At 35.2% G+C, this 60,948-nt stretch overlaps 4 protein-coding genes across 6 annotated transcripts; 2 read left to right on the forward strand and 2 right to left on the reverse strand.

The window, feature by feature from the left end:
* Positions 1–8,589: 8,589 nt before the first annotated feature.
* LOC138317954 (uncharacterized) lies at positions 8,590–17,082 on the forward strand. Its single transcript, XM_069259937.1, has 5 exons — positions 8,590–8,934; positions 11,830–11,963; positions 12,204–12,282; positions 13,124–13,310; positions 14,291–17,082. The coding sequence occupies exons 1-5, from the start codon at positions 8,782–8,784 to the stop codon at positions 15,028–15,030; spliced, it is 1,293 nt and encodes a 430-aa protein (XP_069116038.1). The 5' UTR covers positions 8,590–8,781; the 3' UTR covers positions 15,031–17,082.
* A 5,961-nt stretch (positions 17,083–23,043) lies between these two features.
* On the reverse strand, positions 23,044–42,108 carry LOC138317958 (protein O-mannosyl-transferase TMEM260-like). 2 transcript variants are annotated; one of them, XM_069259941.1, is made up of 20 exons: positions 41,973–42,108; positions 41,546–41,692; positions 38,239–38,348; positions 37,860–37,891; positions 37,284–37,435; positions 35,893–36,067; positions 35,387–35,500; positions 34,737–34,916; positions 34,367–34,407; positions 33,811–33,894; positions 32,595–32,712; positions 32,084–32,157; positions 31,220–31,304; positions 30,582–30,712; positions 29,562–29,616; positions 29,262–29,413; positions 28,463–28,642; positions 28,034–28,087; positions 27,544–27,631; positions 23,044–25,078 (listed from the first exon to the last, which is right to left on the reverse strand). In XM_069259941.1, the coding sequence occupies exons 2-20, from the start codon at positions 41,647–41,649 to the stop codon at positions 24,848–24,850; spliced, it is 2,160 nt and encodes a 719-aa protein (XP_069116042.1). In that variant the 5' UTR covers positions 41,650–41,692; positions 41,973–42,108; the 3' UTR covers positions 23,044–24,847. The 2 variants fall into 2 exon arrangements, with proteins under 2 accessions (XP_069116042.1, XP_069116043.1); XM_069259942.1 differs by lacking the exon at positions 41,973–42,108 and adding an exon at positions 41,911–41,938.
* Positions 42,109–42,406: 298 nt separating this feature from the next.
* LOC138317955 (uncharacterized) lies at positions 42,407–46,705 on the forward strand. The gene is made up of 6 exons (XM_069259938.1): positions 42,407–42,566; positions 43,032–43,435; positions 43,797–43,915; positions 45,149–45,312; positions 45,485–45,646; positions 46,020–46,705. Exons 1-6 carry the CDS (start codon positions 42,474–42,476, stop codon positions 46,056–46,058), a joined length of 981 nt encoding a protein of 326 aa, XP_069116039.1. The 5' UTR covers positions 42,407–42,473; the 3' UTR covers positions 46,059–46,705.
* Positions 46,706–48,389: 1,684 nt separating this feature from the next.
* Positions 48,390–60,627, reverse strand: LOC138317956 (micronuclear linker histone polyprotein-like). Of its 2 annotated transcripts, none has more exons than XM_069259940.1 (9): positions 60,312–60,627; positions 58,472–58,651; positions 57,880–57,941; positions 57,413–57,552; positions 56,872–56,966; positions 55,775–55,823; positions 52,597–54,059; positions 51,782–51,874; positions 48,390–50,896 (listed from the first exon to the last, which is right to left on the reverse strand). In XM_069259940.1, the coding sequence occupies exons 1-9, from the start codon at positions 60,493–60,495 to the stop codon at positions 50,145–50,147; spliced, it is 3,018 nt and encodes a 1,005-aa protein (XP_069116041.1). In that variant the 5' UTR covers positions 60,496–60,627; the 3' UTR covers positions 48,390–50,144. The 2 variants fall into 2 exon arrangements, with proteins under 2 accessions (XP_069116041.1, XP_069116040.1); XM_069259939.1 differs by having other exon boundaries at positions 60,309–60,627.
* Positions 60,628–60,948: the final 321 nt, after the last annotated feature.

Here is a 60,948-nt window from a genome sequence, read left to right on the forward strand (position 1 = left end):
ATTATAATGTAAACAGACGACATGAAATTTTATTTTTCCTATTTTTATAAGTAAGTTTCATACTACATTCTGTAACAACTTACAGAACTTGTAGTACGGTTTCCAATTTAATGAATATCAGCCAATTGACGTAATTTGAGTTTTATTTATTTTTCTGCAGTATATACTATTAATAATACTGTCAATAATTTGTCATTTGTCTACTTCATAAGAGAACAAACATGATCTAGTGTCAATGGCACCCCTAACCATTCCGTACGTTTGAGTCTGGTTACTTTCATAAATACGGGTCTAGGGCCACTTCAGTCCTCTGAGTGTTATCTTAACATATAGGGCTTATAAGAAATTAGTCATCAAAACGGTAATTTGATTTTCTCAAATATGATTTCTATAAAACGAATGAGTGTTTCGATAAAACGAAATACCATTTACGTTAAAACAAAAACAAAAATTCGATAAAACGAAATATGATTTCGTAAAAGCGAATCAGGTTTTCGATAACGGAATAACAGTTTGTTAAAATGAAAAAAAAACATTTCCATAAAACGAAACAGCCTTTTTTGATAAAACGAAATATTAATTCGATAAAACGAAATAGTATTTCGATAGAACGAGATAAAATACACTGCAAGTGTGAGACATGTCAGTCAGGGGCTCCGTAGTACGTATCTCACACACGTACGCACTGTTCTTACTCGTGATGTTTGATTGACAATTGGCGAACCGTCAATTACCATTGATACATATATTCTTTTTTATAATTAGTATATTTCTTCTTCCTTACGTCTCTCTTCCACAGTTTCACTTTTGACCATGAGTTGAGTGCTCGCTCCGAAGTCCGCTAAGCTTGCCTATATTATTATAGTTTTTTTTCTAATGAAAAATCCTAATAGTATAGACAGGTTTAGCTGCCTACTCGCTTCTGTGATGAAAGCTCTGGAATTACCCAACCCAATATTATTAGACCTGTATTCCGCTCCACTATGATGCTCAATGATACACTCCTATATTAATTCTAATTATATTGAGATACACCATATTTGCTTGATGCTCAACATGAATGGATTCGTCCTCGATGCTCCTGGGGTAACTATATAACTGACGTTATATCCACCTCTGTACTATGTCATAGCCAAACTGAAGACAATAGAACACCCAGGTGATTGTGATCCTTTGATGTACATCGAAAGAATCGAGTAACAGTAGACTGTGGTTGACTGTGTGGCTTTGAAGTTGGGCGATACCCTCTCTGTTATCACCAAAGAAAATCTTCGCAGGCCTGTGATTGGTCAGGATTTTTTTCTCCTAACCTGCCTCCAGTTTTACTACGAGAGAACCCAGTAGTGGATATAACGTTAGTGATAATTATCCCTGGAGTATCGAGGATAAAAAGGATAAGGGCGACTGGTTTGTCCATTTTCAGTATAATGTGGCTTGCTGTGGTGTGCTGTTTGGTGTCTCTGATAGCGTGCTTCAGAGAGATAGCACTATAAATAGAGCAACAATACCAATATCGTAGGGAGACACGGCACGAATATACCGCAGGCTCCCTAAGGTACAGACATCCACAAACGCAACATATTACGTACATAGGAGTTCGTCCTTAAATGGCCATGTGGCAACCAGCTAATCTTAAAATCTAGATTTGTATTACGTTTATCCGGCATTTAGTAGCCTTTGAATTAAGAATCAATTGATCTCAATTCGTTTTACAAATCGCACCTGTTTATTTGATTGCAATAGTATTTTGATTTCAATATCTAGTAATTTATTCCAGAAAAAAATATTATATCTGTTCGATGCCAGAATGCGACATACCTTTCTCACGTACACAAGAATGACTTCCATCATTCAAGATTACACAAACTTCGTTCTCCGTACAGATGAAACAACCAGTATTATCAATCTGAAAAGCAAAGCATTCATAGATACCAAAAGCAATATTGGTTTCATGACATTATATTGAAAGTATTTCAAATGAAATGAACATATAATCAATCTGATTAAAATACAGATCCTTATAACCCGTTCAATAAGGATCTGTATTTAAGGACTGTAAAACTGTGCATTTTTTGCATATTATAAAATAAAGAAGTTGGCTAGCCTACCCTTCCCTCTTTGCCCCCCCCCCCCCTTGTCATCTCTTTTCTTTTCTTCTTATCTTTTGTTTTCCATTTTTCCTTCCTATTAAAAGTGCATACACAAGTACTTATTTTACCATAGGTTGAAGGTAATATAACTCAAATCTTCATTTATTTTTCACAAAAAGAAAAATAAATGTGGAAAAGAAAGATTTGTGTAAGATAGATGAAAATGATGATTGAATGCGAAGATCATAATGATATTAGTGCTGAGTTGTCATATATATATAAAGTAAGTGCTGAGTGAAAGTATTCAAATAATGAATGTGGTTTGGAATTGTAATATGAAGATAGTATTTTGTGTGTATGCTTGAGAGTTTAGAGGAGGCTGAGGATGGTAACAATGAGAATAATGATAAGGAAATGATTATGCATTATAAGACTCTTTCATATATAAAGGATATGGATATTCTACCCGAGGGTCACAAAAAGTTTTAAAACCTGAAGCTTGCCGAGGGTTTTACAACATTTTGTGGTCCCGAGGTTAGAATATCTCTATCCTTCATATCCACATATGAAAGAGTATTTTTCTCTCATATTTCGACGTTTAATTGCAATTTTACTACTACGGCTCTCCGCCATTTTGAAATGAATTCGAAAAAATGTAACTGCAAATCATACATGATAATTGCGTGATATTTTCAACGCAAATTCTATAGTTTGTATCTTTTAATGTTAATACAGCATAATTTCTGAAAACAAATCAATGTATGAGTAGTGCGAGTGTCGATGCAAGTACCTGAATGAGTGAGACTTGAGTGTGAGTATGGATGGTAGAGTAGAATGCAGTTGTCTGATATAGATTTCCATTTTGTGGTGTTTTTTTTTAAATAGAAAAAAAAAAAAAAAAAATTGTACCTGTATAGTTTTTATCAATTGATATAAGATGTTTTGATGTGAATGATCATAGCTAAGTATTTTATGAAGATGAATCTTTATCACGATGTTACAGATGATGATGATAATGATGATGACTAATGTTTAAAAAATGATGATGATAATGAATCATGATCTACGACAACATGATGGTATGATGATGATTTATGATGATATCAAGATGAAGATGATGTATAATGACAGCATTATTTCTGAAAAACAAATCGAGAAAGTAGTAATTTTGTTGACGCCGTGACGTCACGAGGCTTTATTACAGCTTCAGGCGACATGAGTGTATTGTCCTAGACCAGCCAGTGTTACACATGTAGGTATGAGCGAAATAATGTGTATTGCATATGAAAACCTGAATAAAAAAGTTATATTTTTTTTATATCTTTTGTCAAAATGTACAAACAACACAACAACCAACGAATCAACAGTAATATTTAAGGTATGGACGTGTGCGTAGATAAACACTTCATATCAGCTAAGTTGTGTTCAAGTACGTCTAAGAGGTGATATACATGTATAGGCATACAAAAAATCTCTAGTTCAAACTAGTTTATACCTTATCCAGTTGACATAGAACAGTTTAACATTTATCTTAACGCTAAATCTTTGGTATTCACGCTACCGGTTCGCGTATTTCGTGCCTCTGGCACGGAGCCGCTCAACATCTAAACTACGTAAATTTGACAGTGAAATACTAGTAATCATCATTTAACAACCAGCGAATGTTGTTTTCTTTAACATGTATATTGAGTATGTTTTCAATATCTTTCAGACTATAAATGCATCAGAACTATGAAGTTTCAAATTCATATAAATATTCATATCAAACAAAGACAATTTCCTATAAGTAGGACACGGTGGTCAATACGGCAACAAACGGATTAATATCAAATATTATATATCCGCGCAATCTTACAAATACTAATTGCACTGCATTTAATATTGAGTACCCTTTGGGATGATTTTTCTTTGTATTTAAAACTTCTTTTCAATGAGTTTTATTTAAAGGGACAATTCAGTTTAAGAGAACATTAAAATTTGTATATATATCAGATAAAACAAGTTCTAATGGAAATAAGATCAGTCAGTTTTACTGTGATATGCCTGAAACGCCTATGGTGGTGACATGTGTGTGAAATATTCAAACTTGCTCGCTGTCCGCCATTACACACTGTGGTCGAACTTCTTGTATGCCGAACCCTGTCCCTTGCTCGTAAAGTAATGCAACTTTTGGCAAGAACTGCTCAAATCGCTCTGACAGTAGTGTGTTTAACTTATTAGGTGAATTGTCTTGCCTAAAAATCATTTTATCACCTTCTCAGTGGTTATGTAGTTCATTTGTTTAACGTGCGTGACTTTGGCTCGGGTATGGGTACAGAGTTAATATTGTAGCTGCTTAATCGTATTGATCAACGATTTGATATTTCAACGATATTAATTAAAATACTTAACAATGTCGTGGAATTTGTCAATGTTTTACATTATATGTTTCATAAGAAATGTAAAACAATACATTTATGCTATATTTTGCTTATTGGTTATGTAAAAGAATTTGCCTGAGTGAATTGTCTCTTTAATATGTATCAATCTACAAATGTAATTCCTAAAATACTTTTTATCCATGTCCTTAGTATGATTTTGACTTAGTCCGCTAAACCTGCCTATATTATTAGGCGTTCTTTTAAATTTTGCCTAATATATATTAGGCAAAATAAAAATTAAAAAAGCCTAATAATATAGGCAGGTTTAGCGGACTAGATTTTGACTATGTGTTGGTCATAACTACATTATAGATACATGATGAGTCAATTCTGAGTACAAAAAAAACTTTTATCGAAAAAATACGGTTACCGTTGGAAATGTTTTTATTTACCTGTGGCGACGTAACATTCAAAAGTGACGTCACGTTACCCGGTGTAGCAGACGTCAGCATAAGATCACAGGTGAGCTGTTCCCTGTTGTGATGAACTTTCTCACACCGTTTATACTGTTTACACTGTTTCAGGCATTGTTCTTTTCCGATGTTGTCCAAGTGTTTAAACGCCCGATAGTACTTGCTGGAATCGTCGGTAACTGGCACTAACTTGGAACACTGATCATTTCCGTCAACCAGGGAAAATATCACAGAAATTAGTGATGTCAGTATAAAGCACTTCACTACAGCAAAATTCGACATGCTGTTTTTAGTTCGTGAAGAAACAGACTGATAAACTACACCAGCAGTCGGGAATGTTCGACACTTTCCGTGAACTAGAAATACCCGTCACCACTCATTTAATATATATACGTAGCGACATTGTTTCATATGATTAATTTTTTATAAGGATATATAAACTCTTCCACCGCATCATGACAGCTCATTGAAGTATGTCAACCACTGATGGCAATCATTAGCTGTTGGTGTACCAACTTCGCTAGCCAAGAGTATCTTACATAGAATATCTTTATTATTATATTCTTATATATTTAGATATAGGTGCCTACTCTGATTTTCCATAATTTTCATTGGGTAATATAAGTCACGTGACGTTTTTTTAACTGCCTCCAGATTTGCTATGAGATAGTCCAAGGGTGGATATAACGTCAGTGACAGTAACCTCTGGAGTATCGAGGATGACCATACAATATGTTGACACGTTTATTGGGATATTGTTTACCGTTTCGAAGATCATTTATATACAACTTTGGATGCAAACGAATAATAATAATAAAAACACAGAACAAACACAAGTTTTTTTTTCATCTATAGGTGAAAAGCCCTAAAAATTGTATTATACAATAGTATAATTATTCTGACAGATTCTGAAAAATGCAGTAATACATAAATATTTTGGCGCAATTATAGCTCAATTTTCACATCGTAATGGGAAAGTAGCACATTTACGCTTTCGTTTTCATGTGTACTTGCGCAGACCCGTAGAACAAGTCACCTAGTACTACTCGTTAGGAGCTATTGAATGTTTAATCATTTCATCGAGTTCATACGTGTAATATAAATGAGGTCCTTCTTTCTGGTTAGAAATGAATAATACATATTTTCTATACTTATAACTTCGTGGTATCATTTATCTTAAGTATTTATGTTGAAATATTAACCATTTTTCACTTATAGCTGTACTTATATGTCCTGACAAAAACAGTCAGAACAACGAGAAATAGTCCAATATGCGTACCGAATGAGTTGACAATTTATTAACCATGCATTTCTCTCTGGTTTCATACAGCAGTCTTTATCAATGGTATAATATTGTCGTTCCATGGAAATCGTTGGTGTGAAAACCCAGCATTATTTTGCAACAGAAAGATGTTATTTTAGTGTTAAAATATATGTTTAATTATTCGATTTGAATTACATGTAATTTTCATGAAATGTCTATGTTTATATTGGTTGTAAAATTCAACTGTTTTATGTTCATTTCATTTGAATTACATGAAATTTCAATAAAATGTCCATGTTTGTTGTAAATTTCAAATGGCTGATGTCGGTTGTTTCGGCTGTACGGAGTAACATGTTTATATAATCTTGAATGATGGAAGTCATTTGTGTACATGTGAAAGGTATGTTACGCGCTTCAAATATAAATAAAAAGTGTGTCCCTAAATTAATAACTAGATTTTGATATAATATTATTCATGTACATGTATATTGAAATTAAATGACGATTTTGAATTTTCCACGGTCAGTTACAGATTTGTAGAATGACTCGTATTATAAATAACACAGACAAGACAAATGACTGTATTTGTAAACACTGAATATATTATGTATTGTTAACTTGAGTAAAAGTGAGACCTATCCTTAGACTTATTTTGTTACCAAGTTTAAATAAAGACTTTATTACTATTTTTAGATCATCTGACCTATTGTCATCATGCACAGTCCGTCGTCGTGCGCCGTAAACTTTTCATTCAAACAACTTCTTCTCAATAACCGAAAGGCACAGGGTATTGATATTTGGCCTGTAGCATGCTGGGATGAAGGGCTACCAAGTTTGTTCAAATGAATGACCTTGACTTTCATTCAAGGTCACAGGGGTCAAAAAAGCTAAAATCTTTAAACGACTTCTTCTCAAGACCCAGAAGGCCCAGGGTACTGATATTGGGCCTGTAGCATGCTGGGATAAAGGGCTACCAAGTCTGTTCAAATGAATGACCTTGACCTTCATTTAAAGTCACAGGGGTCAAATAGGTTAAAATCCTTTAAACAACTTCTTGTGAATAACTACGAGGCTAAGAGACCTGATATTGGGTCCTAGAATGCTTGGATGAAGGGCTATCAAGTTTGTTTAAATGAATGATCTTGAACTTCATTTAAGGTAATGGTGTCAAATAGGCTAAAATCTTTAAACAACTTCTGCTCAAGAACTGAAAGGTCTGGGATGCTCATATCGGGCCTGCAGCATGCTTTGATGAAGGACTATCAAGTTTGTTCAAATTAAAAACATTGACTGTCATTTAAGGTCGCAGGGGTCAAATAGGTTAAAATCTTTAAACGACTTCTAGAGAATAACTAGGAGGCCGGAATTGGGCCTGTGACGTCTGGGATGAATGGCTACCAAGTTTGTTCAAATGAATGACCTTGACCTTCATTCAATGTTGCAGGGGTCAAATAGGCTTAAATCTTTAAACGACTTCTTCTCAATAACCGAAATGCTCATGATACTCATGTTGGGCCTGCAGCATGCTGGGATGAAGGACTACTAAGTTTGTTTCAATGAATTCAAGGAATTCAAGGTCACCTGGGGTCAAATAGGCTTAAATCTTTAAACGACTTCTTCTCAATAACCGAAATGCTCATGATACTCATGTTGGACCTGCAGCATGCTGGGATGAAGGACTACTAAGTTTGTTTCAATGAATTCAAGGTCACCGGGGTCAAATAGGCTTAAATCTTTAAACGACTTCTCCTCAAGAACCGAAAGGCTCAGAGTACTCATACTGGGCCTGCAACGTATGCTGTGATAAAGAGACATCAAGTTTGTTCAAATGAATGACCTTGACCTTCATTCAAGGTCATGAGGTCAGATAGGTTAAAATCTTTAAAAGAAATCCCGACTTTTAATTTTTTCCGTAGAAAAGTGGGAAAAAAATAAGGGTCAGGGGTAAAAATTTAGGGTCGGTCAGGTAACCCTCACATTTTTTGGCCTATTGTCATCTTGTTTCGGCCCACGACAGACGGTGCAGGACGACGGACGAAACACGATGACAATGGGTCATTATGGCCTTCGTTCAGATGACCTAAAATCAGTGAATCTCTGAACAAGTAAATGAGCACGGACGTGCCAATTAACTAACTTCATCACTTAATTACTAATTGTACATCATGGATATTATTTTATTGTATTTCATTGTATGAGATATGGACATACAATGTAGAGGCATGTTACTTGCCTGCGTCCATAATATCTTATTATTAAGTTTGATATACATATTTGAAAATATAGGGGGAATAAATCTTCTACTGTTGAGGATTTCACAACGCCACAGAAAAGAATCTTGTTCCTAGGCCAAAAAATATGCCTATTTTTGCCAATTTTAGCCCTACACAGACATTTTCCCTCCAAATTACATTTTAATGGATCAATTAAAACCATCAAGTGTACCAGAAATATCTATAATATATGTTTCTGAGTGTACGTGAAAGGGACGAGTTTTCCCGATCCTGCCCGATCTTCGCCGATCCTGCTTCCCAAACCGGAAGTTGTAGATCCAGTTCCTCTTCAAGACCGCGCCAATATCTGCTCTGTTCAAAATGCCTAAATGTGACTTTTATAGTTTTAATATTTTCGTAAATAACTCGCCTTTGACGGAATACCTCGTGGACTCTGAATTTTATGTAGAGTCAGATCTTCACTCTACTTCGTCATACTTTATCGAGGAAGAGGATGAAGCGGGGAACACCCAGGTAATATTTGGCTTGTCCCACATGCAGGTGCACGACTGTGCCATATTGTGATTTTCATTATTTCTTAAAAGATATTTATGATATAAAACGGACCATGTATATACATAAACATTTACAATACTTATTCAAACACGTGACAGTGACCATGCATGCTGATATATTGTCCATGGCGAGCTATAAAATGTACATTTTGTCTGCTAACATGCCCTTTTTATTACTTCCATAACATGAGAGTCGACTGGTCAACAGTTTTCTTATCAGATATTTTGCTGACTGTCGCTACGTAATATGTTTGAAAAACGTCTTAGCTTGTTGCAATATTGTGCTATTATATTATTACATATACTTCTCATTTATCATTGTTGCATATGAAAAAGGAGCGGGTCAGTGTGACTTGTAAATAGTGTTAAATACGGTCTCTGTCACTCAGCTGACGGAGCATGCTTCTTTGGCTCAGTCGGTAGAGCCGTAGATTTCCACGCCGGAGACCCGTTCGATTCCTGGTCGGGGCACTCGACAGGAATGTGTACGTTCCTGTTCTTCTACATTGGCGCCCAACTAAATAACCATGGTAGGTGGTTAAAGAGTCCTCGGTTGAGATTTAGAAATCTCAAGAAAACAGGGGGAGTAGTGTAAATGGCGGTCGGTGTGACTTGTAGTTTAAATACGGTCTCTGTCATCAGCTGACGGAGCATGTTCTTTGGCTCAGTCGTAGAGCCGTAGATTTTGTTACTTACTTCCATTACTGGAGTCGATGATCAACAGTTTTCTTATCATATTTTGCTGACTGTCGCTACGTAATATGTTCGTCTTAGCTTGTTGCAATATTGGGTCGGGGCACTCTCAGGAATGTGTATTATCCCATTTCTACACATACATTATTGGTATACTATATATCTGTCCTGTATAGTAGGAGCTGAAAAAGTACACAGCCACTTGTCAGCCAGACTGGAGGAATTCGGACCTGGAACCATTTAAACACTATCTGGCCATGTAGAGATCTAGACCTACATACATGTAGTACCACTTGCTACCTGGGTGCAAGCAATCGACCATATCCAGAACCATTAGACTGTTCCCTCCATTTTTTAGACAATCAGATCAATTACTACACAACCCATGATTGGGTATCCCCCTGCTAAACATATTTATAACCACCAAACATTGTTGTAGGTACTGGTCATGATCAGTGGTCAGTGAATTTTGTCCAGGATCTCCAGTTTTCCTTCACCATCAAACCTGGCACGTCCTTACATGACCCCAACTTCACTAGCCAAGGGTACAGTAGTCTATATAGCTACGATACTGAACCCTTAAAAGATTTCAAGTCAAAACTGATGTTTCCTCACAGTGCCACCTGTTGGATCACCGCATTTGCGCCCCTTTCATTTACTTAATTAGTAACCAATGAAAAAGCTTTTATCATGGTTGTATGGATTAAAAAATAGCAGCGCCCTTTGAAATGCATATGTTGTTGGTGACAGATTGAGAAAAAAAAATACCAAAGATAAACATGTATGTGAGTCATTTTTCTGTCAGTTTGAACACCAGTTTTTGTGTTGATCATGCTTCAGTGTCCAATAGTGGTGTTCCGATTTATCGAGTTTGTCGAGTATCGTTGGTTTGATGTGTATAATCAATTAATGGAGTTTTATCGGAATTTTCTGACACCATGATAAAAATATAACCAAAGTATGAAGTTAGCTGATCAGTAAATCATGCAAAAAAATTAAAGCCAACTTGTTAAAATCAGTTCATTGTGTGTGGTTGTCATTCATATCATTTCAAATTTGAAGTGTCTAGACGAATTGAAGAGCACATAATATAAGCACTAAGTAGTAATGTAAACGTTCAGATGAGCATGATTTGTGAAGAAAATAAGCGACATGAAAACATGACAGCACAGATCCTTGCGATCGTAAGCATTTGAAGGAAATTTTATATGAGACTTGTTTATACATCAAGGAAAGAAATAATCAATAATTTTAATTGATCATTGATTGGTTAAATAAAACTGATGATTGACCATGAAATTTCAACTGATTCCCAACACTAGTGTCCAATTTTGTCAGGAGATAGGAGTGAATCTTTGCTTAATTTGTTAAATTTTTGAGAAACAGAAACCATGCACATATTATTTACTTTCCCAATCTGTTTGAAGAGCAACATATCCGTGTATTTCATTCAGCTGTGTTTTCATTGGTGGCCTGAACCTAGCCACATCCAATCAGAATTTGAAAGCGAGAACTTCAATTTTGACACAACATCCACCAAGGGTTGCAGGTAGAGTATCAAATTGAATACCCTTGGCTAGTGAAGTTATGACCCAGGCTGTTATTAGGATTTAAAACTAAACAAACCAAATCATACATTGTAAATGAATGTTTGAAACAGGCACCGAATGTATAGTACCCATATATTGGAGCAGGATGTTAAAGATGCTCCACTGCCAACACTTGAACAGAACAAAAAATGATACTTATCATTTGAACAATAGTTGGTGTTTAATCATGTATATAAATGTCTTATTAACACAAAAATCAATATAAGATAATTGATGTTGCTTTTGGTGCATGCACAATCAGAACTTCATTCCATATATGCCATATCTCCCGGCATAAGACCAAATCTCCCTTATTTTGAAGCCTTTTATTTGCCCACTTCACAAAGTAAGGCAGCAAGCCTGGCACCTGCAAGTTAAGCTATATCAAAGGTTGAGCTGGCAGATATCAAAGGAAAATCAGCCGCGTTCCATTGCACAGTCAGTACATGAACACAAAAGCGCTCGCAACTTTTGTCAAAAACCCAAAGTGACAAATTCTTCTCACTTATAAATCCTTGTTAAAATAAAAATATTGTGAGACATCCATGTAAGAATATTAATGTTTCTTTCAGAAATATCCTGTGACTCCGTTCACTGTAGCAGGAGAAATAGACAATAAGTTCCATTTCCCATTGTACCTTAAGCTGAGTGTTGATGGAAAGCAGATATGGATGAAACCATTCCCTCCTAGGTGCAGACAGACTTTGTACGTATACATAGCTGTTAAACTTTTAATTTTAGCTATAGAGAGATCTCCTTCTGGGCAACAAGTGTGATATAGGTGGTATTAAAGCATGTATGCTTACTGTAATTACTGTAATTCACTTTGGTCTTTTATAATAATTTTGTATATGATAACATAAGTGTTAGGCTATGACAGATTAATTTCATAACAATTGTTTGAGGTGAAAATATATATATTTCATGATTTCCATAATTATTACAGTTCTGTACAGGGATACAAGTACAATCATGTTGTACGAGAGCTGCTCTTCACTCTGCCCAAAATCAACGAGACTGAATCGGTAAGTTTCATATACTGACTGTATTAAACCACTGTTATTTACAAGATACAGTTTTTCATGCGATTTTGCTAAAGGGTGCCAGAATGCCAATTGAAAGGTTTTGTGCAAACTTCAGACTTTGCATGATTCCTAATTAGAACCCTTAGAGTCACATCTAAAGAACAAATCTTTGCTAGCTAGCCCTCCATTGTGTTAGCTGCAGTAAATGAATTCCTTAGGACATTCTACCACTGGATTTCTACCGGTTTTTCTGCGGCCGGCATGTGATCAAAATGTCAGAAATTCTACCATTTGTCCCATCACTTTGGGGTCAATTTTGTTTTATTATTGTCATCAAGTGTCCACCTCGGCCATGCTACAAAAATGGTCATGGGTGGTCACAGACAAAACATCTTGATTTTTATACCTCCTGCTACGAAGTTAGGGGGAGTTTACAGGAATCAGGTTGTCCATCTGTCCGTCTATCTGTCTGTAGACACAACTTTGTCGGGCAAACTCCTCTTAAACTACTGGACAAATTTTGATAAAATTTGGCACACAGAACCCTGACATAAAGGGACAGATTTTGATAAAATTTATTACACAGAACCCTGACATGAAGGGGAGTTGAATAAATATATAGTACTCTGCAATGTCCCCTATTAATGGAGTTATTACACCAAAATTTGTGCAGCGGTTGGGGTATTAGTCGTCCACTCTGTTGACAGGTGTAACCAGGGTCTATAAAGGCCAATAATGATTAAACAGTTACAGCTGCAATGGCCCACTTGATGTCTATTCTGTAGTATTCTGTATAGCTTTAAATAGAGGTTGATTTAACTTACGTTTTTTTTTCTTCAAGCCAATGAAAAAGAAGCCAAATAACAAAAGTAGTATAAGTGATTTGGAAGGCACCATCAGCATGGAATGTATTGAGGCCAGGGAATGTGGGACGTTTACCACACATAAAACTTCATTCCAAGCCATGCAATCTGCACAATTGTCCGACCGACCAGGCTTACTGCAGTCCTCTAAAAAGTCTAGTACAGGTAAATCTTGGAGAATTGTTAAGTGAAGGTATACGAAAGTATGAAAACCTCAAATTACTATATGTATACCAAACTTTTGAATTAAATTTAATGGGGCACTCCTTCATTTGAAAGCGTGTCAGAATAAAACTACATGAAAAAAAATTGTTTTCGGAAAAAAAATTGTTTTCTGCAGAGTGAAAGTATATATATACATGTAATTATCTTCCCTTGTTTCTTCTGTTTCTTTGGTACATAAACTTCACAAAGGTGAATGAATAATCAAAAACACCTCAAAATTCATTAATTCAACCCAAAGCAGTAACTAAATTTTTAGAAAAACGTTTGTAAAAACATTTATGATAAAAAAATCCTGTATAGATTAGCCATGAAATAAAAGTGTGCTTGATTAGGTTTAATATCCTACTAACAGCTACGTGTAAGGACGGTTTTCTTCTCAGTCATCCTTATGAAGGCCACAAATCCTGAAATCATCATGGCTGATCTCTCTGTTTTCATTCATTTCCACAAGTTTAGTTAAGGAGAAAAATTCCTGCTGATTGGTAACAGTGTTTTTCCTGCCTATATATTTGGGGCCGTAATAAGGCCCCATTCCCAATTGTATTTCTTGTTATTTTTTCCCAAATCTATGCCTAAATTTCCCAAATCAGTGAGTTGACGCGTATTTTGTGCGACGAAACTAAAAAATTCAGGAAATCCCAAGTCTGAATGTGGTATTTTAGTAACCATTCTTACACTTGATTCTTAGAGAAGCATAATTATCTATTCTACCTTTTCCAAAATTTCCATAAACACTGTTCAAATTTTTCATTTCCTATTTATATCGCACAAAATTTCCCAATTTTCATCACGTGGCAATTTCCCAAAATACCCAGGAAAACCACTGGGTATTGTTTTATCATTTTATCTGCTTGGATTTCCATAGAGTCCAGGAAGACAGTAATTTTAACAGTTGATTTAAAATACTATGGCTTTTTCAGGAAATGTAGGTGTTTCAACCCGAGAAGGCCGAACTCTGTTCAGTTGTGTGCCGAACCATGGCAAGCGAAAAACAATGATAAGGTATGAAGTTGGGAAACATCAGTTCCAAGGTGTAGTCATTAAGTATCGCCCTCGTTACATGCTTCAAGATATCGGCATCATGGACGAGGCCTGGTCATCTGCCTGTCAGAAAAGTATGTCAGGGGACCAGAAGGAAAATGACGACACCATCCACAACACATCAACTGAAACCAAGGACAAAGTCAATGATGAGAACGCTAACCCAGATACTGATGGAACATCTGATTTTACAGAAAAATTCAGTAAAATGAACTGCAACTCGCCATCCCAGCTACCTATGAATGGGGAAGGGCGTTTGTTTTGTCTTTCACCCCGTAGTAAACCAAAAATGACAGTAGATTCACCTTCTGCTCTGAAACCACTAGTCAACCATGATTTGCAGAAGCTATGTACCTTCTCACCAAGTGACAAAGTCAAAAGTGGGAAAATGGAAGTGAGCTCTCCATCCGAACTACATATTAACAACTCTATTGAAAGACGTATTAAGATGGAAAAGATAGAAATGGGCGGTGAAAAGAAGCAATTTCGGATGATTGAGATTGATGACGACCTACAGTTGATAGAGGAGGTGGACGATGATGTCGTCTGGATGGGAGACGACAGCTGTTGTTTCCTGGACGTCTCTGACCCAGACATTTCTATGGTGGATCTCAGCTAAGATCCTACATGTTGCTAGAGATCTCAGCTAAGATCCAACATGTCACTAGAGATCTCAACTAAAATCCAACATGTCACTAGAGATCTCAGCTAAGTTTCAACTTGTCACTAGAGATCTCGGCTAAGATCCAACATGTCACTAGAGATCTCAGCTAAGATCCAACATGTCACTAGAGATCTCAACTAAGATCCAACATGTCACTAGTGCTTCTCAACAATACAGAATTCCTGCAGATATTGTTCTTTAAATAGTCTTGTAGGAATTTTTTGTATACTTTTCAAAAAGAGTGCCCTGTATTGTATAAAGTGAAAATTCCTTATGGTGGATAGTTATGGTATTAATTACAATATATATCATGTAACACAACGCCTCCAGATATATATATAGTTCCCTCAGATGACCTTTTCTGATCGCTTTTTGTCCAATGATGTGAATCATAAAGTAATTTACATTTTCGACTTCTCCTCAATAGGAGAAAAATTAATTGAAATTTTGCAGAAACCATCTATTGGTAAAGGTGAACTAGAGTTTTTATTAAACGGTCCTTACCCCCAGGAGCATGAGGGGTCGGGCCATAGGGGTCGAATTCACAGAAACCTCAAAATTCTTATGCTCAAGTTCTATAGTAGAATAAAATATCTTTTACAAAGATGGGTCCATTACAAAGTGGGTCTCACATTTTCCCCAGGGAAGGGGGTCAAGTTTACTATGATTTATTTAGGGAAATACAATAATATAATTGTGTTATCAGTATATGGGATGACAGTTTGACATTATGCACATATTGGCCATGACTTACCCCGATGGGCTGGATGGGTGTGGTGAGCTTTATTTTAGAAAAACATTGTCAGCACTTCCATGGTGTCAATTCTTCATGGATTATCAGAAACACTTTTTATATCAAAGAAAATCATAATATCTGGGTCAAGTTTGGGTCTCAGAATTCATCAGGTGAAGGTCACATTTACTGTTACAATACAATCGGATGGCTTATTAAGTCGTAATTCCATTTTTTTATCACATATTAATAACTTACCTTTGATATCTCCTGTTTGTAATCTCTGTGTTTTGTCAGGATACCACAAAAGTGGTAGCCTTAGCAGGATTCGTAAGGACACGATTGGTTGCCTTTATTTCCCTGGGCTTGTGGCCGCAGTGGTGGTAATTATCACACACTGTCTTCGTAACTGCACCTCCATTAATCGCCAGAGGTTTCGGGGGCATCGGTGTCGATTTCATCGCATTTAGGTCATTCTTTTTATGCTGTATCAAGATGGCAAGCGAGTCGTTTTCATCCTTTAATCGTTCAATTTCTCTGTCCAAATAGCCTGACTTTTTTGCCTCGCAGGTAACGTCTTCACTTTGGTACATGTAGCAGGTTTTTCATTGTCAGTAGGCATAACGTAAGTAACATTAGTTGTCACATTGTTGTTGTCGTCGCAGAAAAGTTTCTTTGGTCTTTTTTCACTTTCCTCTGTCTTTTCTTTCATCTTTTTTTTGGAGTCTGGTGTTTGCAGCTTCACGATTCTGTCAATGAGGAGACGTTTATAAACGTTTGGAATGTTGAGGGAATTCACTTCGTGCGGTTGTAAAAATTTCAATGTTGCATCACTTGTGACAGATAAAAGATACAATTCATCTTTGTATGTTAATAGGCAGGGATCGATGTACGCATCAGACCATGAATTTTTACACAAATCCATCACTTCTTTTCCGCTCGCCATCTCTGACAATACTGGCAATAGGAGTCGAGATAGACATGCCTTTGACAGATTTCAAGTGCTGACTATTTAGCTCCGCCCCTACATTGAAGCGATAGCCAATGAGAGCCGCACTTACACAGCTAATTGACTGTTGTTGGCAAACTGACTAGCTACCATGCAACCTGACTAGCTACCAATCAATGGAACCACCTACTAGACTGGCTGTCACAAGTACGCTTATTGTAACAGCGCTGTAATATAATATCAAGTTTGAATATTATGGTTAATTGGTCAAGGCTAGAGTCTTTGTTATTATTCTTAGTGTGTGTGTGTGGTGGGGGGGGGGGGGGGGGGGGAGAGAAGGCAGGGTTGTGACATAGTCATCATATGCATGCACAGTTTCAGTTTTTCATAGATTGTCACAAAACTTCCTAGAGAATCAAAATATGTTGGGAACAATTTTGAAGTTTTACTACATTATGAGATCAAGTTCAAAGACAGTTTTGTCAGCGCTCTATTGGCATTTCATTGCATCAAGACAGGGGACATGTTTTTCTTTATTAGCAATAATAAATTACAAATATGGTATCTTTGTTATTACTAGTTAGCTCACCTGGTCCAAAGGACCGAGGTGAGCTTATGGGATACTGCAGAGTCCGTCGTCTGTCAGCAATCGACTTCTTCTCCATAACCGCTGGTCAGATTTCAACAAAATTTGACTGGTAACATCCTTATGGGCTACTAACTGAAAATTGTACAAATGATGGGGCTGACCCCTGAGGGGCGGGGCCAAAAGGGGTCAATTTGGCTATTTCCATATAAACGACTTCTTCTCTGAAACCAAGCATGGGATAGCACCCCTAATGCAATGGTCGCATCCTTATAGGGTGGGGATTCAAAATTGTACAAATGATGGGGCTGACCCCCCCGGGAGCCTGAGGGGCGGGGTCAAAAGGGATCAATTTGGCTATATCCATATAAATGACTTCTTCTCTGCAACTTAGACTTAGACGGCAATAGATGCGGCGTCAAAAAGGTCAATTAGGCTACTATTTTCATATAAATTACCTATGTATTGGATAGCATATTTGTATGGTATCAATAGCATCATTATATGGTTGTGATTCAAAATTAAACTTTCAGAGTCAATTTTGCTAATTTTTCTCTTTGTCAGAGTTTTTGTGATAAATACTAAAAAAGAAAACCAGGTGAGCAATACAGGCCCTCTGGGCCTCTTGTTTATAAAGTGCTTATGAACTTGGTTGGCCATTAGGCCCATAGGCCTCTTGTTTGTGTGGGTATTTGTATTTCTGTGATTTTAATATTAATGTGCATATTCGTATAGGTAATAGTATTGAAACATGAAACACTTTCAATAAAAAAAATTATTATTTTATAATTTGGGCTTTGAATATGAATCAACACATGTAAAATTATATCATCAGTTGATGATTGCAGTCAAATTTTGTATCTTGTTTTAATAGTTCTTGTCTTCAGTCCAGAAACTCATTGTTTGGTTTGTCTCTTACAGGCTTCTTTAGAGGTGCTTCTTAAATTACATTTGTTACTGTTTCTTAATAGTTTATTTTTGTTACTTTTCTAACAAAAACAGTCGAAAGACAATCCTTAATTACTTAGTATTAGTATAAGAACAAAAATCTTTTAGCTTACAACCACTAATAGCAGAAAATGTAAACAGTACACAGCCTGTTACATTTATCTCAATATATCCATTCCTGTTACACACTGTAACTCTTGACCGGAGCATAGCTTGAAATTTCACAGTTAACAAAAGTATTTACATGTGTAGATGTACTTTGATACATACTATATTCATATTTTCTTCCCACAAATGATCTCTAAGCACTAAAACTGTATTTCAAAAAATTTAAAGGTACATGTATATTTAGAATATATATATATATTGTATATGACTAAGTTCATTTATTGCTTGTGTCAAAGTTTTTGAGTTTGGGTTTTATGTGTTTAATTACTCTCATCTTACCGTACTTAAAATACATGTAGATGATTATGTAAGCTTGTAACATGCTTTAAATTACCAAGAGTTAGTATTTCTGACTGAATATATATGAAAATTGTACTTGTGCAATCTTGCGTTATATAATATCATGCTGCTTTTATAATTTAGAGATTTATCATCTTGTCATTTCCACAAAGCCTAGAAGCTTAAACGGAACAGATTTATTTATATGCTATCAGTACAAGAAAAATAAAAAACTATTTCATCAATTGTTATTATGGCTTGATTGTTCTTTTTGAAAATTAATATGAAGGATAAGACTTTTTTGTATGTGGATATGAATATTTTATCAGAGTTATTAAATATACTTGCAACCCATACTTGACTTTATTAGGTCATCTGATCAGTAATCAGAAGGGTCAGGATGACCTATAGTCATTGGTGTATAGCTAAGAGGCCTAGAGACCTGATATTGGACTTGTAGCATGTTATAATAAATGACCTTGACCTTCATTCAAGGTAAAATTAATCATATATATAAGAAACTGAACTTCTTCTGTTAAAGAATTCATTTTAATGCCTTAATATAGTTTGCCACGACTATATTCTTTGAGGTGTTGTATTGTGCCAATAGTCAGATGGTCGATAAGACCCATGGGCCTCTTGTTATTGCAATTTCCTCTATTCTGCAAAAATATTTCAAGAAAAATTTAGAATTATAAATTACTGATGTTTTATTCTGTAAGAAAACCATGATTGGAAATGAATTCTTAATGTTTACAATCTGATTAAAGCCAGCTCTTAATATGCTAACGAAAGTGTATTATAGAGCTGATTTTCATCTAAGTGTATTGTATGAAAATGGCAAGCTTGGGTTGACAATGTTTAGGTCAATTGACCTTTTTAGGTCACCTGAGACGAAGTCTCAAGTGACCTATTCTAATCGCCTTTTGTCCGTCGTCGTCCGTCGTCCGTCGTGCGTCGTATGTCCGTAAACAATTTACATTTTCGACTTCTTCTCAAAAACCACTGAAGCAAATTCAATGAAAATTTTGCACAAACCTTCTAAGGCATAAGGCCAATCAAAATTGTGAATTATATGGTCCCCAACCCCCAGGGGGCTGTGGGAGGGCAAAAAGGGGTAAAATTGAGTAAAATTTCAAAAAATCTTCTTCTCTACTCACAGATGTGGTAGAATCAAATACTCTTCGTAGATAGAAAAGTCTTAAGGTCCTTTACAAAAATTGTGGAATTATATGACCCTGGGGTCTCTAGTTTCCGCCTGGGGAGGGGGTCTAAGTTTACTATACTTTATTATTGAGAAAACACTTTTTTGCGCATTATTTGGTCATTTGTAATTAGGAAATGAGTCAAATGTTGTCGAGCTTAGTCATAATGTAGCAGTATGAGATGGCCATTTGATCCTATTAACACAAATTTTCTATGACTGACCCCCAGGGGCCTTAGGGGTGGGGTCAAAAGGGGTGCAAATAGGCTAAAAACTTCATAAATCTTCTTCTGAAAATTCTGGAAATGGTTAGAATCAAATACTTTTCATAAATGGAAAGGTCTTAAGGTCCTTTACAAAATTGTGAATTATATGACCCTGGGGTCTCACGTTTTCCCCCTGGGGAGGGGGTTAAGTTTTTTACTATAGTTTAGTATAGGGGGAAAACACATTTATGAGCATTTTTTGCTAAATTTTCTTTGGAAACGAGTCAAAACTTGGTTTAGAATTATTAGCCTGAGATAGCATTTTAATATCATATCCACATTGGTTCTGGCCGACCCCTGGGGGGCAGAGGGGCGGGGCTATAAAAAAGGGTCAAATAGGCTAAAACTTCTAAAAAATCTTCTTCTGAAATTCTGGAAAATGGTAGAAACAAAAACTTTTCAGTAATAGAAAGGTTTAAGGTCCTTTACAAAAATTGTGAATTATATGACCTTGGGGTCTCACATTTCCCCTGGGGAGGGGGTCAAGTTTACTATAGTTTATGTAGGGAAAAACACATTTATGAGCATTTTTTTTGCTCAATTTTCATTTGAAACGAGGTCAAACTTGGTATAGAATTATTAGCCTGAGATAGCATTTTAATATCATATCCATATTGGTCCAGGCCGACCCCCTGGGGGCAGAGGGGCGGGGCCAAAAAGGTCAAATAGGCTAAAACTTCAAAAATATTCTTTTAAAATTCTGGAAATGGTATAATTCAAATACACTTTATAGATAAAAAGGTCTTAAAGTTTGTTTATAAAATTGTAAATTATATGACCCTGGGATCTCCTGTTTTCCCCTTGGGGAGGGGGTCAAGTTTACTGTAGTTTATATAGGAAAAACACATTAATGAGCATTTTTTGCTGAATTTTCATAGGAAATGAGTCAAACTTGGTTAGAATTATTAGCCTGAGATAGCAATTTTAATATATCTACATTGGTCCTGGCCAACCCCCTGGGGTAGAGGGGCGGGGCAAAAAAAGGGTCAAATAGGCTAAAACTTCAAAAAATCTTCTAAAATTCTGGATATAGTAGAATCAAATAATTATAGATGGAAAGGTCTTCAGGTGTTTTATAAAAACTGTGAATTATATGACCTTGGGGGTCTTACGTTACCCCCTGGGGGAGGGGTCAAGTTTTACTTTAGTTTATATAGGAAAAACATATTTGTGAACATTATTTGCCCAATTTTCGTAGGAAATTAGTCAAACTTGATTAGAATTATTAGCTAAGATATAGCATTTTAACATCCATATCCGTCCTCGATGACCCCCTGGGGGACCAGAGGGGCAGGACCAAACAGGGTCAAATGGATTCAAATTTTAAAAAAATACCTCTAAGTTCACAGGTTTGATGGAAGCAAATACTCTTCATAGTCTAAAAAGGTCAAATTTATAGAGCATGTAGTGTTTTTATGTCTTTCAATTGTTTTATTATTTGTTTCATTATATATTCTAACTCAGGTGACCGTTAAGGCCCATGGGCCTCTTGTAATAGATTTGCTGAGTATGACTTGTTATCTGTCCAACATTGTAAACAATTTACATTTTCATCTTCTCTATATAGACGTGACAAATATACTTGATATCAGGCCTGAATCATGCAGGTATATTGAATTTGGAACTTTTAATCTTAGAAACCTTAAAGCCAGACTATATCGGGCATAGAGGCCTTGCTTAAGACTACAGTCTAATTTATAAAGACCACCCATGGGACAAAGGAGAAGTGTTCATCTCATGGTGGTCTTTAGGCCAAACAAAAAAAATATGTCTGTTTAGGGTTACATTGGCGCAAAAAAAATAGGGTCGGTAGGTTGGAAGGTTTTTTTTTAGTGTCTTTCACTCTGAAATAATGGCCAAACCAAGTCTGCGATCAAAAACCTGACTTTTAATTAATTTTTTTCCTAGAAAAGTGGGGGGGGGGTGGATTTAGGGTCGGGGGTTACCCTAAACAGACATTATTTTTTTTTTTTTGCCTTATACACATGTCAAACTGAGTTATAAATGACCATTTGGGACCCTTAAGTGGTGGTTTTCACACAGATGTGGTCATTTAGACAGAATTGACTGAATTTGCCATTTTACTATGAACTTGAATGAAGGTCAAGGTTGACGTCATCCAGTCCTTCATCAATACAAAGTAGATCTACATGACAAGACTACAAATGATTTATGTATCAGGTCTCTGAGCCTTTTATAATGAAACATCATTGACTTAAACTCTATAACCTTGAAAACTGAATATTTTAAAGTATTTTGTCCATTAATCTTTCCCATTTAAGCTAGCTATATATAGATTATTGGTAGTTGTTTGGGTAACTCAAAATCCATGTTTTGCTATGGTCACATCATATTAAGGTTAATGAGGCTTTATTATAGTTTAAATTATAGTTTAAAGGAGATAGTTGACAACAGACACTGCACTATGGCATAAAAAATTTCCCTTTCATCAAATGTACTTTTCATTTAGTTTTATGTGCCATAATTTTCATACTTACAAATCAAGAAGAGCTTTTGTCATGTGATTCATCACTAAAAATTACCCACATGTTGAGAATTACAACACCTACTTAGGTTTTACTTTTAATTACAAAGGCATATTTAAGAACCTAAAATTAACTTTGGCAGAATTGCTTAAAATAATGAAGTTCATTAGTTGTGCAGTAAAATGAGTACAAATAGTTAAACTAAGAATCCAATACCTCATTTCACTACAGCAGGTTAAAATGTCCAAACAGTTAAGTCAAATACGACTGTGTAACCTTGCATTATGTTGTACCTAGGGCATCCAATACGTCCGCTTTGAAATAAAAACAAAAACACAAACAACCTTCACACAGTCAATCATTTTATATAAAAAAATATAAATATATATACATCTATGGCACACTGCTTATAATAGGCCATTGTTTCTATCCAATACAACTATCAACATTTACAGCATGGTCTATTCAACATCATTTATCTAAAAGTAAAATCTTTCATACTGTACTTACATCTTAAGGTAGCTCCATACTTTTGGAAAAACCCATGTCATTTTTTTCTAACAGGTCTTATTTTCTTGCATTTTTCATGTAGATTTCAAATCTGTAAAGATAAATGGGTGTTCTCGAACTACTTTTTGAGATATTTGAGCTTGAAATATACCATCCATGCAAATTTGCTGACCAAAAATAGAAAAATTCATAAAATTATGTTTTCTGTAATATGAGGGTGAATGTAGTCTCGATCCTGTTGAGTTTTGTCCTAAATTTCTTATGATAGAACAATATACAAAACTATTTTATTTTTACAAATGCTAACTAATTTTTGTTATTTCCCAGGATCGTTTCTATACGTAATTACCATGTTTTGCCATATTTTCGCCCGTAAAATATCAATGAATAGGATAAAAAGGAAATGAAAACCCATGTCAATTTCACAATATTTGTATATGATATGCCCAAGGTAATATGTTTTTTAAATATCATATAACAACATGGGGTCCTCGATCAAAATTTCACAATTTTGTAAGCTTGAAGTTTGTAACTCGCAACCCTACCCCCATTTCATCAAGTGCTAAGATCGGTTATATTTGACTATTTTTTGAAAATCATGCCTCAAAAAAAACATTCCACATCAGTTCATACGTTTTTGTGATATTATATCTGGTTTATGTCTGTTTGTTTTTATGATTTTCTCCAAATTGTGTGTTTAAAGGAAATCCGTATGCGATTTTTTTAGAATTCCGGAATTTCCGTCCGGCAGGGTCCTGTCTTATGATTTATAGCGACGAACGGCACTTCCGGTGTTTAAAAATCCATTCCCATTTACGACAGGGACCGCAAAAACCTCAGAGATAGCATATAATTTTCACTTCACTGCTTTTATTTGATTTATTTAATGATTTTAAACATTCAATATTATATGTAGACAATTTTCACCTATTGAAAAAATATCCAAGTGTGATGTCGTGGCGTATCGGAAACCATTCTGGAATTCAAAACAACCTCTGCAACTTCTGGTATAGCGTCATATGAATTGGCGCGATTTTCAAAAGTATGGACCTACCTTAATAAGCATGTTCCCATAAAAATCTATAAAGCGTGTTAAATAACATATATTACATCTTTTTATCACATATTGTCTGTGGTGTAAAATGTTTTGAGAACTTCACAGAAATCTATTGACAAGATCATTATAGTTTATAATCCCTTTCTCTATCGCAACAATATAACATCACACAAGACAAAATAACAAATACATTCAACTGGACAATAAATGGGGTAAAAAGCCCGTAAATGAGACGGACGAGGGTTTTCTAATCAGAAGAGAAAACTACATATACAGGGGTTCACACCAGTGACTCTCAAATCTGTAGATAGATGTCCTCTGTACTTATCATACAACATAAACATTAGTAGAAACACAACTGGTATTATAAATTATCATTGTATGAATGTATACCAAAAATAATCAAAAGCTCAAAAAACAAAAATATTTATAAAACCTTTATAGTAACAAAAATTAATCACAAACAATATATAAAGATGAATCTAGACAATTATAGATAATATGTTTGGTAAACATGGATGTGTCTTTGTTTAAAAAAATATAAACAAAGCATTATTATGCATTAGAAATTATAAACATATCGTTGTCAAGACTGCAGCCTCTGTTTAAATGTTTCGATGACTTGAAGGATCGGTTTTTTGTCTGGGTCATTTGGCTCACGTTTTAGGAACTTCTCGAAGTGCTGGACAACATTTCGTGTTAACTCCTGTTTATCATAGTTACTTGGTATATGTAGCATTTTCTCACAGGCTAAGGCGTAGTTTTTGTGCCAGTAAGCTGGATACCCTGGGTTGGTCTCTATTGCATGTGTGTATAGCTGTTAAACCAAAATTTACATACAATATATATACTTACATATATGCAACTTATATATACATTTTTTCAGGTTTTTAGCTCTGACATATTATTCCATTCCAGCTGGCAAAGGAAAATTAAAAAAATAGATAGCATTTTCCCTTTTTCATATTTTCCCATTTTCCAGAGAATAATATTGTGAAGTAATATAGTATAACTAATAAAACATTTACTTTTTAATACCACTTAGAAACCACAATGCATCATACAAATCATTTGTCTTCTTGAACCTAGAACGGGTCAAGTGATCCTGGAATGTGTCAAGTGATCCTAGAATGGGTCAAATGATCATAGAATGTGTCGAGTGATCATAGAATGTGAAAAGTGATCATAGAATGTGTGAAGTGATCATAGGATGTGAAAAGTGATCATAGAATGTGTAAAGTGATCATAGAATGTGTAAAGTGATCATAGAATGTGTGAAGTGATCATAGGATGGGTCAAGTGACCTACATGTAGAATGTATTGAGTGACCTAGAATGTGTCAAGTGACCTAGAATGTGTCGAGTGACCTAGAATGTGTCAAGTGACCTAGAACGGGTCAAGTGATCTAGAATTTGTCAAGTGATCTAGAATGTGAAAAGTGATCATAGAATGTGTAAAGTGATCATAGAATGTGTAAAGTGATCATAGAATGTGTAAAGTGATCATAGGATGTGTCAAGTGACCTACAAGTAGAATGTGTCAAGTGATCCTGGAATGTGTCAAGTGATCTAGAATGTAAGTGACTAATTGTCAAGTGACCTAGAATGGTCAAGTGATCCTAGAATGTGTAAGTGATCCTAGAATGTGTCAAGTGACTTAGAATGTGTAAGTGACCTAGAATGTGTCAATGACTAGAATGTGTCAAGTGATCATAGAATGTGTTGATGACATAATGGATAGTGACCTAGAATGTGTCAAGTGACCTAGAATGTATCATGTGACCTAGAATGTGTCAAGTGATCATAGAATGTGTTGAGTGACTTATAATGGGTCAAGTGACCTGGAATGTGTCAAGTGACCTAGAATGTATCAAGTGACCTAGAATGTGTCAAGTGACCTAGAATGTGTCGAGTGACCTAGAATGTGTCAAGTGACCTAGAACGGGTCAGGTGATCTAGAATTTGTCGAGTGATCTAGAATGTGTCAAGTGACCTAGAATGTGTCAAGTGACCAAGAATGGTAAAGTTACTTAAAATGTGTCAAGTGATCAAAGAATGTGTCAAGTGACCTAGAATGTGTCGAGTGACCTAGAATGTGTCAAGTGATCATAGAATGTGTCAAGTGACCTAGAATATGTCAAGTGACCTAGAATGTGTCAAGGGACCTAGAATTGGTCGAGTGATCATACAATGTGTCAAGTGATCCTGGAATGTGTCAAATGATTCTAGAATGTGTTGAGTGACTTATAATGGGTAAAGTGACCTATGTCAATTGATCTTGAATGGTCAAGTGACCTAGACCGTCAAGTGACTAGAATGTGTCAAGTGACCTAGAATATGTAGTGACCTAAAATGGTTAAGTGACCTAGAATGGTCAAGTGACCTAGAATGGGTCAAGTGATCATAGAATGGGTCAAGTGATCCTGGGATGTGTCAAGTGATCCTGGGATGTGTCAAGTGATCTTAGAATGTGTCAAGTGACCTAGAATGTGTCAAGTGATCCTAGAACGTGTCAAGTGACCTTGAATGGTCAAGTGATCTAGAATGGGTCAAGTGATCTAGAATGTGTAAAGTGATCATAGAATGTGTAAAGTGATCATAGAATGTGTCAAGTGATCAAGTGTATCCTAGATTGTCAAGTGAAAATGTGATCAAGTGATCTAGAATGGTCAAGTGACTAGAATGTGTCATAAGTGTGATCATAGAATGTGTAAAGTGATCATAGGATGGTAGGTCAAGTGTGATGGTCAAGTGATCTAGAATGGTCAAGTGATAGAATGTGTAAAGTGATCATAGAATGTGTCAAGTGATCCTAGAATGTGTCAAGTGACCTAGAATTGTCAAGTGACCTAGAATGGGTCAAGTGATCCTAGAATGTGTTAAGTGATCCTAAAATGTGTCCATGCAGTGATGTTGAGAATCATAAAAGTGTTACTGATAGAATGCAGCAGAAATTATACACATGTTTATCAAATAAAATTCTGAAATAAGATAAGACATACCGATATATTTCAAAAATTAAAAAACCTTTTTTATATGTTTTCAAGCAGTTCACATTAGAAACACTTTTTTTCAGTATTGACTATAAAAAAGACATTGATCTTAACTGTGTCACTAATATTATAAAACATCTAAGAATTCAATTATGATTAACTTAGAGGACTGCAAATTCCACTAGCGTTTTGCCTGCATAAGACCTATATTTTGTACAGTCACAAAGGAAGGAAAAGTATAAAGATCAAAGATGTCTCCAGACTGATTTTAGTGGTTTTATTCCTCATACCTGGTAGGACATTAGTAGAGCTTGTCTGCTCTCTTGTTCATGGTCTGATGCCTGGGATCTGTCATAGAGGAAGTAGGCCATGCTGATTCTGTGTAAACACAACAAGTTAAACACTTAAACATCAATTTTTATCAATAAATCCTACATCTGCATTGTATGACAAAGTCGAGTGTTCACAGATATATTTCTTAGTGACACACCATTGACGATTCAACTTTCAGCACACATGTTGCTATGTCACATACTTCTAAATTGATGTAAAGCAATCATTTTATAATTTATTACACATAATTTGAAAATTCCTCTAATGCAAATTGCTTCCTTTTGTAACAATGGAACAGATATACATATGTATAGAAAAGACAAACTTAATAAGCATATTTTATGAAATTAACATAATGCATACAATATACACCTGATGAGTTAATAAATTAAACCTCACACAAATTAAAACAATCACAGTATTATAGTTTTTATATATCCTACTCACTTAGCATTCCACATTTCATCAGTTGCCACCCGTTCCCAGGAAGTTTCCGGAAACCTGTAAAGGAGAAATACACTTTTAAAATATAATACCTATAAAATATCATCTCTTTTCAAATCATTAGTTTAACCTAAATAAACATAAATATGTTATTAGGGCCCCATATAAGAGAGGCTTGAGGCCTAGTAATCATTGTTTCTGCTCACAATTGGTTTCCATAGATTTCCTCACAAACCAATAGGCCGATTGTTTTGAAACTGCACTATGGCTAGTGGTACACTTATTGACATGTGCAATATGGGTTTGAATTTCTCTGGAGAATCTAAGATGGGCATCAATGTTTTTATAAATCTTTCAAATTCAATGCAAATGGGTATAAAGGGTTTTTGGGACACTTTATATCCTGTTAAAAGTTAAGAAAACCCAGCTTACCCTCCCGGTGGGTGTGTCCAGTTCTGGGCGATGTTCCTAACTGAGATAATATGTGAGGCAAAGTCTACATGTGTTCCTTTCTTCACAAACTGACTGCACACTCCATAGGGAACTGTTGTATAACCATTCTGCCAGGAGTTCTCATGATCCTGTATTCCAATACATGCAAATATTGGGGCTCTGAAGGAGAGAGAAAGGAATCATAACTACATGTACATACACAGGCAATATTTTTTCACATGAATTTCACATGAAGACCCTTTCAAATGAATTTTGTGTGAAATTTATGTGTTAATTTTCATGTGACATTCATTTTTTGGCCCCAGTTCATGTGAAATTCACGTGAAGAAATATTGTCTGTGAAGTATTAAATAAATTACTGTGAACATAAATCTAAACAATGGAAAGAGAAGCATAAAATACAACTATACAAGGAGTCAAGGTCAGTATTGCCCGGCTGGTTTGTTAAGCCAAGTGATGTTCTGTATACAGGTTCAGTTTTTTTTTTATTTCTTCATTGATTTTAATATTAATATTGGGACCCCACTGCTCCTGCTTTAGGGGGTCAGAGCCAAGCTTTAGACTTTAGCTTTCCCCTTCTACAAGAATATTTTTGGCCAAAGGTAACAATCTAAACAAAACTTAGTAGCAATTTTTTAATTCCTTACTGGGCCCCTCCGTAGGGACCAGAGACAAGATTTGTAAAAGCTATGTTTTTTTATTTACACTTCATAAAGTTCTTATCTTGAACCATATGAGATCTAACTGTTATAGAACACATGCTAAGTTTGATACCCACTTGTCATAGTTCACATCAAGAAACCTCTCAAAGGTGAAAGAAATCCGGCCATCCCTCCTTCGGCCATTGGTCAGATGAAACATATCACCAGGAAAAGTGATTCCGGGCATTGTCCATCCTAGCATGGAAACTGACCAATCGTATGTCAATATCTGTGTTGAAAAGGCCATGAAAGATCTATCAAAAGGGATAACTTCAAAGGGAGATAATTAAAATATTTAGCTTAGCAATTAATCAAGTAATTGAAATCTAGACTCTTAAATTCAGTGGAACAAAGATTAAGCAGTGTCATACCCTTACCTCTTGATCAAATATTTGAATGTCAGGTCTAAGTTTCTCACACAAATGTAAATATCTGTAAGGAAAAATAACATCTGTATAGATATTCAGTCTTATTCAATGTATTCCTAGTCTTCAACAATTGGTAATTTTTATCTTAATAGTATTGGCAATATCATCTTCAGCTAAGTAGCTTAGACATACCAAATAAACAAAACAAATTAAATTACAGCCATTAGTCAAATTCTTCTTACACAAAAAAATCAATAAAAGGGGAAAAGTCCTTGTCTACCGCAGCGTATTAGGGCCACTATAAAATTTTATTTATCTTGTACATGTACGTATAAGTTGTTACCCCTGGTATCATGTGCATACAACTTGATATCTTGTATGTGCAAGATACTAAGTTGTACATACAAGTTAGAATCTTGTACGTAGAAGAAGATAGTATCTTGTACGTACAACTTTAATAATATCTTGTACTTACAACTTAGTATCTTTTACTTACAAGTTAGTATCTTGTACTTACAACTAGTATCTTGTACTTACAACTAGTATCTTGTACTTACAACTTATATCTTGTACTTACAACTTAGTATCTTGTACTTACAACTTAGTATCTTGTACTTACAACTTAGTATCTTGTACTTACAGTTAGTACTTAGTATCTTGTGCGTACAACTTAGTATCTTGTACTTACCACTTAGTATCTTGTACGTACAACTTAGTATCTTGTACTTACCACTTAGTATCTTGTACATAGAAGATAGTATCTTGTACGTACAACTTTAATAATATCATGTACTTACAAGTTAGTATCCTGTATGTACAACTTAACATCTTGTATATACAACTTTATTAGTATCTTGTACAAACAGGAGGGTCAATTTTCCGAGACTCTGACCTGACCTTAATCATATGTCAATTCATAATATCCTAACCCACAGGAATCTGTAAACAAAATACAATGTATAATATTTATTGGTGATGGCCAACTCAGGACCCATATTGACACTCCTCTTTTATGAATGATCTAACTACCTAAAGGTGTTTGAAGGAAGGTCCCCCTTGGTCAATATGATGGCATTTTTAGGCATGGTATTCAGAATGTCCACTCCCATCTCACGGATGACCAAGTTCCCACTCTGGTCACTCAAATTATAATGGCGTTGCTATAGTGATGAAATTAAAAAAAAAAGGTGCTTGAAAACTTAAGTCTACCTACACATTCAATGGCAGTTAAAGGTAAATTAAAAGGATATCATCTAGAAAATATAAGGTTTAGTCAAATATTTTTTTCTTAAATTCTGAGAAATTGAAAGGTGAACAGTGAATCACCTACAACATTGTAAGTCTAATTATGAGTTTTAAAGAAATAAAATTGCAAGCAGGAAGTTTGAAGTAAGCTATATCATTCACAGAATTATTTTTCACTTGTTGCTTTTTCATCAAGTCTCCATGAATATATACACATGCTAAATTAATAAAGACAAAATCAATTTTTGACATGTTTAACCTTTAGATGCATAGTGTGAAAATCATCCTACCACAAATAGTTTGAAACCAGATCACTTAGAGAAAACATCCACGTTTACAGATTACTGTCAGCTCATTAAATCATTTTAGGATTTAGAGGATAAAAAGATAGCTAGAATAATTCATAAATTTGTCTAACTTACCAATTGGAAAACGGACACAAGAATAGCCACAAGTAAATCAGGTCTAGTGTAATTGATGAAAGTCATTTTTATCTGAAGGAAGAAGCTGAAACAACGACATGTTTGCCATCGCAATTAAATTAAAGAAACCGATCATTTCAAATAAAAATCCAAACTGAATGGTTAAATAGAAATATCAAAGCAATAACAATTGAAAATGAGTAAGTGAATTTACTGGACAAGTAAATAGAGGTTACACAACGAGTGGCTGTTGGATATGGAATTTATTCCACACAAGTGAGTTATTTTTTAAAAGTTACAAAAGATACGAGCTTTAGCGAGTGTCTTTTGTAACTTTTAAAAAATAACTTACGAGTGTGGAATAAATTCCATATCCAACAACCACGAGTCATGTGACCTGTTTCTACCACAATTATCTGCTTTTAGCTGATAAAAATAAGACGAGGATAAGTACGCTATCCAATAGCAGTTTTGGCGCCAAGCATCGATCACAGCATAGCATGTCACTCGATTATTGATGACGTTGACAAATGATGACACAACACTAAGAAAGATGTAGTTCGGTCAAAGTTCATCATGTCCGCCAATCAGAATGCGTACAGAGTTTATACCACGTGTTGTATAAACAAATTGTTAATCAACAGCTGCATCGTTTATTTGATACCCTGAGAGTTGAATAACACCGCCTATTGTGGTAGAAAGCATTATATTCCATCCTGGTAGGTAGATTTTAGCACTTTTTAATGCATGTTAATTGGAAAGAAAGTCTATGTACCAGAATTTATGAGATAATGATAAAATTCTGTAAAAGTTTTAACAATGCTACTGGTCAAAACTTAACACACGAGGTCTATATTGACTTACCTCATGATGTCACTGTAAGTCACTGCTGCTATGGTAACGAGAACCATATCACTCTGCATCCAAAACCGTTCCACCTGTCAAACCAGAAAACTTATTCCTGAAAGTATTCACAGGTTTAGTGTCTGTAACATTTCAATAAAATGATGCTTACTGATGACTTTGTGAAACGTGTTCTGTCAACTTGTATTCACTCTTGGTGTCCCATATAAAGGCATTTAAGGGTAGGAGAGGAAACCAGGCAAGTGATCCCTTACTTATTCATACCCAATCAGGTAATTGGACCCCTCTGTAAAAATCATATATGTTACCATAACCATCACACCACCCATCAATATATTTACATATGAACATCGATGTACAAACAAATAAACAGTTGAATTTTCATACAGCCCACGTTATCTGAAAGTATTGAGAAGAAAAATGATAATCTTGTTCAAGGAGTCAGTTATAGCATAATACTGGACCTTAGCGAATGCCAACATTTACAATATGTGTTAGTAAAGATACCTACCACACCCAGATAGAGAGGATTGTTCAGGTCGAGATTTGCTCTCCATGAGAAGAACAACAGGTAAACTGTCATCATTGTGAAGAAAACAGTAAGGGATCTCTCTGTTGTCCTTAGGTGCCTAAAATTCAAATCAATACATCCTCATGTACAACTTAATTAATTTGTAGCAACTCAACTTTACATCTTTCGAACCTTTTTAGTGCTTTAAACTTTATACAGTCACCAATGTCACCCAGATGTACTTGTGTCTCATACTACATTTGTGATTGTAAAAAAACTAGCGCAAGCGGAAGAAAAATAAATAGAATGGTGCCCAAACGGGCGCCATGGATATTTATCTTTCTGACGGATGGGATTCATATCTACTGTATGTCCAATCTGGTTGAAGTTGATTACTTATATTTCCATTACGATAATTTAAATTGAAAACTATACATGTTTTTCTTTTTAAATCCCCACTTGCATTAGTGTTGATGTCATCAAGTTCAATAAACGAAACAACCATAGCATTAATTTCCGAATATAGTTTAACACAAAACGGTTTGAAACAAGCGAAAAGATGAAAATTATGCAATATTTTTCAATACATGCTATTTTGTTTTTCATGCTAAAATATTTGACCGTTATGTATAGGCGTAATCATACATTGTAGACATTGTCAGTGGCGCGACAGAAAAGTTAAATATTCATACATTTGGCCAGATGGGAGTTCATAGCCTGATATTGCCCATCTAGTTTAACATAGATTAAACATGAAACTGAAAGTAGAATGGAAATATACAAAAATAAAGTTTGTTTACTTGATTCTGATTTTTACAAAATACTGTTGGAGGTAGGGATTTTTATGCTTACCTATTCTTAGCATAACATCATTTTTTCTCAGAAAATGATATAATTTTCATACAATTAATATCTACCCTAAAAACAAGCAAAGACAGAATGTCATTAATGATAGTCTCTGTAAAAGGTTTTTTCAGTAATCTTTTATTCTACAATAACAAGTTCTAGGTTACTTATCCAATTTTCTTCTACAACAATTTATTTTTATAAATAAAAGAAATGCAAAAAAAAACAAAAACAAAAAAAAAACACACATTTTTTTCTAAATTGAATTGTCCAGAAAATGATTAATATTTGTGTAGTTTAAATATTTTGAATACTTGGGTATATTGTTAACTATGCAAGGTTGATTATAAATGCGAAATATAACTGTTACCTGTTGACAATTACAGCCAGTCCGAGGAGAAACAGCACACAGATGACCACAGTAAAGTCACTTAGGATGTGGTCAAGGTAGGCTCTGGTCAAGTAGAACAAACAAGTACTGTGAGCAAAATATTGTAAGTCAATCTTCATATACGAACAGAAATACCAGTAATACATAAATCATACTCCTGTCTCAAAAAGAAATTCTGACAGGATGGGGATGCCCTCTTGACACCCTTCCCCTTCCCTAGGGGCTGCAGTGGCCAGAGTGGTTAAGATGTCCAAAAATGTTTCCATAATCAACCCCTCCACCTCTGGGTAACAAGTTCAAATCCTATGTGGGCCAGTTGCCAGGTACTGACAGCTGGTCTGTGTTTTTTTTTTCTCTGGGTACTCTGGCTTCCATTTATCATCTAACCTAGCAGATCCTTAAATGACCTTGGCTGTTAATGACCAAAACCAAATCCCCACTCCTTTCTATTTCATAGTGAGGTCATTACACAACACAGCTGAAAAATTTCTGCTTGAATCTTTTTTAAATTCTATTTTTTTACAGTTTGACTTACCGTAGACCAAACATCAATCCTTGTCCTGTTTCTCCCTTACCCTATCAACAGGAAGATAGAATTTAAAATCATATCAATTTCAATCTCCAAGATATCATTATCACAAAACTGCTTTAATTTTAAAGGCAAAGTATTTTTGTTGACACACCAGGGTATACATTTTCAGTTGAATTTAAATTCTTAAAATATATTTTCTTTTCACTTTTTATAATACATGATAATGTATACACTGTAATACAATTTACAATTACTTATAAATACATGTAGCATATATACATACATATATATATTTCTCATGACCTGTATGAAACTAAACAGTTGATTAAAATTGAAAAAGGTAAATAGTTCTTGATTTTTTTCATCAGCTTACCAGGTCAAATGTGCCATACTCCCTCCTCAGTAAATGAGTGAGTAACCCAGAAAATGACCGCTGGTCACCCCAGGTCCATCTTGACCTTAAGAACCAGCTTGACAGAGGTAGGTAGAAATAGGGCAAAAGTCCAGTCAAAAAGGACAAGCCGATCTTCACTAATACACTGAATGACAGAATCTAAAATAAACGAAAATAAAACCATTCATTTCTAAGGTCTTGAATTTCATAGATAATTTAATCAACATACTGGTATCATATTTGTTATGACTATCCTTCTCACACATTAAATCATCCCTTCATTACCCCAAGATAAGGAAATTGTAGTTTTATTTTGGTATATACAGAATGTACACATGAATATTGAAATAAAATGTTATTCAATGATGCAGGAATAGACAGGTATCCAGATTAAACAATGGCTGGTTTGGACAAGTTATATGTAATATTTTAAAACAAATATCCCTTTTTTGTTATCAGTAATCTACATCTAAACATATTTCATTAGTCATGATAACTGTAGATACTAAATATGTAACTTGACCTACTGTAACTACCACCATTTCCATCTTTTCACACATTGCTAGAGCACTGCATGAAAGCAAAAAAAAAAACAACTAAATGTTACCTGTTTACATTAAAACCTTTACCTTGTTTTTGTGGAGAGTATAAAGGACCCAGATAGCCAGACAAAACACATACACAACCATTGTATGCTGGTTACACAAGGAAAGACCACATACAAACGATCCAACAAAGGACATCTGAAAACAAGTACATGTACAACAGTAATAACATGATTACGTAAAATCATATTGCTATGATGTGTGTTTTTTTTATTTTGCTATCCTTTTTAAAAAGACATCCAATCTTATATGAAATTCTATAAATTTTCTATTCCAAAATTGTATACTTTTTATCACAAGATATACTTCCTATTTCTAAGCACATTTAAATTACAGATCAAAGTACTATGAGCAATGAGAGTATCTATATATTATACATAGATTGATTATGTGCACAGTATAGCCTTTCTATAAATACCATGGTACAAAGACTTTAAACACTGACTATTTGGACCCCCAAGAAAGTGATCTTATTAAACAGATGTTCTTAAACAGAGGCGGTCTCTAGGCAGATTCTATGTATACAATACCTTGATTTGTGACTGATTTTCAGCATCCTCAAACTTTAATGCCACGAACATGAGCAGAGCTACGAACAGGTTGTTGAGGGCGAAGACTTCAGCTGTGATGGACCATGCCCAGGTAAGTTTGCACCAACCCCACATACCTACAGCTAGGACAGCGGCTGATGGCCGCCTGGTCAGTCTGAAAATACAATTTCATGTTTTAGCAAGTTTCACATATTGAATTTGGATATCATCAACCAGACTTCTGGTTATTTAATTATTATTCAAATACTTATAGAGGAGAGTATGATTAATTTCATCCAAATGTTTTCCAGCTCATATATTCTATCATCCGCATCTGCCAGATTTTTCTCTAATCTGGTCACTGTCTGTTTCAAATCATCGTTCTGCTCCTCAAGGTCAAAAACACGACCCTCCAGTCTTTCTACAAGTTCTCTGTTTTCCTTCTTAATATCTTCTTTCAGACTTATCATTTGATCTCTCATATCTTCCTTGAGTGCCGTAACCATGTCAAAAATACTGTCAAGTTTTTCATCCGAAGACAAGTGTGATTTCTCTTTTGTGACGTCACTAGATCGTCCGGTAGATGCCACTTTATTACCTCTGCTGCCACCGAAACTCGAACTTCTGGTAGTATGAGACATGATTATGATATCCACAAAGTTAATGTGCACAATTAAACAATACACTTGTCACAGTATAAGCGAGAGTTCATACAATGGTATATACGGTACACAGGTGCACAGGTGAGACTACCTGTTCCTATGTGTGTGGCATATGGCTGATAGTGGACAGTGTCGTGCTCACTGAACCATGGTGAGATCTGGTCTTCTCCAAATGTCTTTTTCCTTTAATGTGTGCAAATACATCAAACTCAACACTGCATATAAGCACTTTAGCACACTATAAGACTTCAAGAATACACAGTACAAAAATCATACCGAAAAGATCGATATATCGGCAATAGGAGGCGATTTTTGACGGAGACCAAATATACCACATCAGCTCAGGTCAGCTAACCTTTGGTTCTGATAGTAATAGAATTTGAAATTTCAAGTAGTAGGCCTATATTGCAGTGTTGAATACTAGATACACTTTTTACAAACTGAGAAACACACTGGTCTGTGCTACCTATCATGGCATTTTGAATTTATAATTTCAGATTCAGAAAGCATGCTTGATCCCTGAATTTTAACATGAACTGATCCAGTCTTGGAAATAGAAGACTTCAGATCTATTTATATGTTGATGAGATATACCCAACATCTTCTACAAAAAGAATGGATTTCACTGCTTAGAAGCAAAACTTAAACAATTAAGAACATACAATTTTCATTCAGATTCAAACTTAAAAAGTAATTAAATTAAAGTCAGAATATAAAAGAACTGTGTACCTTAGAACAGTGAGCGCTAGAAAGACTATAGCCATCCCACCAAACATAGAGGTTTGTAGATTGACTTTCCATGCAACACTTTCACCTGGTACAAGTTTTATAGCCAACCAGGCAAGCATGGTAAATACAGGATAGCCGGGAGGATGGGCAACCTGTATAGACAAAATTAATAAGCACATTGTATATTTAAACATACTAGTCTTACGACCTACTCTTTCCAAACCAAGACAGCAGAGAACCCATCAACATATGGTTTTAATGTGATTAAATACAAAATGGTAAAAGCTGTAGGATTTCTATCCCAAGAAGTAAAATTATCACTTTCTAAATACATTGCAGTGTAACACCATATGATTTGACAGCACAGCTTATTGCACTTGCCTTTAAACCAGATAAAAACTGAAAAGTTACTGGTTCAAGACTCATCAGTTTATCATAATCATTATCATATATCATCTGACATCTTCATATCATTTGTACCACTTGGAGCTCTATGTAATTTGACAGGCTGTTTATGATAATTAATAATTTCAGTGAAAAAATTCTTAAGTCCTATGTTCCAGAAATCATACCTACCCCAAGTTCTTGTGCAGCTGCAATTAGTTCCCCTGTAATTTAAAAAAAAAAGAGTTTGTTTTATTGTTAAAAATCTTTATTCAATATAAATCTACTATATCAGTAATTAATATATTTTATGACTTTTGTGACTGGATGATAGGACTAATCAACAGTTAAATCTTCCTTAACACATGTCCTTTTGGTATATTGAAATTGATGTGTTATATGCAAATTGTTTCCCTTGCAATTTCCTTAAAATTAATTTTACATGATGATTTTTTTAGCATAACAGTTGATAAAATGCTTTGAAGCGTGGGGATTAATATAAAGCTAATTCTCTCTATGAAGAAGGTAGTTGGAGCAGTATTCAGAAAATACTATGATATATAGAATTTACCTGAGTCTCCGCCCGGTAGAGATGGGTATAGAGTGGTGAAATAGACACTGAATGTTACAAGTCCCAGGACCAAACTTAGTTCTGTGTCATATGTATCTCTCATGTCATCCCTGAAGCAGAAATGATTAGGCCACTAACCTTGTGAGGACAGGCCACTAACCTTGTGAGGAGCTTTCAATAAGGAGAAAGACATTGCAAAGAACATTAAGAGTGATCCAAAAACAAAAATACTCTGTATTTAAAGTATATAAGATCAAAGACCAAAACTAGAGCATAAGTTGCCAATGTACTCAATGAAGGAGGAAATTTATCAAAGAATGACCAGGGAAAAGCAGATGCAACTGGCATCATTTTTCACCAGCATGTATACACAAGAGACAGAAAGTGAAATACCATCATTTAGACCTAAACATCTAGAACATTTTTTTTTGTAATTGTTTATTTTTCAAAGCATTTATATATACATGTAGTATAAAACAAAAAGCAATCATTTGTCATCAATCATCATTATCATCATCATTATCATCATCATCATTATCAACATCTTATCTTCATCATCATCATTAACATCATCGGTAGCAATATCTTATCATTTTTATCATCATCATCATTATCAGCATCTTATCATTATCCTCATGAATATCATTATCATTATCTGAGATAATCAGAAATATTACCATCAAAATCATCATCATCCTTATCGTCATATCATCAACCATCATCATCATTATTGCCTGTCATAAACGTACACATACACCGTTATACACACTCTCATACACACCTTAACACACTTTCACTCACACATACACACTGTCTCTCACCTTCATTCACACACAAGTCACACTCAGATACACACGAGCAAACACTTGGAGAAACAAGAAAAAATTTACAAAAAGAAATAAAATACTGTATTTAGAGATACACAGCAAAAGAGGCTTAGAGAGGGGAGGGGAAAGGAGGTAGGGAGATTCAATCATTGTAGTTTTAATATACTCTAGAGGAAGGATATTGTATTGAAATATTTTGACTGGAAATTTATATCTTAATTCGGCACTGAAAGGGTCAATGACAAACTTAAACAACCTGTTAATAGTAATATGGTTATTGTGTAGATATAGATATATGTATAAGTACATGTATAGGCATGTGATGTGTATGTAAATATATATATACCTGGTATATATAATAGATTAATAAATAAAATCAAATTGAAAAATGTGCGTACATTTGAACACCTAGAACATGTCCTAGTAGATGAGCCAATCACAGAAAATGAGATAGTCAACGCGGTAAAAGCAATGGATGGATCCAAATCTTCAGGGCCTGACAATATTCATCCGAGACACAATCAACATACTACTTTTACCTTTACACATACTCTTCAGCTTATCACTAGAAGAAGGCGCACTACCATCTAACCGGAAACAAGTCAACATCACACCAATCTTTAAGAAAGGTGTTTAGCAGAGGTGTTCCAACTATAGACCCATAAGTCTGACATCTGTAATTAACAAACTACTACAAAGGATCATTCATAACAAAGTTGTTAACCATAAGAGGAACAACAACTTATTATCCGACAAACAGTACGGCTTTAGAAAAAAGCGCTCATGTAATTTACAATTATTAGAGATCACTGAAAGTTGGACCGAAACCATCGACAACGGTAATCAGGTGGATGTTGTGTACCTTGACTTTAGCAAAGCTTAACACCGTTCCACATAAAAGGCTGATGGAAAAGGTAAAAGGATATGGCATAGGAGGTAACATCAGGAAATGGATCAATGATTTTCTTCAAGGCATGGACAGAGAGTAGTGATCAACGGCAACAGTTCAAGGTCAATCCATGCATCAAGTGGAGTACCCCGAGGCAGCGTTTCGAGGCACATCTTGTTTCTCATCTATGTATGTTAATGACCTTCCAGAAGAAATCATCAACAACATCAAAATGTTTGCCGATGATGTAAAACTTTTTGGAATTTTTTTTACACCAAACTCCATCGTATCCATGCAGGAAGATCTCAACAAGGTCAACAACTGGACCATTAAGTGGCAAATACCACTTAATAAGGAAAAATGCAAATATATGCAAATTCATTAGGGAAATAATACATCTGACCATCTCTATTCGATCCCAGGAGGCAGCGAGACAACAACCCAAAAATTAAACTTGGGTGTAAACTTTGAAAGTTGAAATTTACAGAGCATGTCAATGTACAGGCGACGGAAGCACACAGAATCATCGGTCTCATTTTTAAAACCTTCATCTGAATCTATATGGACAAGGAGATCTTTCTAAATTTGTACAAATCCCTAGTAAGACCACATCTGGAATACTGTGCTTCAGTCTGGTTTCCACTGTTCAAGAAAGACAGAATAACCCTTCAAAATGTACAAAGCTGCGCCACAAGACTAGTGCTAGAACGAATATATACGTACCCGGCCTATTATACCTTTTGGATGGGTACGAATTGGTCCCTATGTGTCGTAGTGGAGTACTGCCTCCGAAAATCACTCGGGCATAGTTATCTATACTTTTTTGTAGGTTTCCAATTATTTTATGCCTATACATGCATTTACATATTATTTTTGTCCAAAACAAACATAACTACCATTCTTAATATCTACCGTACCGCTCACAAGACGTCAAATTCACAATTTGTGGACATGCCGTATAAATTCCCTTCAGAAAGACCTTAATATGTATTATGTAAAAAAAAAAATGCCCCGATGAAAATTTAATGTTTTATGTGGTTCAGTTTTATTGCCTAGTAGGTAAGCGATATCAAACAAGCACAATAAAAATGCAAACAAACGTTTTATAATGGTTTGCATAATCATTACTTTGCTCCATTAGCAGTAATAGGCACCAATTGTAGCTCTAAAGACGACACCATTTTCTGTCATAAAGTCTTTTGAGCTACAATATTGCAGCTAGACTAGTGCCTGAACTAAAAGATAACTGTGTCATAGACATCTGGAACAAATTATCTCAGCTACAATGCAGGAACCATCTGAGCAGCCATACCTATTACAACCAGTAATTGAAGAAGATACATCAATAGTAGTCTCAGACTAATGGTACAACGTCAACAATGGTGAGTTAATATGAATAATATCATGCAATGAAAAGAACAAAAGTAAATGAGCATACATTCTACTATTTGATATGAACAAACTGAAATATGAATTATAAAGATGAGTTAGGTACGTGTATAGCCAAACGACAAAATTGTTTTTGAGTCCAATTGAGTACTAAAATTATTCTTTGTGTGTGATAAAATAGGTTACATTATATGTAAATTACCTTTTGTCTGTAACAGAAAGCTTATCCTCCTTCTGGCTCTTTCCGTTGAGTCGTCCTTTATTCTGTTTTTGTGATTTGACATTCTTCTGTTTTGGAGTTTTCATTTACCGGGATTATGCTAAGAACGTCGTCAAACCCTTTTCTAGTCTGAAATCAAAAGTCACTTAAAAATAAATAAACGTATAAACAAATTTAAAAGTAAGCTTTTGCATGTACCGTCACCGTGGTGCCACTGATGCGTCTAACTTATGCTGTGATCACTAACAACTACGATTTACAAACAGAGGACCAAAATGCGTTTCACATCTTGATCTGACTGCCATATCGATCTATGTTGGTAAAATAAAAACGATGTACTAGCTTACATAAGTCGTTGTCGCTTAAAACGTTTTGCAAACGTTAAAAGACCGATAACAATAAAATTTACCTGCTGAAACCAAAAGCAAAAGTAGCTCCGTGGCTAACCGGAAGTTTACACTGGACAAATAAAAATAAAACCAACAAGAACACCGGATAAATTTCCTCCACCACGCACCTGCTCAACGGATATTCAACAGTATTGGTAGATATTAATCAAGAAAGATTCAGTTAAAATATGCATCAATTCATATCATTAAGGAAAATAGAATACACAATAGTCATCATTTTAAATGGTCACCAGACCGTGCTGATTTATTACAGTGCGCTACATGCAGATTTGTTTACTGCAGTACTCTTCTAAAGAACAATTTGAACATTGACAAAACCTTCCAGTGGTTTTATTTATTAAATAGAATCTTTAAAAACAAATTTTGAAGAAGCAAATGCCATCTTAACATATTTGATGAAATCCGTATTTTCAAATATTCCCGCAATCGTTTCTTTTAGTACCGGAAGTGCATCCCCTTTTCGGTTTGGCAGACGACCAACTCAGGTTGGAGATTCTAAGATGAAGACGCATCCTCCTAAATATTACTTAAACACTCTTTCAAACAATGACTTGGAATCGTTTACTGGGATGGATATTGATAATACTTTTCAGGTAAAATAAAAAAATACAATCTCTTTAGTCGTCATACAGTGTAGAAAGTTGCGGTTACATGATATTGAAAACTGCAGAAAAGTCAATTTCGTCCATACGTTACTATCAGATAATCAGTTTTGAACAGATAAAAAATGTTGATAGGCAAAACTGTTAGAGAATTTATGAACGACTAAACTGTATTGATTGATTGATTTAAAATGCCAGTGCTCAAAATGCAGGGACTTGAGAATTGGTAACAGTTTACATCTTCGCATATCATATGTCATTTCTATCAAGAAGTCAATTCACAATTGATTAACACTGAAGGTGGTTTTTTTTTTTAATTTCTAAAAAATCTTATTTTTGACTCCTAAAATGTCTTATGAATGATCTATGGACAAAAGGATCTAGGTTCAGAATGACAATGGGAACTGTAATATTAATTCTTGGGTCCCTCGTCAGTTTAATGATGATATTTTTCAGGAAATCTATGAAAATGAAATGAGAAAGAAACGTGACCAGTTAATGAGACGATTGGATTTCCAGTCTACGTCACAGAATTATGTTGTATCTGTGCCAAGAACACCACTTTGCCAGACTTTTAAAATGCCAGCTTCACCCAAAGGTTCATCACCGGTTTACAAGAACCGATCCCCTGCTAAGCAATTTGAGCCAGTTATATGCACTGTGAATTCTTCCAGTTATGGAATAACAGAAGGTCAAGGGTTCCGCAAATATACCCGTTCATTACTACACACACCAAGAATAAGGAATGTCAAACTGATTAACATGAGCTACAGCCAACCTTCAACTCCGAAAATAAATATCAGTGAAAGAAACCAAATGCCTTACCAGACACCAAGCCTGATTAACAGGAATGTTAATTGGTAAGTAGCATTATATGCTATAGCCAAATATCTGTAAATTATTTCTAATGATTCTCCCTTACCTTGGAGATAACTTGTAACTTTGAGTTTCAGGACAAGTATAGTGAAAAATGATAATAAAACTATAATTTTTCTATACAAAAAAAAACAACCCAGCAACTTGAAATGCACTATATAGATGCAAAAGGTTTCAGAACATTACTGTATAGATCTAGAATACTAACCATTAATTGTAAAACAATGTTTTATCTTAAAATTTTGCTGAAATTTTTCATTTTGTCTTCTGTGGATTAAATTCGGAAATTATGTGCATGAATTCTTTAATGTGTCTTTATTTTAAACTTGATAATATTTTTTTCAGGCCATCTGTACAAAATTTTGATATACCTCTGACTCCTCTGTTAAATGATCCATTAAATGTATTTGAGGTGAAACCTGGAAGTCAAGATACTTTTCCACTTGATATTCTTCAAATGATTGGTAAGCCCCAATACATCTAAGTGCTTGTAAATTTTACATACCGTATTTGACCCAATAAACGCCCAGGGCATTTAAAAATTGAAAAAAATGCAAAGGTGCTTAATGAGACAAAATTGTTGCAAATCTATACAATTTTGAAAGTTTTGGTCTTCTGTCCCGGCAATTGAAATTTAGGCCTCAAAAGTGGGAGGGGCGCTTATAGGGACATGGGTGCTTATTGGGTCGAATACAGTATCAACTGTCTGATCATCATAACTTTTTTGTCCCATTCCAAAACAGTTCATGTAATCTCAAATGCTCAGGCCACAGGGGCAGCAGTGGCTAAGTGGTTAAGATATGTCATGATATATTACCAGTACCACCCAACACATTACTACAATCCCTCCTCCTCTGGGTTGCCAGTTCAAATTCCATGTGGGATCAGTTGTCTTTTCTCAAGGTCATTGTGGCCAAATGTGTTAAAATTTTTCAAATGGTGAAATCATGTTTTAAGTTGATGAGGACAACTTAAGTCATGTTGGGATAAAAGTTTGAAACAAACAATTCTTTTGAGGTCATAGATGATAGGGGTCATATAATAATATCGTATTTGACCTAATAAGCGCCCAGAGCAATTAAAAATTTGAAAAATGAAGGGTGCTTAAAGGGACAATTGACTGATCGACACTAGGCAGTATGAACCCATGCCTCATGCTTGCACAGGCATGTGTTTCCATTAAATGTCAGTGCAAACATAAAATACAGAAAAAAGTATTTTAATTGAAACAGTTGAAATTCCAAATCATATAGCAATACCATTCAGCAGGTACAATATGTACGCTGTACTCCTACCCGAGACATTGTCATATAAGTTTAACTAATACAATTCATTACCACCAAGGATTTGATGAAATTATTTTTTAGATAGGAGCATTCGCATTATATGGTAAACACACTACTGTAAAAGTGATTTGATTAGTTCAGACAAAAGTTGCTTTACTCCACCAGCAACAATTGAGGCCTCCAAAGGGAAGGGCGCTTATAAGGACAGGGGCCCTTATAATGTGTCAAATACTGTAACTATCAATACAAATGTAGTATACAATCAATCAGATGTGTGAAAAAAGTTGTAATTTATTTTTCAATGCCAAAATTTTATGATAATTGGTCCATTTCACAAACATTTACTTGTGAACATATTTAATTATATTGTTAGTTATTACATGCAGACAAACTATTCTTATTTTGTTATAGATGATGACACCAAGCCTGTAGAATCAGTTGACAAGGAGTTACACAGATACACAGATGTGACACTGAGCGACTTTAACGTGGCTGATTACCTTTTGGATATTGCAGAAGATTATTCCTCTACCAACAAATTCACCACCACCGTACAAGTATCTGAGATACAGCATGTAAGTTTGTGCAAGTACATTTTTATTCCCCAGTCCTATTTGTCAAATGTGTGAAAAGCTCTTGACAATTATTTATTCAACAATGCCAAACAAGTATCATTTAAAAAGGATTATATAAGGTTTTGTTTGCACAATTTATGGCTATATCAAAATGTAATATTTCACATTTCAGAAAAGTCCAGATAAACTGAATACTAAAAGAAAATGCAGAAGAGCTAAACCTGTAAGTTATGAAGAGTCTTTAGTTTACAAGAAACAAAAGAAGGAGAAAGATAGAGAAAGACGACAAAAAAGGAAGGAATCTTTTAATAAGCAGTCTGTCGGTCAAAGGCGGGTAAGTCTGGACCTTTTTATCAACTGCATTAAGTAACAGAATGCATGTATGCATGGATTTGGGATGATTTTTTTATGTCCTATTGTATTCATAGACATCTTGTAAATCTTATTTTTTTTTATTTTGTAGTTTGATTTCTTCTTTCAATAATTATCCGACACCTATCAAAGGAATGATACGTATACATGTACATGATCTTATGAGGTACTTTAATTTATGTTTCTTGTTTTAAATAGACTAGCATTTTTGCTTTCAGTTTCATTAATTTTTCATTGTTTCGATGTTTAAATAAACAATCATAACTGATTACTAAAAGCAAATATTTTGCTCAACACATATATTTGACTAATCAAGTTTCAATTCTTCTTTGCAGAGCCAGCGGAGAACCAGAAGTAATGTCAAGTACTTCTAATAATTACATGTAGTTAATTGAACTCCAGTAATTTATAAGAATCTACGGTACATTGGAAATGCTGGATTTGACAAAGACAATCTGTTGCAGAGCCAATTGACAGTGTAAAAACAAGTAAACAGTTTGAACTTGGACTTTGCTAGGTTGCTTCCTCAACAAAAAATTCTGTTATATTTTAAATTGGAACATGAATAATCACATAGTCTGCCCATAGAAACTGGATTTCCTTGTGCTACATGTATATCTGTGATTAACTTTTACACAAATTGCTTTTTTATACATTTGTTAAAATACTTGAATGTTTAAATGCCTCCAAAATTATTTTCAATTTATTGTTTCTTTTAGTGTTTCTGTTACTTCTGAACATGTAAATTTTCCTGTTTTCTTTAAGTCATGGTAAAACTTTGCACGTAATATTCTTAACTTACTAATGTAATCCTTACAACAGTTCCATAACATGTAGTTTGACTGTTATTACAGAAAACTAAATGTTTTAACTTTACAATTGGTACAGACCATTTGAATGGTTAGCACATTTTGTTATTAGTACTTAAACTGTTCTGGTGAACCTTTGGAAAATATAAATTAAAGCTTGATTTAATGTATATGTATTGGTTAAAATCAGTCATTGAATTTATTACATTGTGTGTAGTTTTTTTGTTTTCATTTTTATCCATCGCAAAACTCGTTTGCTGGGAATATTAATTTGGGCTCCGTCCGTCCACCCGTCTGAGATTCTTTTCTTGGCTACAACTCAAAAACCGTTTATGCAGCTCCTTGAAACTTTCTGTATACATCAGACAAGTGCCCTAGTTGTAACTTTTGCTATTGCGGAATATCAGTAATTTCTGAGAAAAAGCAGTCAAAATCCCAGATGGCAGCTTGTCAGCCATCTTGTGGACTGATCAGTTACAAAATACAATTTGCACAACTAGGGCCCTAGGAGAACCTACATATGAAATTTGAGACAGATCCTTTCAGTACTTTTGAGAAATAGCGGTAAGAAGCTCTTACTATCAAAATCAAAGATGGCTGCCAGGTGGCCATTTTGTTGACCGATCAGTCCCAAAAAGCAATAAGCACAACTAGGGCCCTAGGGGAACCTACATGTGAAATTTGAAAGGGATCCTTCCAGTACTTTCTGAGAAATATTTAATAAGTGATAACAAATTTCAACTACCAAAATCCAAGATGGCGTCAAGTCAGCCATCTTGTTGACCGATCGGCCCAAAAATGCAATATGCACGACTAGGACCATAGAGGAACCTGCAAATGAAATTTGAGACAGATCTTTTCAGTATTTTCTGAGAAATAGCTTTAACAAATTTTAACTTACAAAATCCAAGATGGCTGTCTGGCGGCCATCTTGTTGTCCGATTAGTCCCAAAATGTAATATGCACGACTAGGGCCCTAGGGGAACCTACATGTGAAATTTGAGAGAGATCCTTACAGCACTTTCTGGGAAATAGCGGTAACAAACTTTAACCATCAAAATCCAAGATGGCTGCCCAAAATGCAATATGCACAACGAGGGTCTTAGGGTAATCTACATATGAAATTTGAGAAAGATCCCTTCAGCCCTTTTTGAGAAATAGCAGTAACAAGAAATGTTAACGGACGGACCACAGCCGAAAATTGATTTGAATAGCCCACTATGTGATGATGGTGGGCTAAAAATAGAAGGTCCACAATAACTAAAGACACAACTAGGGCACTTGTCTGATGTATGCAGAAAGTTTTAAGAAGCTGCATTGAATGGTTTTGAAGTTATAGTCATCAGACGTTGCAAGTGCCTTAGTTGTGCCTTTTACGACCTTTCAAGTTTTAGGAATTTTTTCTGTTACTATGGACACTTGATCAAAAATACCAAATTACAGTTTCTTTTTGTTACCTGCTGTTTTTTCTTCAGTTTTACAATACCTGCATACAATTAAAGTTATACTTGAATAATTGTTACTTTAACCTTGATGTGTTTGGTTTTTATACCAACTGCGGGGGTTGCGGATAATGCCACACATTGCGGTTCCTTGTTTAACTTTACATGTAACTTGATTATGTAAATACAGGTTTCCAAACAGCCAAATCCATGGCCAGTGATCAATCTTCTGGAGCATCCAAAGTCTGACATACTTGTCAAATTTTAAAAGGCCCATTAAATTTCCAGAAATGGGTCAGTTTAACACTACAGTACCTGTACCTATTATTTTGTGTCACATATATAAATAGATGAAAATGATTCAGGAGAAATATTTGTAGACTGATCAGTCCTTAGCTGATAATAAACCACTAAACTAAATAGTAAACCACTAAACAAACATCATAACAAAGAATTTAACTATTTATAGAAAATAAATTCTCACTTTATTGAGGCATAACAAAGAAACATTCCACTTTTGTTCCAGCATTATATCTTCAGCATACATACATTTACTGTGTATATATATTAGTATGTTTAGATATAACAACACACTACCCTAGCTTTATACAACTGTCGAAGACCTGTAGACAGCTCTAATAAAGTATTAAACAAACAGCAGAGAATAAGCATTCAAATTGACAAACCAATGGACCTTGGCTCTAAAAATTGGTTATGCTAAATGCTTCATGAACATCTTCGCATTTCAAGATATTGTAACACATGTCTTTTTGAAACATTTAAAACAAATCAAAGTTCTTCTTCCTGCACAAACCTCAGCTAATATAACAAATCTAACCTTATTACACCTGGTAATTTAATCTAAGCTATCAAACTTCATAAAAATACTGCCCGCAGTAAAGTTTCTATACAAGGAATTTTTGTGAGATAGAGCTTTATTTCTGGCTTTTTTATTTCTATCATTGCACACAATAAGTCAACAAACCTGTTAAAATTCTAAATGTTGAAATAATCTTTACCTTTCCTGATTAGATTACATTTAGTCTTTGAGACAAAAACATGTACATATGATGATTTGTTCACTGAATCAGGATTTCTAATTTGAGGGAATTAGATATCCTGTTATATAGGCAGCTGTCCTCCCAACAACATGTTTTAAAGTACAAGGTATCTAGTATTGAAAAACAATTTTTTTTAAACAGAACTCATGAAAGAACTAAATAATTCCGCAAGTTTCTTTACATAGGACATTTAACTCTGTATTCAACAACTGAATTTGATAACTTTGCCAAAAAACATTTAGTCATACACCTTGTCTTAAATAAATCATATATTTATCTTCAATTTTTTTTTTTCAAAACTTACAACATGAGACTAAAAAAATCATGATATGTACATTTGTATTCAAGGCACATGCCTAAATATATAGATCATGTAAGTCACTGTGTATCCACTACTTTATTTACAGTATATCCCAGTGTCTATGATTTGCACTGTCTGTACTTTGTATGATGACAAATTATTTCTATAGTTGTACATGAAATAACCAGGGATCATTTGGAATGATGAAACAACTTTATTTTTAATTTCTATCTTGATATCGACATCTATATATTTAATCAGAATATCTAAATTATTGGTACATATTTCTATTTGATAACCTCTATAAAATACATCCAAATGAAGGGAAGTTAAATTATCATTAGGAATTAATGTACTGAAGTCTCAAAATATTTATCTTGTATTTCTTTACAAATATTAACAAGAGGCACACGTCTGATATATAGATATATGTTGATTGTCAAAGATATTTAAAATAGACATTGGCATTCAAGGCACTGTTTCTTTCAAAAGCAAATGCACGTTATGATAGAAAATTTAGTTCCTTTTCTAGGCATGTTCAGAAAAACTAAACAAAAACAAAATTACAACAGTAAAGAATAACAAACAAAGAATTTATCTACCTACACCTAATTTCAAAATAAGATGACAAAATAATATGCACACATATGAAGGTTTTTTGTAGATGTACAAACATCTCAAAAATGTCAAGATCTTCCCTAAAATGCATATGATGTATGTCCAAAATGCCTTGGATAGAAGTGCTGGATATTGTTTTGTATTGGTCATGTATCAACGCTATGACTGTAAAAGTACTTGTCTTTATTGCAATGTTACAAAGATAGTTCAGTATTTGACTGGATTAATTTCATTTACTGGATAACTGACTACTTAAGTTCTTCTTTATTTTCAATTTCGCTAATGCTGCAAATTTCTTTTTCTCAATTTCTTCTGGTGTACATTTAAAAGGACTACTCTCTGCACTGCTTGAGAATCCGGGACTAGAATCTGAATTGAGACGAGCCTTGGTTACCTCCCCTGAAGCATGTTTCCTCCTTTCTAATGCTGCCAGCTTCTTCCGTTCAATGTCCTCCTGTGAACATTTCCCTGGACTGACACTATTTCTATCACTAGAACTGGTAACACACATATTCAAATTGTCTTCCCTTGATTTTAGCTTTTCAAGTGCAGCTAACCTCTTTCTTTCAATGCTATCTTGCTGAAACTTTACTGGGCTTACAGTTAAGTTACTTTTCATTGTAATGGGATTATTAACACTGGCATTTTGCTGTGTTCTAACTACAAAATCCTGCTTAGATTTATTGATCACACTCAAGTTTTCAGGAAAAGTTGTTTTACTTTTAACTCGTCTTTTCTGTAAGGCAGCTTGTTTTTTCTTTTCAATTTCCATCTGGGTATACTTTGTTGGACTTGATTTTATTGGGCTTGTGCATGTGTTCAGTGATAAAGTTTCAGGAGAAACAGCTTCAGCTTTCTTCTTCAGGAGTTTTGCCTTGGCTGCATGCTTTTTCTGTTCAATTTCATTCATTGAGCACTTGTTAGGTAAGGTCTTTGGGCAATGCTGACTTTGTGGTGCTACAGGCATTTGAGAAGCCTCCTCTGAAGAAAGAATATCATCATCTTATAGAACTTTAGTATTTAAAAAAGATGCCATGCAAAAGTTTTAGATTTTCAGCAGCATCACTACCATTTTATCCAAAGTAATCTGTCCATCATCGTCAGAGACCCATGAGTGATCGCACTACACTACGCTGTATGTCCATGTGAGAAATTAAATATTTGTGAATAGAGTAAGAGTAATTTTAACTATTGTTGCTCTTACAGATACACTGCCTTCCAAAAGTTTTGTTACATGTACATATGTTAAAATTTGCTGACAATTTATCTGAGAAAACTCTAGAAAATGCAATTATTTAGTTAGAGAAGATAAATATTTGTAAAAATGCGTCTGTAACAAATCTTGTGTAGGCCAGTGCATAACTAGATGCATCCTCAATCTCCAGGGTTATCTATCCCTATTGTTACTGGACTATGTGGTAAAACTAGCGACTTGTGTATAAGATGAGACAGAAATTTGGTCGTTTGATGTACATCAAAAGTACACAGTATTGACTTTTAAGTATGGCATCACTCTTCTGATAATCTCCAAAAGAAGTCTGTACTTGTGATCGATCTTTTCTCCCCTCCTGAAGAAATGAAAGTCCAAGGTGGATATAATGACATGACAGTGATAGTTACCCCAGAAGTTTCTAGGAGGTGAATATAATGAAAGTGATAATAACCCCTGGAGTATCAAGGATGTTGATATAATGACAGTGATAGTAACCCCTGATGAATCAAGGATATGGATATAATGGCAGTGATAATAACCCATGGAGTATTAAAAATGTTGATATAATGACAGTGATAGTAACCCCTGGAGTATCAGAAGTTGAGGATGAGATGCAGTTGACAAATTTGTTATGACTTTTGTATCATACTTACTTTCCACTGTCTCCAGTAGGGCTAGGATCTGATCCTCAGACAACTCGTCATCATCAGAGCTAAACAGGTCCTCACTGTTATCAACCAGTGGACCTGAAACCATTCAATACTTAAATCAGAAATAATTCTATAGAAGACTTGTTTGAAATTAAATCAAGAGAAATACATGTATACTGACAACTTGCTAGAAGAGATATACAAATGTTTATCAAAGACTTTAAAACTTATGTCAAAAGAAACATATCTTTAAGATGGTCAGAATTTTGAATAGTAGTTATCTCTATAATTATATCACCTATTCTATTTAATTTCATGATGAATATATAATACTCCTTAATCCATAATAAATTAGATGTACTTTACATGTTATGATATACAATTTCTGTAGAAATAATCAATTGATACATAATATCTTTCTACCAAGCCTATAACCGGAAGTAATAGAAGAAGACTGATATAGGCATTGCGCCTGTTGTCTAATTCTTTTAACAATACTTTGTAATTTTCTTTATATTTGTATTGTTAATAAAATATTTCTGAAATGAAATGGTCAGAGCTAGATCAATCATTTTTTAACATATTACCAGTACATTTGTATACTTCATTGCATCATTTTAGATCTTCTTTTTCTAGTAATTAAAGTTACAACAATAAGTACAATCTATGCAGACAAACCTGTATATAAAGACCATCCATGGAACTGAGGAAATAGACATTGGTCATTTTAGACCCTATAGAAAATCTTATTAAACAGATGGTCTTTATACAGAGGTGATCATTAAGGCAGGTTTTACTGTAATTCTATGAAGTTTTACCTGAAGTCTTAGTCAAAGGAGCAGCTGTGAGTTTACCAATATTTGGAGCACTAACAGATGACGACAGCTTTCCATGCATTTTTGATGGAACAATTGACATTGGTTTTTGCACATCTGTCCCACAAGCTGGAGACTTGGATTTAAACTTGAATTTATTTCTCTGTGAAGATGAAACTTGACTCTGACCCATAACAGAATTAGCACTGTTTCCAGGGATATTACAACTTCCAGTCCCAGTTTGATTCACAATAGAATTTGTTTGTGTATTTGTTGATCCTGTTGTCAAAGATTGTTTTGACCTGGTAGGTAACACAACACTAGACTTTGTTTTATCACAAGACACACTAACACAGGTTGAAGTAGAGGTTCCTTGAATTGGTTTCCCTACAAGAGATAAAGTACCTACACTTTGAGACTTAACAATATTGTTTGTTTTCTGACTAGCATGACTGTCCAAAATCTCATCCGGTTCTGCTAGCTGACACAGCAGATCGTCAGACAAGCTTGTGTCAAACATTCCACTAGAGCGACGTCTCGAGGTTGTAGTTGTAGAAGCATTTGGCAGTGTTGAAGCTTTACTGACACTGGAATCACTTTTACAAAATGTAGAGTTTGAATTCTTGACCCCAGAGCCCACAACACAAGAACTTGTATTTTGAACCTTTGGAATGACATACGTTCTACTGGAAATGTTGACCTGACATTTCAGGCTGTTACTTACTGATTGATCAGGGGCAATATTAGCACTGACTTTACTTTGATTAACAGAGCTTGCATCAGTTAATCCAAACTGAGGGTGAGAAGCTCTGGATGAAACAGTATTTCTAAGCACTTTTGAAGTTCCATCTACTGATATCTGGTTTGGTGTCGGGACATTTCCGGCAGATTTGTCTGAAGTAATCCCTGAACTGAGAGTTCCCTTACCCCTTGAGGTTGAAACAGATGAAACAGTTTTAACAGTATTATCATTGTTCTTGAGCGATAAACATTTCCGACCTTTACTTTGTCTGAGATCACTTGAATGTTTAACTTGCACCTGATCAATGTCATTAAAACTCTTTACTTTCCTAAAAGGAGACGGGGTTCTCCCTTTCCCTTGTAACATTTTATATGAAATCAAACCCTTTGTTTGTTTTCCATATTCAGGCAAGTTACTCTGTTTTCCATATTCAGGCAAGTTACTCTGTATTTCTTGATTGTCATCTTGACAAACTTTGCTGATTTTGGATTTTGATTCTTCCACCTCATGTGACTTTCGTTTATTGCCTCTTCTGTCTTTTGACTCCAAATCTGGATCCTGTGTCGCTTTCAGAAGATCTTCATTTTCAAATATTTCATCATCACTCCAATTCAGAGCCGGTGAAGTGTTCACTTTGTTTAACATCGATCTGGACGATTCACCGCTAGCAAACAAATCTTTTGATTGATCAAAGCCTTCAGGGCTAGCATTCTTTTTTGTATCACTGGAAAAAAATTTGATACATAAATACATTTATACACAAAAAATCTGTTGGAAGGAAATTTGATTTGCTTTTTTCTGACAAATTTAAAATGTTGGACCAAAGTATAAACAAGAGGCCCAGAGGGCCTGTATCGCTCACCTGGTTTTTTGTTAGTAATTATCACAAGAATCTGACAATTAGAAAAATAAGCAAAATTGACTCCCAAAGTTTAATTTTGAATCACAACCATACAATGATGCTATTGATACCATACAAATATGCTATCCAATACATAGGTTCAGAGACAAAGTAATTTATATGAAAATAGTAGCCTAATTGACCTTTTTGACCTCGCATCTATTGCCGTTTAAGGCCCCGGGGGTCAGCCCTATCATTTGTACAATTTCAAATCCCAACCCTATAAGGATGCTACCATTGCATTATAAGTGCTCTTCCATTCTTAGTTGCAGAGAAGAAGTCGTTTATATGGAAATAGCTAAATTGACCCCTTTTGACCCCACCCTTCAGGCTCCTGGGGGGGGTCAGCCCCATCATTTGCAAAATTTTGAATCCAAACCCTATAAGGATGTAACCATTGCATTATGAGCGCAATCCCATGTTAAGTTGCAGAGAAAAAGTCATTTATATGGAAATTGACCACTTTTGACCCCGCCCCTCAGGCCCCCGGGGGTCAGCCCTATCATTTGCTCAATTTGGAATCCCCAGCCTACAAGGATGCTACCATTGCATTATGGGGTGCTATACCATGCTTGGTTGCAGAGAAGAAGTCATTTATATGGAAATAGCCAAATTGACCCCTTTTGACCCCGCCCCTCAGGCCCCCGGGGGGTCAGCCCTATCATTTGCACAATTTTGAATCCCCACCCTATAAGGATGCTACCATTGCATTATGGGTGCTATACCATACTTAGTTTCAGAGAAGAAGTCGCTTATATGGAAATAGCCAAATTGGCCCCTTTTGACCCCGCCCCTCAGGCCCCCGGGGGGTCAGCCCCATTATTTGTACAATTTTGAATCCCCAACTTATAAGGATGATATCATTGCATTATGGGTGCTATCCCATGCTTGGTTTCAGAGAAGAAGTCGTTTATATGGAAATAGCCAAATTGACCCCTTTTGACCCCGCCCCTCAGCCCCCCCGGGAGTCAGCCCCATCATTTGTACAATTTTGAATCCCCACCCTATAACGATACTACAATTGCATTATGAGTGCTATCTCATGCTTAGTTTCAGAGAAGAAGTCGTTTATATGGAAATAGCCAAACTGACCCCATTTGACCCCGCCCCTCAGGCCCCCGGGGGGTCAGCCCCATCATTTGTACAATTTTGAATCCCCACCCTATAAGGATGCTACCATTGCATTATGGGTGCTATCCCATTCTTGGTTTCAGAGAAGAAGTCGTTTATATGGAAATAGCCAAATTGACCCCTTTTGGCCCCGCCCCTCAGGCCCCCGGGGGGTCAGCCCCATCATTTGTACAATTTTCAGTTAGTAGCCCATAAGGATGCTACCAGTCAAATTTTATTGAAATCCGACCAGCGGTTATGGAGAAGAAGTCGATTGTTGATGGAGGATGGACGCCGGACGCCGGACGCCGGACGCTGCGGTATCCCATAAGCTCACCTCGGTCCTTTGGACCAGGTGAGCTAATAATGAAAGCATGTTATTTTTTACAAATTCACTTGCTCAAAGTATTAAAGTTTAAATTTCATACTTTTCTATTCCAACTGTTTCTTCTGTTGAATCTGTGGATTGTCCATCACCTAAATACAAGAAACCATACAGAGTAAGAAACAATTCGCTATAAACAACATCTGAAATTTACACCTTTTGACCTTTGAAGTTTATATCTATTTTCCCTGAATGCAACATTAATAAGGCAGCAAGGTTTTCTTTTGAAAAATTGGGTAACATGGTCAACAATCAAAATGTAAGTCACTGTGATTCTTAGGTATCAGAAATACCATTGGTCATTACATTATAGCTGCAATATTGTAGCTCAAAAGACTTTTTGACAGAAAACGGTGTCGTCTTTAGAGCTACAATTGGTGCCTATTACTGCTAATGGAGCAAAGTAATAATTATGCAAACCATTATAAAACGTTTGTTTGCATTTTTATTGTACTTGTTTGATATCGCTTACCTTCTAGGCAATAAAACTGAACCCCATGAAATATGAAATTCTCATCGAGGCATTATTTTTTTTACATAATACATATGAAGGTCTTTCTGAAGGGAATTTATACGGCAAGTCCACAAATTGTGAATTTGACGTCTTGTGAGCGGTACGGTAGATATTAAGAATGGTAGTTATGATTGTTTTGGACAAAAAACATATGTAAATGCATGTATACGCATAAAATAATTGGAAACCTACAAAAAAGTAAAGAAAACGATGCCCGAGTGATTTTCGGAGGCAGTGCTCCACTACGACACATAGGGACCAATTCGTACCCGGCCGAAAGGTATAGTAGGCCGGGTACGTATATTCGTTCTAATTACATTAGAGATAGTTTATCGTAGTCATGTACTTAATTAAAGGCATGCTTTCAGCATAGAACACTAGCAAATGGTCTTTATACACAGGTCAAATTGTGTTGAAATCGACAGGTGGTCGTTATACAAGAGATGGTCGCTAAAGCAGGCTTTACTGTACGACAACATTCAATATTCCAAGTACTTCATAAATATAAAGCTTGCCAAATATGGTAAAACCTTTATTACTTCAAAAAGTCCATATCCCCTCAATGCTACTGGAGAGTTTTACAACCCTTGTATTGAACACTACATTTTATCTGATATGTTTCTTACATTTTTCTACAGCCAGCTTCAATTTTTCTAACAATGCTGTTGGCATCTTTGTGTCTCGACTTGCATTTGATCTGGACTTCTCCTTCTTCCTGAACCTTTCCAATACAGAAAATATGAATCTATAGCAAGCATTCATCAAAACAAAAGCGAATCCATTGATGTAGGCCAAGTAACATGAAGTGATGGAGATAGAACAATAACAAGATACAGTAATGTGTACCATAGCTCTACCATCTCTACCATAGCCTACCTTTAAGTCTTTTTCAGGGGAAGCAAACAGTGATGTGCATATCTGGAAAAAGTTTGGACACACCATTGGGAAAAATTGAGATCATGCAATACATCCCTTCAAAAACCAACTTTCTAAGTTATCTAAAAAAGTACTGAGTACTGAAGGTTCCTAACCTCTGAAAATTATGAAGGAAAAGAAAGTTTAGTTTGTACCTATATATTTGATTAATGTTTTGAAAATAACTTGGACATTATCAGAAGAATAGGAAGAATTTTTCATTACAATTAAATTGGTGTGGTTTATGCTCACCGAACAAGCTTACTGGACTGTAACGGGAGTGCGCGATGAGCAGATTGTCCATCCTTACTGTCATGTGTGGGCTGGTTCGATGAATTCATCCACAGTCCAAGTAAAGGTGGGGTAGAGGAACCCAAATCTTCTTCTTGTGGCTGTCATAAATTAACAGATGCCGTAAGTAAGAGGGTAATGATTGAATGTAAACGGATAAACGTTCCACATATATAATGTATCTCACAGGTGTTAGCAAAACTTATCTTAATTTGTATCCTCTGTTTTTGTCTTCATCAACTTTTCTCACCAAAGCTAGCCAAAAATAAAGATCTCCAATTGCAGACATTTTCAATAGAATCCCATACAGAAATTACCTCATTTATGATCCTTTATATATGTACAATCCAAAACTCAATACTTTGCTCAAATCATTGGTGAGATACTGATCATAATGCCTTAGGAACGTGGTGAATTTATATAATTACCTCTTTTGGTATGAGTAGCTGAACAATGTCTGCCACATCACTGGAATGGTGACGTCTTCTGTCTGTAAAATACATTTGATCAATTACATTGCCTTTTTCACTAATTTAGGAATGGGGCAGATAGATATTTGTCAAAAGAAATTTGAAAAAATAACAAAAAACTAAAAGAATGCATATTAATTAATTTAGAGCAATTAATCTTATATCAGATCTCTCAAGTAATGAAGCAGATAAACAGTCATATACAGATGTACCGTAATATATTTCAATATGAAATATTTACAGTTTTCATATATATTAAATTTCTTCAATCATTTTCTACAGTTTCAGTTTTGATGCTTGATTGAGTGCCTTTTACCGACATGACAGAAATTCTTGGTGAATGGAATTAAACTACCCGAGATCCCATCATTCCCTTCCTGCTTTTCCCTCTCATTTGAAATAACGTATGAACCTCAACCCCTCCTTCTACAATCTTACCTATTTATTAAGCACTCTAGCTGGGCTAAACACAGTATAGTATATTCTTTATATTCATCTATTCATTTCTTGTACAGATACATATAAGAAATGATGTAGGTACTGATCTTACTTTTTCGTATGTAACGGAGAGCGTCAGGTGATGTACAGTCCCATCTCACGTCACATTGTGCATCGTAACTTTGAGATGCCAACAGCAAATCATCCTTAAATGGAGTGGTGTCCTGCAAGTAAGCACTTTTATTGGACTTCGGTGTTTCAAGTCTTGTATCCCTTTTGGAATGATCCTGTCCTGTAAAAGGTTTAAATGAAATAAAACAAATGGCATCAAATCATATAAATCTATGAATACGTCCAAAATGCCATCCTCTATCTTGTGAATCAGGAATTGTTATAAGTTAGATATTGTCAGATATTGTAATACATGTACATGTTATGGTATCCCCCTCGACTACATACCTGTATGTCATTGTGAAACCTAGGCTTGGGTCCAAAATTAATATATATATATATATCACAGATTACAAAACACTGATGCCCAATTGCAACTCAAACAAATACAGTTTATTGTTATTTGATTAATTATATATAATTCTTTTGATGTAACTAAAAAACACACTAAATAATCTGGTCTCATCTTAGTCACGTTTTGTTGCACACAAAGCCATAAGTTTTGTAATGACATAGCTGTATAGTCCAGGGGTAACATAATCATATGCACGTATACTGGATTTTGAAAAGATCAAATCAAATTTAAAATAGAAATCCTGTTATAAGTCAACAGATGAAAAGGAATCTTGAAAATTAATTACATCTCCGGATTCAGTCTGATTAAAATACAGATCCTTTAACCACTCCGTTCAATCTGTATTTTAATCAGATTGCTCTGGATTGGACTCATCCTTGTATAAGTTGATATATCACTGTCAGAATATCCACCATTGGAATAGCAAAACTGAAGGCTCTGTGCACTCTGCATGCAACAATAAATCTAGAAGAGACAGTTAGTATGATCTCTTGATGTATATGTAGCAGGATTGGACTGGGTTGAACATTGGTGACCAGGTACCTCAGTAGGTAGAGCACTCGACTAGTGTTCGGAGGGTCCAGGGTTCGAATCCCTGTCTGGCCGCTACATTTTCTCCTCTCCTGTTACAAAATTGGCGCCCAACTAAACAACCCACAGTGGTGGTGTTTGGAAGGGTCTCGTATGTCTTTGAGGGCGAAGACTTTGAGAAAGGAGGGAGGAGTGTAGCGGCATTGAACTGGGTTGAACATCGGTGACCAGGTAGCTCAGTCGGTAGAGTACTTGGCTAGTGTTCGGAGGGTCCTGGGTTCGAATCCCTGTCTGGACACTACATTTTCTCCTCTCCTGTTACATATATATAAAAAAAATCAAATACCAGTACTGTTTAGTTTTGAAGATGAGCAAAAAACAGACTCAACACTTTCTGTAATCTTCAAAGATATGTCTCTGCAGTCATGTGATTGAAGATCATTTTTTATCCCGAACTGCTTACACTGCCTTCAGTTTTAACAAAAAGCCCAAAGGCCTTAACAGTCATCTGTCTATCTATCTAAATATGAGAAGAATTTTAAAATGTGTTTTCAAGATGGCGGCTGTGGCAGCCATCTTGGATTTCGGATTGACCCAAAAAAACACTTCGTCAGGACTATGCCATTCAACGTTTCGACTATTTTGATACTCCCATGTACCTGAGCCTGCAGCTATTATGTCAGTTTTAGCGGATTATCCATGCCAGAGAGTTAACAGTCTGGTTTCATATCGGACGTTATCATTGGGGCGTTACAGTACAGTAGTCGTCAATTAAAACCTGCTGCAAACACTTGGGGGCTAACCTAATTCGTGAGAAACGAGTGGCAATCGTTATTAGAGAAATAATCAGTCACTCGAGTGTATTGTATTAGGAAAATGAAAAGGATCTCACTACTTTTAGAGGATTCGTCGGTTGATTCAGGAATATTGGCTAGTCGAGTCCTGTGACGTTTGCGTTGGATTTTCTCATTATCGCCCTCGTTGCGTGTTGGTGTTGTATTATTGGCATTTGCCCTTGTTTGACGGCGAAGCGACGGTCGTGACGACGGGTCATTGCCGCTGACAGATCTCTTCTTCATGTCTTCATTATTCTTAAATGTAGAACTTCTAAGTACAAGTCAATACCATGTCAATATATCACTTGTCATAAACACCCAAGAAATAAACGGAAGTTGTATTCCCCCCCTCTTTTCGAAACGAGGCTCGTAGGAAGTGAATATAACATAAAAATTGGACATCGTTATCCGGAATGCGGTAGTGTGACATTTTTATGGCAAATATTTGTTCACGCTGTGTTTTTAATGTATTTATCAAAATGTTTGCGATACAATTGATTGTATACTGTAACATAACAGTATACCTACAGATAATACATTAGGTATACACTGTGTAAGTTGTAGAGAACATTGGTGTCACAGGGTCTGAGGCACAGAGATCTGAGAATTACATGTAGTTACAGAACATTATAATTATGGACCCACTAGAGCGTCCTATTACTATGTAGAGTATGATTGTTACCGAATTTTGATCTA

The sequence above is a fragment of the Argopecten irradians genome, chromosome 3 (genome assembly GCF_041381155.1).
Source record: "Argopecten irradians isolate NY chromosome 3, Ai_NY, whole genome shotgun sequence".
NCBI classification, from domain to species: Eukaryota; Metazoa; Mollusca; class Bivalvia; order Pectinida; family Pectinidae; genus Argopecten; species Argopecten irradians.

Bases quoted from the DNA above. Each gene is read 5' to 3' on its own strand.
- LOC138317954 (XM_069259937.1), top strand. From the start codon at position 8,782: ATGCCTAAATGTGACTTTTATAGTTTTAATATTTTCGTAAATAACTCG. The intron at 12,283-13,123 runs GTAAGTTTCATA...TTTTTCTTCAAG, and splicing joins AAATCAACGAGACTGAATCG to CCAATGAAAAAGAAGCCAAA. The intron at 13,311-14,290 runs GTAAATCTTGGA...TGGCTTTTTCAG, and splicing joins CTCTAAAAAGTCTAGTACAG to GAAATGTAGGTGTTTCAACC.
- LOC138317958 (XM_069259941.1), bottom strand. From the start codon at position 41,649: ATGAAAACTCCAAAACAGAAGAATGTCAAATCACAAAAACAGAATAAA. The intron at 32,158-32,594 runs GTAGGTATCTTT...CTGGTTTGACAG, and splicing joins ATCCTCTCTATCTGGGTGTG to GTGGAACGGTTTTGGATGCA. The intron at 28,643-29,261 runs GTGGGTATCAAA...TCTCTCCTTCAG, and splicing joins CTTGATGTGAACTATGACAA to AGCCCCAATATTTGCATGTA.
- LOC138317955 (XM_069259938.1), top strand. From the start codon at position 42,474: ATGAAGACGCATCCTCCTAAATATTACTTAAACACTCTTTCAAACAAT. The intron at 42,567-43,031 runs GTAAAATAAAAA...GATATTTTTCAG, and splicing joins ATATTGATAATACTTTTCAG to GAAATCTATGAAAATGAAAT. The intron at 45,313-45,484 runs GTAAGTTTGTGC...TTCACATTTCAG, and splicing joins AAGTATCTGAGATACAGCAT to AAAAGTCCAGATAAACTGAA.
- LOC138317956 (XM_069259939.1), bottom strand. From the start codon at position 60,495: ATGAAGAAGAGATCTGTCAGCGGCAATGACCCGTCGTCACGACCGTCG. The intron at 56,967-57,412 runs GTGAGCATAAAC...TGTATTGGAAAG, and splicing joins CAGTCCAGTAAGCTTGTTCG to GTTCAGGAAGAAGGAGAAGT. The intron at 54,060-55,774 runs GTATGAAATTTA...ATTTTTTTCCAG, and splicing joins GAAACAGTTGGAATAGAAAA to TGATACAAAAAAGAATGCTA.